Genomic DNA, 71766 nt, shown 5'->3' with positions numbered 1-71766 from the left:
GGGTCAGAGGCAGCTCAGAGCTGGAAGGAGTGTTAACTAGATCCACCACATGAAGTAATTGTTTTTAAGGGAGTGTATCCAAGCTGGAACACAGCGATGTAGAACATGCACAGTCAGACAGGTGTAATCCCAGGCACAGTGGGTGGTAAGCAAGGCTGAAAAATCACAATTAGGAAGCCAAGATGTGTTGCCTAATCCAGGCTTCCCCACCAAGATGAAGATAAACTTTTGAGGGCCAGATCCTGCATAATGCCCAGCTAGTCCTATAATGTGTTTGGAATCCTCAGATACTCCTGACATCTCTGGAAGCTGAAGGCTCAAAGCGTTTTGCAGAGGATGCTCAAACCTGCCCACAAACAGCCAGAAATGGGCAGACAACCAGGGCTGGAGGAGTTAAGCCAGGCAGAGAAAGTGCTACAGCTCAGGTTGACAGGCATATGGAGCTCAGAAACCAAACATCACAGTCCCACAGTCACACACGTCCATCTGTGGAGGAGAAAGGGAAAAGGCAGAAATTGTTTCTGCTCCTATGAAAGACAATTGGTGAAAACAAAAGCTTATCCTAACATTTTTCTGCAGAAATTCAGGGGTTTTCACGCAAGAAGCAAAAACTGGAAAATGTTTAGTTTCTGGCAATCAAAAACTGGAAACATTTTGGCCAGAAACCAAAACAATTTGGGATTTCTGGTTTTTGGTTTTCATTTGTTTTTTTGCCAAACTCCTTAGCTTACTTTTGCCAAAAAAACTGCACATTTTTCAAGCTTTTTCTTCCTCAATGAAAACCTTAAAATTGTTGTTGAAATTGGACATTTCCCACAGATTTTTGTTTTGATTTTTTTTTTAAAAAGGCATTTTCAGCAAAAAGAATGTTTTGAATGAACAATTTCACCCAAGAGCTCTGTAAGCAGATCCACTGGAGGGACTATCATACCCTCACTTTTATCTCCTCTCCCCTCCTCTCTTCTCTCACCCAGGGGACTCAGAGTGGTGATCCTGGTCTGGTTTTGACCACCACATGGCCAAGCTTTAGAGCTGCCTTGCAGGACAACTCTGAGCTGGGAATGGCTTGAGCTTTTTCTGTGAGATACCAACTCTCAGGAAATAAGAAATGTAGCTAAGGAAAATAAGTATCTGGAGCCTGGATTCAGCAATGTTTGTACTGGGAACATATTTGGGTGTGTGGCTCTGGGAGGAGAAGCTGCTGGTACGTGTCCGTGTCCTCCAAAGTGCCTAAATGTCAATTACCCACAGGTTTGTTAAAGCTGCTGGTCCTGGGTCTACCACAAAGAACTGGTACAATCTGTATTAATGTTCAAAGTTTGGCACAAAAAATGTGGATGCGAAAGATGGACAAGAAAATTAGATATTATGAACTCCTGGCATAAATACAGTGCTAGGGACTAAACAGAAAATGAAAAACACTAATATATGTCTGCTCTGAGCACTGAACTTGGAGGTGGGACTGAAGAGCAAACCCAGCTCAGAATGGAGAAGGTGTAGGCACCCCGTCTTCAGGGACAACTTTGATCTGACCCAACACTGAAACCAGAAACTGCACAGGAGGAAATCTGGACTGGAGTCTGAGTACCAGAGTTTAATAGTGCACCTTTACAAAGCAAACTACAATAAAAATTTGGACCGGGTTTTGAATTTCAGTCATGCAACCAAAGAGATCTTGGAGTCCTTGTAAGTAGAGCCATCTTATGGCTGCATTCCCCCATTAAGTACCCTATTTTTCTTGCTTTCAAGGCCTGTTTGGATCTTTTCTGTGGTTGTTATTCGGAGCCCGGCCAGAGCAGGCAGAGGAAGACCAAGTGAAGGAAGGCCAGCACAAGGAAGGCAGCCACACGTCAGTGGCGAGTGGAAGAGTGTGCCAGGGAGAGGAGAGGTGAAGAGTCTCAAATTTAGGCAAAAGTGGGATTGCCACACAGCAAAAATGCCAGTTTGGAGGACTTTGAGCAGGATGTTTGGAGAGATCAGCCAAGACAAGAACTGCTGACAGAAGGAGATGGATTTGGGGTGGGTTGGAGAAGGGAAGGAATAAAGAATATGAGAATAGGAGGAGGAGAGAGGTCATCAGGTGGTTATGAGGATGGATGTGTTGTCAGGATTTGGGGATAGGTCAGGGATAAGGAGGAGGGTCTGAGGGGCTGGCAAATTCTCATAGTCCAGGCAATAAAGGAGTAATGAGGGATTATGAGGGGACTGGGTGGTCAATGAGGAAGAGGAGCAGATGAGGGGTTTTCTTTTCTTTTTCCACGTTTGGATAATAATGGCCCTTTACACTCTTTCAACTCTGATTTTCAGCAAAGTTTATTTAAGCTTTGACACAGTGCAATGCTGTCAGCTGAGCTGTGGTTAACAATGCTGTCTCCTAAGCCCAAGGCAAGCAGGGCAAGGGGAATAAATTAGTTTAAACCTCTGCAAAGTTTTCCCAGTTGCAACAGGGTGAAAGCACAGGCAAAGTAAATTACTGCAATTCAGCGTCTGAATTCTCCAAACACAGAAGAGACACTCTGTCATTGATGCAAACCTAGAAACAAGCTAAAATAACAGCACAGGCTGGTTTCAGACACACTTACATGGAGCAGTTAGCTTGGGTGGTGAGCTGGAGCTGCTTGTGGTGAAAGCTTTACAAATGGAGAGGTGGATGAAATGCCAGACAGCCCTGGGACAGAAGGAAATGTTTGTATTTATTTATTCTGACATTTGAACTATTATGTCCTCGTAATAAACCACGCCCCAGGCGCGGGTGTTACTTGGATTGTCCTGACACGAGATAGCAAGAAAGCCAAGAAGGGGAAACTGAGGCAGGGCAAAGACCTGACACCTAGCTGCACAAGCTCCTTTTGTGGCCCTTTATCAGAGCTGTTTTCACCCACGGTGTACTCACACAGTCAAGAGGATCTAGGAAGCTGCGATTGCTTTGCTTTCCAAAGCCTTTACTCAGGAAAAGACTAATTAAGTGGCTGTGTTATTACAGCAGGTCCTGGAGTCTCCGAACACAACCAGCGGCGATTAGGCAGGCGTCAGCTACTGGGAGGGATTTCCCACTGCCCAGCTGTGTAATTATCGCCGCAGCTCGGCCAAAATCCTCCGACAAAGAAAACCAGCTGCAGGCTGCAGGGCTGGGAGATAGCACATGTCCAGTGGAGAGAGAAAGAATAACCTCTTCTCTGTATTTTTCCAAAAGAAAAGCCAGTGAAGACGAGTACACGCATTCCTGCGGAGGAGCAGATGGCAATATTGATTTTTGGGGAGCTCCTGGAATAAGAGTCAAGGGTGCAGCACAGCTTGCTGCACTTTTTTGGGGGGAACTGAATATTCACTGCCTTCTTCATTTAGGGGCATGGAGGTGGCAGATGAGAGCTGCTAGGGGGGAGGATCTGTTGCATTGCTTTGAAATGTGGGCCTCATGCTGCAGCATCATCCCTGCAGAGAGGGGCTGAGGGCTGTCTTTAATAACCCAAATAAAGCACTGAAAGCACGGCACATTGCCCAAAGTGCACTTTGAGCAATGGAGAAGCTTTGGGTTATTTCTAGAAAAGATTAGATTTCTATTGTCTGTGACCCTGACGAGCGTCCTGCCTCAGTGTCCCCATCTCTAAGGTGAAGGTGTCTGTGTTAGGTACGCCACGGGCTGTCAGAGCCACATCCCGTGATGCCTTCAAACAAACTGGGCAGAAACCAGACCACCACTCAGGAGCTTTGTTCTGTCTGCTGGTGCCACCAGATGCACCTTCAAGAGATGTCTTCCTTGCCTGTGGTCACAAGGCTTTGTCAAAAGCCAACGCACAAAAGCATTCATTTCCATTTATGTGTGGTAGCTCCCTTCCCAATTTCATATCGTCATTGAAAGCTTTCTTTTCACTCGCATCTGAATTTATTTGGAGCAATCCTCTCCCTTCCTACAAACAGCCTGACAGGAGCTCTTCAGCAGGTCCCTCACAAACACTGTTTGCTTGGTGGAGCCTGCAAGTAGGGACAGATCTCACCTGATCTGCTGCATGAAGAACCCATCTCATCATAAATGTCCCAGCCCCAGCCTCCCACTACATCCTCAGTGTCTGTGCAAATCTGCCAACCATTACCAAATCCCTTCTCAGAGGGCTCTTCAACCCACAAATCCATTTACACTGAAATTGCCTGACACAGGGCCTGGATGCGTAACGGAGAGTGTGACCTTCCAGCGATCAAGCATTGCTAATAGCTCAACTATTTCAAGTGTTTAATAACCAAATTTAATGCAGTGAGAACAATTTGATTGAATGCACAATATCTGTAGCAGCTAATTAACCACAGTAGCCCAGAGAGGTCTTGGACTTCATACAACCTTTCAATATAATTACAAATTTTTAACAGCAAAATGAATTTAAATCCAGTCTGACACAGCAATCCATCTTCATCTCCAGATAAAAGGTAGCACATGCGGTATTAACATTTAAACAAGAGCCATGGGCAGTGGAGAGAGACAAGGAGCATTAGCAGATGTGCTGAATTAATTACTAACAGCACCACAGGAGGGAGGGTTTTAGTACTTCTCATTTTGCAGGTCAGACTTACAACACAGCCACTCATTCTGCTGGCTTTGCCTGCAAAAATTAGACTTCATGTCAAATGAAAGGCCATTTAGGTCTACCTGTGTCTCCTCCACAGCTCCAGGTGTGTGATTCTTGACTCATCCTCCTCTTCCATGTGCTGCAGAGCTCACAGCAGCAAGCACAGATCATCACATTCCTGATTTTATTAGAGATGTTCCCCAGAAAAGTGGGTTTGAGCACAACCCCCATTCCTCTGTGCCTGGATAAGCAGAAAAAAAGTCCAAATTGTCTTCTTGCTCCTGTCTTGCAGGGGAACATTCAAAGGAACAATTTACTCTCCTGTGAGCCATGCCTGGAGCTTCTCCTGTAGATTTCCTCCTATCCCCTCTTCTTGGACATGTTCTATCATTTGTAAGGACATGAGGATTTGGGTACAGACCTTGCAGGGTCCAAGTTTGAATTTACTTCTTAAATTCATGATGGCAATTAAGCTGGATTTTAGGACAGTAGGTGGGATTTGTGATCCTCTAATGAAGCATGCCAGGTAGTCTGGGGGATTTGGGGTGTGTGTTCCTCTCCATTGGATGTAAAATATTTCAGATGTGATACAGGACGGGAGAGGGTTTGGTCCATTCCACAGGCAGAACACCTTGGAGACCAAAACTGTTGCTGGCATTATTGGTGCAACAGGCATGGGGTAACTTCCATGCAAAGCCCTGACATTCAGCAGTGTCTGACCTGAGAACTCCACAACCATGAGACACCTTCCCAGCCAGCCCTCAGGCAACAATAACAAGAGGGGAAGAATACAACATTTGCTGGTTTAGTTGGCTTTCTTGGTTTGAGACTTCTGCATTCAGAGAGCCTCTCCTAAAAGCCAGGAAGGCAGGAACCAGATTTTAAGTGAAAGGTGATATCTCTATTTCAACAAGCAACCACCTGCCCTCAGCTGCTTGGATGAGGCATTTTTAGCCTTTCTGGAGCCTGTACTACTGTAAAGCCAGCACAGTCAATTTTTGTGAAAGTGCTCCCAGTTTACACTGGTGTAAATAACATCAACATTAGACTCACAGTAAAGCAGTCAAAAAACCTGATGAGAAAAAAACACAGACATCCTACAATCAGGGTAGTGAGCAGCACTGGTGAATGTTAGTAGTTCTGAATAAATAGTAGGACGTGAAGTAACTATTTGTTCATACTGTTGGGAACCTTTTAGATTCCTACTTTGCTTGTATCTGTCAGAGACATTTTTCCCCCAAGAGCTTGTGAAGCATTACCATAAAATGTAGATTTTTAATTTATGAGTTCAAAACCAGGATGACTCTGCCAAATGTGATAGCATCAGCTGGTGGCATCATTTGTCATTGTTACAGGCAAATAAACCAGTGAGTTAATCAAAGGGGATGAAAAATGAAGTGGTTTCAATTTTTGGAGTCCTGAATCCAAGTCCTTCTCCTTTCTTCTCATCAGTCTAGACCAAAATGCCAACAACACCAGCTGCCCAATAGGCACTCATTCAAAAATCCAGTGTAGACAACACACAGGCACATTCTCAGTTGTTAAAATCAAGGACAAACAGAAGGAGATGTTACTAAGCAGGAGACAAAGAGGGGGGGAAAAGAGTGCTCTGGAGAGTGCAGCTGAAAGAGATGAGCAGAGAGGCAGCCACTCAGTCCAAGGCCCCTCAGTATCAAACTGACATCAGTATCAAAATGAGATCTCTCTGGAAGGACAGAGTGGTGGAACATGTTCATCCAAGGACCCCTTGGACTACTGCATCAAAATCTGAGTGTTTGTGAATCCTGCTTGTCAGCAGTATGTTGCCTCAATTCTGGGCTTTTGCTAATCCTATCAGGATCCCAACCATCAGGTGTTGTTCCACCCCACAATCACTGCCCTTTGCTTGCAGACAGGAAGATTTGATTTCAAATCTTTGCTCTTGGTATGCCACTGCTGATGTTCAGCAGAGCCAAAATACATGAGAAAATCCTGTATTTGGTCCAAAGGCGTCCTGCTTATCTCTCTTAGATCCCTTTGGTGGAAAAACAGAAGTTATTTCCCAGATGAAGACTAGCGTATTTCATGTGGTAGCTCAATCTGCTAGAACAGGCTCTCTAATGCACAAGGGATTCAGTCAGAGGGTCTCTGATCTTGTACAGACTCTGGCTTCTCTGAACCACTGTGAAGAAATGATGCAGCCAGCATGTCCAAGTCCATGGAGGTGTACAAGCACTCCCAAATGAATCTCTACAGTGATCACAGAATCATAGAATATCCTGAGCTTGAAGAAACCCGTAAGGACCGATGAAGTCCAGCTCCTGGCCCTGCACAGGACAGCCCCAAGAATCCCAGAAGGTGCCTGAGAGCATTGTCCAAACGCTCCTTGAGCCCTGTCAGGCTGGTGCTGTGACCACTGCCCTGGTGAGCCTGTTCAGTGCCCAGCCACCCTCTGGGAAGAACCTTTTCTTAAGCCTGTTACAACTGCAAAGCTAATGTATGAGCTGAAACCTTTGCATGGTGTCTTATGATTGACCTCAGAACAAACCCAAGGTCTTCCAAGCCCATGACCAACATCAGCAAAAGCATCTCTCCTCATTCTGAATATTTTGAAGGCATCTTGTCATAATTTTTTCCCCCGCTAAGTCCATCACCCAATACTTCTCCTAGCAAACTTCACTACAAATCCAGTCCCAATAGTCCTGAACTTACATGTATTTATAGGGAAGTGAAAGACTGAGAGTAAAACAGCATCTCCTGCACAGCTCTGTCCTTGTCCTGCACTCAGCTGCCCTTACTCCAGCCACAAAAGCCCAGAAATATTTAACAGTTCTTATTCCTCCCACATTTTTCCTTGTCTTAATTTTCCCCTTCTTTAACATAAAAAAAATCACACTTTCCTTTCACCGTCCCTTGACATGAAGTTTGTTTATGCAGGATCAGAACAGATAATGAGGGAGGACCAGCCAGCAGTGACTCCTTTAAATTCCATATTCCTAGTATTCAGGAATACATTCAGAGATGAACAAGTCTGGTCTAGGGGCTCAGATGGAGCCAGGTGAACTGCTCAACCTTGCACTTTTACATGCTGGAAGAAAAAAGCTGTTTTCTTCAATATATGTGGAATGTCTTCCTTAAAAGATGTGGAATAAATTGAGAGAACAGTGATATTCTCTTTGCTCAGAGCTTCCAGAGTTTTAGGACTTTAAAACTTTCTGCAGAAAAATAAGCGAAGACTTACCCCAGAACCCAATAACATCTGTGAAAAAAACACAAAATGGTAATTTAAACAAAAACAAAGTCATCTCTTCCAGGACTTGATCTTATGTTCTCTGAATCTGACCTCCTCTCCACTAATGTGTATGAAAATACTCTCGACAATGAAACATTTCTTCATAGGCAATTATCTTAATTTTTATTACACAGGAATTCCTTTTCCTGCCAGACGGGGTTTGGGTGAGCTGAGCACTGCACATGGCATCTCTAGTTCCTCCCAGCAGATATCACAGTGGATGATCTCACAGAATGTGCATTTCCTGTCTACTAAATTTCAAAATGGGACCACCTCCCTACAGATTTCCTATAGCCTAGAAGGAGGTTTCACCTGATTTGTCCCATAAGTCCATCTCAGTGAGAGCAGTGGCTGGACTTGCTGCAAGCTTTTAGGAAGCAATGGTTGAGCCAGGAGAGAGAAATGCTGTCGTTATAAACAAGTGGAAACCAAATACATGCTGGAAAGAAGAAATAAACTGCAAGAAAGAAGCAACATGAAGGAAATGTGGTATCATAATGGTAGAGCAGCAAGGTTTTGTAGTTAGTAGGTATAAGCAAGATATTTTCTCTTTGCCTAAAATGCAGCGACCAGCAGTGGCTTAGTGCATACAATAGCAATTGGCCTCAGAGATCAAATCATCCTACAGGGCTCAAGGTCACCTCCTCTACCACTGAATATCTTGAGCTGGTGTCTATTAAGGGCTGTCTTTGTATCCCCAGGTCTGGCATCACAGAGCACTGGTCATGGTCTCAGACCCCAAGTACCCTGTGCCAATGGCTCAGCACATGAATATGTTCCCCTTCTGAAAGCAGAAACCAAACCAAAACCATGTGTCATCTTGCCAAAACTCACAACTCCACCCTAAATCTCATGACCTTTGGAACCTCAGATCCTAGCAGCAAGTCTTTTACCTCTACCTGGAAGGAATTCCTCGGTGGAGAGCACCCTCTCCCATATGCCTATGCAAAAAGGGAAATAGGGCATGTTTTCATACCAATGAGCTCTCAGCCCCACTGAAGAGAGCCATTGTGGAGTGGCTGCATCATAAAAGTTGTTAAGACCTCTTCCAGACCATAAAATATGCAGCAAAACAGAGTGCCAAATACCAGTCCTCTCCATGGCCCAAGACAAAGAGCTGCCCTGCAAAGCATTAATCCCTGCAGCTGCCTTGAACTATTCATGTCTCTTGGCTTTACATAAGGAGCCATTCCATTCTAGCTACCAGTCTCTCCAAAACAGAGATTTGCAGAGCCTTTAACACAATTAAAGGTCATTCTGTCAACAGAAAACCCAAAGATTTGAATGGGAGGCTGTGACTTAGCAGAGAAGGCCAGATTATTTCTTTTCAGTGGGGAGTAAGTTTACCCAAAAATGCAGTTATGATTGTTTCTCCCTTACACACATCAACACCCCTTTCTTTCATCCAGCAGCTTCATGGGTAGTACATTCACTTGGGCTACGAGGGACCTTGCATCAATTTCCTCCTTTTCCTGGGGCCATCTGAAAATCTCCCATCTTCCTGCTTTAAACCATGAGACCACAGGACAGAGCTTCACAATTAAGCATTTCCAAAGCCCTATGGGTTGAATTATTGAGGTCAGCACTGCAGGGGCAGTGTGCTGTCCCCTGAACCAGGCACACACCACCTACTGCTGCTGGGGATGACAGGACCCAGCTTCAGCTGCCCCCAGGGGAAGGTGAGCTGTAGGAGGCACAAAAGCAGCTGCAGAAATGTGGGAAGCATCATGGTTTGCTGAGCTCTGTGCAAAATATACTCCCAGTCTAGATACAGGCTGCAATGTGCCATCTGAGTCACCCTGTAAAAGGCCTCTGGTGGGATTTTTCATTTTATCTTACTGACACTATTAAACCTTTCATACATCAACATGAATATGCCATGGACTGGGTGTCCCTTTCTGTGGCATCCTTGTTGGTGGCAGGGAAGCTGGAACTACATGATCTTTAAGGTTCCTTCCAACCCAAACCGTTCTTTGATTCTGTGAATATTGGGGAAGTTAATCTACAGGCTGCAGATAAAGCCATGGGCTCTCCTTCTGCAGCAGAAAAGATTTTTAGGGTTTCATCATACAAAGCTCTAAGACGTAGATTTGAAAAAACATCCTCTGCCTGAAGATAAAACATTTTTCTTTAAACCAAAGGAACATTTTGTCTTGACACAAGAATGTTGTTTTTTTTTTTTTTATTATTTCTTGGATTATTGAAAGAAAGCTACAAATTTAAGCTTGGCCAGAGGAAGACCTAAATTTTTTACAAATGTTGGGTTCTGTAGCTAAGGCACAAAAACAAACAAACAAACAAACAAATATCTGTTTCTCACAGCTCAGCTTCTCATCCCAATTATATATCTTTCTCCAAACAAGTAGTTTTTGGTGGGTATGAGATGCCCCTTTGGTATTTGCTTATTTGAAGGCCAGAGGACCTCTGCTTAAAAACAAGAAGAAATTTGCCCTAGCAACAAGAAGCCCGTGTTTCTCGCACAAAAAAGCAACAGGTGCATAATTGCACCTTCAGTTGGCAGCTTGTGACAAGATTTGTAATGGTGAAAGTCATTGCACCAGCATCCAGCCCTCATCTCACTTATTTTAAGTCAAAAGGAGGCAAAATGGGAGTCTGTGATGCTGTACTTCAGCTGGAGCAGGTTACATGAAAGGGCTTAATAGGCAAAAGATTCTCTGGAAGAGAAATCCTCAGCTTCCACCCAGCATGGTCCCTCTAATTTGCCCAAACCATTCCCCAGGATGCCCAGCTCACACCTTTGGATGAGCATTGAAGACTCCTAGGATGAAAAACAAAACAAAACAAAAACAAAAACAAAACAAAACAAAAATAAAAACAAACCAAAAAAAAGCCACTAAGGGCTGGCAAGATTTAGCTAATTTGTCCTTCCCTGTGAGTCATTGAAGTATTTTTAAATGAACTTTGAATAACAGAGCCCTCTTCTCTTGTTCTGCCCGTGTGGTAGATGAGAGCTTCTGGCCCCAGGCAATATCTTATGGGCATCATTCTGAACAGGAAGCAATAATAAAGTTGCTCCATTAGCAAAGGGACTTGTTCTCCCCATCACTCTGATCTGATCTGTCACAAAGCCCTTAATGGCTCTGGTGCCCTTGCTTGCAAATGTTCTGATGAAATACTACCAAATTCTGGCTCCCAAGCCCATCCCACACCAGTTTTATGTGGCAGCAAATCCTCTCTTTAGAGGCCCCCAGAAGTTTAATGTGCAGTGACTGAAATAACCTGTCTGTTTGGTGACCCAAAATGGCTCGGACAATTACACATCCGCTGGGATTCTCAGAGCTGTGGAGTGAATGGAAACCACTCTACATTGAGCCATCAGCTGTGAAAGCATTTTCACTCCTAAATATGTGAATGAACCAGGGGGGAAAAATGAGGTCAGTGTTTTTCCAATTATTATGGCATTTTCAATTCAGTTTTTAGGTATGTTACTGACAGCAGCTGGACACAACCCTAAAATTTCAGACATGTTAGTGCAGGCTCATTTTTCCTGTGTGCCAGCTCCAGTGAGGCTGGAGATGATGTCACTTCAAAGACCCCAAAACAGGGGTTACTCACTGGAAAATGCTTTATACTGTCATGTGTCAGCACACCCAAGTATAACAGTATATTATGTAAGCTGGTCTTAGAGAGGAACCACACCTGGGATTATACATCAGCAATTTGAGAAAAGCATCTTTTGGAGTCCTTCCCCAGCATGGCCAAAGGACTATTGGAAAGAGGATATAAAAAAGCAAAACAACCCCCCAGACAAATATATTTTAAAATGTACTGCAACAATGGATTTTGAAGTGCACAGAATTAAAAAAAAAAAAAAAATGAGTAGCAGGCCTAATGAAACCTATTTTCCTAATGAAACCTATTTTTCTGAAGACTTTTCCCCTATTTCCCAGGACAGGAAAGATGTGACCAGCAGTACACTTTGCACTGTCCAGCAGTGGAGGAGGCTGTGGCCTCATTCTGGGGGCCAAATCACTGCTCTCCCCACCAGCAGTTTGCACAAATCCATTAAAGACCCAAACTATTTATGAGGCCACCTTGCCTTTGCCAAATTTCGTTGACCAAGTGACTCAGGTGAAAGTAATGACTGGATGGCAGAGTGCTGAGGAAAGAGAAAGGACCAAAGGTGGAATGAAACATACCCCAAAATACTTGGAAAGACCCTTGGTCTTTGATCTGGCCGGCAGTGAAAAACCACAGGCGATGTGACTTGTGCAACAGGCTGCTTATTAGAGCAGACAGTACTGAAATCCATGGGCAGGGACACATTTCGGTAATGTTTCACTGATGTGCAACCCTCCAGCCTGTTCTATCCAAACTTACAGGGATGCAGGACTGAACTGCGCTCAGCTACAAGCCCAAACCCAAATTCTGTTAGCAAAGGCACTGCGAATCAGGACCAGATTTTGAAATTCTGGGTAGCATAGGCTTCAGTTAGGCTACTTCAAGTGGAGGTGCAAACCTCACGTGGTGGGTAGAGATGTTGCTCATCTGCTCCTATCTCCTGGCTAATTTTCTGATTACTCCAGAAATGCAATAGCCAAAGGCACTTTTTAAGCCTCTGTGGCAGAGTGTGAATCTCAACCCCCACAGCCCAGCTCCCCTGGGCTTTGGGTTTTTTGAGTTTTGGGGTTTGCCACTGAACACCTGTAAAATAAATCCCACTGTGCTACTGTGGGGAAAGCAGTACTTGAGCTACCCCTGGAAATACAAATGCTGATTCCTGGTGGAAGAGAGCAAGGATGTAATCCCCATGGATTTTCCACCTGATCCAACCAATTTCAAGGCAAAGTTCAACCACCAAATCTCAGAGCTGGAAACATTTCAGCCAATCAGATCTCTTGGGCTCAAGGTCTGTGTTTGCCTTTCCTTGGCTTTACCTCCTCACTGCCATCCTTGTTCTTGCTACCCCTCCTTGTGTTCCCCTTCGCCAGCCCAGTCTCTTTCCCAACTCACATGTTTGCATCAAAACAAGGACTGCATCCAAAGAAGTGTGACCGAGGGGATTCTGCCCCTCTGCTCTGCTTTTGTGACACCCCACTGGAGTGCTGTGTTCAGCTCTGGGATCCCCAACATAAGAAGGATGTGGACCTGTTGGAGCAAATCCAGAGGAAGTCACAGAGATGCCCAGAGGGTGGGAGCATCTACCCTATGGAGACAGGCTGAGACAGATGATCTTGTTCAGTCCGGAGAAGCCTCTGGGGAGACTTTCTAGAACCTGCCAGTACCTAAAGGGGCTACAGGAGAGCTGGAGAGGGACTTTTGATGAGGCCATGTAGTGACAGAACAAGGGAGAATGGCTTCAAACTGAAAGAAAGCAAGTTAAGATTAGATATTAGGAAAAAATTCTTTACCATGTGAGTGGTGAGATCCTGTCACAGATTGCCCAGAGAAATTGTGGATTCTCCATCCCTGGAAGTGTTCAAAGCCAGGTTGGATGGGGCTTGGAGCAACCTGGTCTAGTGGGTGGCATCCCTGCCCATGGCAGGGGCTTGGAACTACGTGATCTTTGAGGTCTCTTCCAACCCAAACTGTTTTATGATTCTGTAATGTTTTTATCGCTCAGCCAGGTCCTTTTCACAGCCTTTCTTGACCTAGAAGGGAAACTAAATCTTTTACATCCGGTCTCTGGGCTCATTCCTGCATGGGAGACAGCAGCAGTTCCCCCAAAATGGGCTGCTCTCCTCTCCAAAATCACAGCTCAGCCTCCTTTTCAGTAGAGGACAACACCCCTTCTCAGGGTGTTCAGCCCAGCCTCACGCTGTGGGGTTGATGTGAGCATCGCTGGCAAACTCCTGACCCAGTGTCACTCTCTTACTAAAACGTGCCTCAAGCTCAGCCAGCAAAGTCCTGGGTTGTTTTGGGTTCCACAGTCGTTGCTGCTGCTGCTGCTGCTGAGCATTTTGCAAATATCTGATGACACGGCCCGTCTGCTACAGGCACGACGATATAATTAGTCAAAAACGTGATGGAAGTAAAGATAAAGAGAAAACATGGGTAGATCTGGCACAGAGCCCACTGCTCTCTTCCTTTGTTTATAATATGTGCAAGGGAGAAAAAGCAGAGGAGAAGGAAGGATTTTGTGTATTTGTGGTGCACACAGGTCTTGCAGCATTATTAAAGGCCAATTTGATGATCTGTAGTTTTACATTCTGTTCTTCCCAAGATCTGTGAAAAAGTACAAGGGATAGGCAAAAAACGCAGTGCATGGGGACTCTAAATCTCTTTCCAAAGACAATTAACTGCTATGATCATTCAGTAATAATGAGTTCATGTTTGCAAACTAGCCTGACCGCAGAATGTGCTGAACACGTTATCATCAGCTCCGAGCTCCCTGAAACCTGATCGAGCTTCAAAACACGCCGGGTTCCTCGTTGGGAGGAGCGCCGCTTGCTTTTTTATCCTCTGCCTCCAAATTTTCAGTATTATTTTAAAACTATAATTGAATTTCAATCCTCTGTGTGTGTGTGTGTGAAGAAAGGAAACACTTCTCCCAAGACTTACTGCATGTCTGTTACTGTGTGGGCTGTTTTGACTCTGCAGCGTAGCACAGACCATGCAAACCGCGCACTATTGGAATCGGTTCAAACTTTTACAGTCCTTCAAATTGGGGCTGGAGCCGGAGAGGAAATACTAAAATCCTGTATATACAACTTCTGTCTGTGAGGGGGAGAGAAATTCCATGAAAATTAAGAACTCAATGATGTATAAATTTATATTCTGTTTAAAGGGTGGGTTGCGTTTTTTTCTTTTTTTTCTTTACTCTTTTGAGTCTTTCTCTTTTTTTTTTTTCTGTTGAAAAAACAATTGAACTCTTATATAAGGAAATCCAGGATTTTTAAATAACACTGGGTCCTGCAAGCTGGTGACAGAATAGGGGCTCAATCTTTTTAAGCCAAGCCATCTAATTAGCATGTGAGCCAAGTTTTATGAAGGTGAGTCAGTTCAGATGTGTTGCTCCTGAGAAAACCGAGCCAATTTCTCTTAATGGCATGTGCTGTGAGTAATTAAACCGGATTCTGCAATCAGCATATTGTCCTTCCTGGCTGCAAACAGCCGCAAGCAGGCTACAGTCAACAGGCCCATCCACAGCAGCTCCTGCCTGGCAGGGACTGGGACAGCCCATGGCCAGGATGGGAGGGGGAGAGAGTTCAGGATGCTTTTATCACCCTCTGATGGCCTTGCCCTACAGAGCATTTCAGTATAAAACCCAATTCAAATATAATAACCTCATCTTGGGCTTTCCTATCCCACCAGTGCAGTGCCCAGTGGCCAAATAGCTCCACTCCACCAGTACAGTCCTAGCACAGCGCTGATTTTGGAAACAAGGACACAGTGACCTGCCCTTGTTGGCTTTCCAAAGGGACCTCACAGCCTCCCCAGCTACTGCACGTGGCTCTCATCCACAAGGAAGCTGCTCTAACCGGGACTATTCCCATATTGTTTCCATTATCTTTTTATGACTGTCATGTGGACAGGGGAAAAGGGGAGGCGGGAGGAGACAAATAAGAGGGAAGGAGAAGCAGGATGTCAAATTCTGCCTTTGAGGAAGGAGCTGACAAAAATGCAACAGTCAACTCCCTCTAGCACATATTTGCAGACACTGAAAATCTGAGTGAGCACAGGCAGCCCCACTATGGGAAAGACCCAACGCTTCCCTCAAATGCCATTTCACAGCCTTCCCTTGCAAGCAGAAAGGTTGTAACCTCTGTCCCCCTTCATTTTTTTCACTTTTTTTCTTTTGTCCTGGGCAATTTGCTCTTGATCACACAGGTCAGGAGAAAGTAAGCACAACAGGTTGATAAATTGCTTTCTGCCTGCAAACACTGATGTGGCTGCAGCAGGATGTGGCGCTCAGCCCGCCCCAGCCGGTGCCACATCCTTCTGCCCCAGCAGTGACACACACGGCCCCGTGGGTCACAGCACCACAATGGGCACCTCACAGCAGTCCCTGGCACTGTGGGTGTTTGCAGCTCACACCCTCACACAAACCCCTGCATGTCCCCCCACCCCATGTCTCCTTGCATGGCCCCAGACCCTCACAGGCCAAACCATCTTGTTCCCCATCCCTGTAACAAACATCTGACCCTGCTGAGTGAGGTCCTTTCCTGTCTGGAAAATAGGATCGTTTTATTTCATTTTGAGTGGCTCCCACTGGTGCTAATGTGTTAAAGTGCTACAGCTTGTCCTCATGTTGATGCCACCAGACTGGAGAGCTCATCTGTCCTACCTCACATGGGTGTCCACACCACCAGGCTTTGGCTCTGCTGTGCTGATCTCCAGCAATCCCTGTTCTCCATCCACATGTTAAAATGTTTCTGAAGTTTACCCTTCTGCCAAAGGAGACTAAAATAAATGTCACAAAATTGGTCAGTGAACAAAAGCTTGCTAACTTGGTTAGGGCAAGAAAGGCTGAAGAACTGAAGAGTTCTGATCTGGTTGAGAATCATGTGGCAGTATCAGAATGGCTGTCAAAGGAAGATATGAGACACAGATGAAAAAGGGAAATCATCTTCTCCAAGTACTATTCCTAGCAAAAACTCTGCACTGGTGAAAGCTTTCTCTATAGCTGGTCTTTACTGTGATATTTCTTAGAGCTGTGTGTGAGAACCTCACCTGAACTCTCCAATATATCCTGAAATAAAACATGTAGAGTTACAGCCTTTGTATTAGGGCACAGACAAATCTCAAAGCAACACATCACATGCAAAGTGATTGCATCCAGTACTCCTACAACAAAGCAGCAAACATTGGATGCACATAACTAGGGTGGATTTTCTTGTCCATGTATGGTCACATTTCCATTGATGTTTTAACCTTCCCTCAAAATAAATAATTTTTATAATGGAAATTTTTTTGACCACAGGAAAACCATCAGACCTAAAATGCACATTGCAGTGCTTTATGGGAGCTTCAGTTTCCTCCTGGGGTTTCCATTTTCTGCAGGGGAAAGAGGTGTAGTCAGACTGCACTGGAAGAACAGTTTGAGACCAAAAAGGAGACAGCAGGATGGGTAATCAGGTGGCTGAAACAAGCTGGATCAGGAAAAGCAAATTACTTCTGTTACCCTCAGCTGCAGCAGATTCAGTTCCGTTTTAACAGACCCAAGTAGATTTTTGTTTTCATCAAAAGTGTCTGCAAAAGAAAAATCACTTTCAGGCAAGGACTCATTGTTTCCTTCCTTTCTGCTGAGTGGTGACAGATCTCACAGAAGCCCTAAGCATAGGTGAAGTAGGAGAACCACATAAATATGAGCTAAAATGCAGCAGCTCTACTTCCTTCCCGTGGAATACCATCAGCCCTTGTAAATTCTGCAATGAGAGCAGCTGGTTCAGAGGCAGAGGGGAACAATAAACAAGGCAGGAAGCGATTGCTGGCATTGCTGGAGAAGGTCATAGGAAGCCCAGAAGCAGAGTCCCTGTGGTGCTGTGGGCTGTATGCTGAGTGTATGCAGTCCCCAGGGGGGATACAGGCCAAAGGTGTGATGAGAAAGCAATGAGAGGTGCAATAACCGTCACAGGGTCACCTAATGCATCAGTGGCAAAGCCATGCTCTCCATCTCTTCACACCCTGTCTGGAGAACTGTGTGTAGACACCAGAATAAGTAAAAGATGGGCAGAAACCTCTTCTTCCCACAGTCTGTGCCTCTTTTGCCACCGACATGTCCGATCAAGACTGTAGAGAAGGGGACAGGCTTCGGTATATTCTTTTAAAAGCCATGTGGAGATAGAGAGTGCACCACCTCTCCAGCTGAGTGACATGGGAAGAAGAGGCATCTCTGAATAGAAATATCAGTTTAGTCTCATGCTTGCACCACTTCTTAAACTTCTTAGAGAGAAAGTATAACAGTCGGCTTTGGGGACTCTCACCAATGGGTCGTGCATGGTTCCTGAAGCACCAGCACAGCTCCTTCCTCAGTTGTTAGCAGCAACTTTTGGGCACAGCAGTGTGACTCCAGCACTGCTGCCTAGGATGTGCCAGCAGGGACATCAGCTGCTCAGGTTGCCCTGCGGCTCTTTGTTGGGTCTGATCCTGCCACACTCAGCTCATGCTGCCCTGACGCCCAGGGGCTGCCATGGGTGCCAGCCACTGTCAGGCCAGCTGAGATGTGTCTACACTTCTCTGCTCCTTAGGTAGCCATCTGTCAAAAAAGCTCATTTAGGCCACAGGACGAAAGCTGAGAGGAGACATGGCTGCTGTCTATAAATACATTGGGGCAAGCATCAGAGAGGCAGCTGAGCTATTGAAGCTAAAAGACAATGTTGGCACAGGAACAAATGGGTATGAAGAGGCCAGGAATAAATTAAGCAAAAAATTAGAGAGAGAAAACAACCCTCTGAGAAGCTCTTGCCTGGAACAGTTTCCAATAGGGACTACATGACAAAAAGTGATTTTCAGTCAGATGGGTCTGACTAAATTAATGAAGATGTGGGGTGGGCATGGGGGCTGAACATCACTGCTGTTTGAAACACCAAAGGTCACAGCATGCATCCAAGTGATCCTTTCTACTCCTACATCCCACATTCTTGTATGAATGCAGAGGTGTCAATATGCTGGACACACAGGCAAATACAGAGACATAGATATACATGTTAGATTTGACCTAAGATGTCCCAATGTCATCACAGAATGGTTTGGGTTGGAAGGAGATCTTGAAGATCATCTCATTCCAAACCCCCTGTCATGGGCAGGGACACAACACCTTCCACTAGACCAGGTTGCTCAGAGCCCCATCCAGCCTGGCCATGAACACTTCAGGGATGGGGTACACTGTTTCTGTGTCCCTGAGCAGCCTGTTCCAGTGTTTTCTGACCCTCACAGCAAAGAATTTCTTCCTAATACCTAATCTAAACCTGCTCTCTTTCAGCTTGAAGCCATTACCCCTTGTTCTATAACTATATGCCCTTGTCAAAAGTCTTATCCCGTTCTTCCCATAAGTTCCCCTCAGGTACTGAAGGGATTTAGGTCCTGAAGCTTTTCTTTTCCAGGCTGGACAATCCCAATTCTCTCAGCCTTTCCTCATTGGAGAGGTGCTCCATCCCTTTGATCACCTTGGTGCTTCCTCTGGATTCACTCCAGCAGCTCCAGGTCCTTCCTGTGCTGGGTCCCAGAGCTGGACACAGCTCTGCAGGTGGGGTCTCACCTGAGCAGGGCAGAGGGGCAGAATCCCCTCCCTCACCCTGCCCATGCTGCTTTGGATGCAGCCCAGGACTCGGGTGGTTTCTGGGCTGCCTGTGCACATGGTCAGCTCATGTCCAGTTTTCCATCCACCAGCACCCCCAAGGCCTCCTTGGCAAGACTGGTTTTGGTCTGTTCCTCCCCCAGCCTGGACTGATACCAGGAATTGCCCTGACTCAGGTGTAACACCAGCACTTGGCCTTGATAAACTGTATGAGATTCCCATGGGCTGTGTACTGAGTGTGTGCAGTTCCCAGGGCTTGGGGAGGTCCCTCTGGATGACATCCCATCTTTTAGATGTGTCAACAGCACCACGCTGAGGTCCCATCAGAGTGTCCATGTTTGGAAATGTAGATAAGGATAAAAAGCCCACTATAAATTTTCCCATGAGTTTGACCATTTTTGTAACCAGTTTTGTGCTCATGCCCGCCAAGACTCTGTTGCAAAGAGATTGCTTGTACATGATGCATAAACATATAAGAAATACAGGTTCCCTGATATCCCTGAGATACCTAAACCATACTCAGGTTAACTCAGGTGCTGTAATTCAAATTCATTCTGTAAACGCTTCTAGGCTACATTATCTTTCACAACTACTCCAGCTGTATTATCCCAGTCATCCTAAATGAGAGCAAATAAACCCTTCCACCACACCCCTATCATATTTTTCCGTACTTTTTCCCCAATCTTGGGGATGCTGTTACCAAGCATAGCACTCATTACATGTATTTTTTCAGTAAAAATCCATGGCTGTTCTCACAAGCACAGAATCATTTTACATAAAACCCCACCAGCTCTTTTTCCACTCCATGATCTACAAGTCTTGTTAGGATCCTTTTGACCATTGGAGACTGGAAATGTGAGGAGAGGGCCAATGTGGAACCATCAGAGAGAAACTGTTTTGTTTAATTCTCCTGATTCCAAAAGAGCCACAAAAAGCTCCACCACATCTACAAGTGCATCTATAGGAAAATAACTGAATTCTATTCACTTTGACAACATAGAGAAATGCATTCTTGCAGCTGTGCAATAATCCACCATGCAATAGCCCATGTCTGACTAGCTTAATATTTATTCCAAAAACACTTTCACCTCAGATGTATTTGGTTTGCAGACTTCAGGAACATGCTCTCACTCCTCTCAAGAAAGATGAAGGCATGGAATATTTGAAAGTCCTCTCCCTTCTGGGTTGCCCAAAGACATTCTCTTCCTCATCATGTGCCCTGGGGAAAACAATGTGTGAGGCCAGGAGCTAACCCCACACTTGTGAATTGAGACAATTTTCCCATTCCAGCACATGGCTCTTGCACATTTTGTTTCAAAATGAAATGGTGTTAAGGAGACCTTTGGGAAAGGAAATAAAAATGGCATTTTATTTCCTTTTTTGGTTTTCTTTTTTTTTTGTTTGTTTGGGTTTTTTTTGTGAGGTTTTTTGGTTTTTTGTTTATTTGTTTGTTTTTGTTTTCTTTTGTTTTGTTTTGTGGGGTTTTGTGGGGTTTTTGGGGGTTTTTGGGGTTTTTTTGGGGTTTTTTTGTTTTTGTTTTTGTTTTTTGCCCTATCCATCAATTCTTCTCAAGACCTTAAGTCCCAGGACATCCTGTCTGACACAATCCAGAGCTGGCTCCTTCAGGCTCTAAATAAAGTCACAGCTTTGGGGTTTCCAGGCAGAAAGGCCACTGGAAGGGCCATAGGAGGGGTTTTGTCCTTTCTAAGGAGGATGAGAAATAGCAAGAGAAACCTGGATGATGTTTACAAAGGTAGGAACTAAACTCTTTGAGAAGCAGGACAAACCCATTAACTCTTTTTTCTTCTTGTGTCCATGTTAATGGTGTTTTAACAAAGTATAATTTAATTCGAGAGTGTTCACAGCAGCTCACAATAGTGACAAGAATAAATGAGCCATGACATTTCATTCCAAGAACTGTGGATGGGGAATTCATAGATGGGATATCATGAAAATTATGAGTTCCCTACAGGTTCCTCCTCTCTCAGTACTCATCTGAAACACTCATTTTTCAGCTCCCTGTTCTAACACAGGAATTGCCTGCCCTGACTCACCAGGGAGCCACAAGAACATGAGATCCTCAAACATTCCTGCATGGGAACATCTCCTACACATCCAAAGGACATCCTTTTCTCCATACCCTCCCAGAGAGGATAACAAGCCCCAAATCTGCCTAAGGAACTGTCTCAAGAAGGAGGAAGGGAGGTGATCCCTCTATGCTTTTCATATTCCATAAGTAAAGGAGCATGGGAGAAGAGAGCACTGCAGCTAAATGTGCTTCTATTTCTGGAGATATTTCTCCACTTTATGATCATGTGTCACGTTGCTGTCACTGTGCAGGCACCTCAGTAGTTGGCACTGCCGTGCCTTCAAGCACAACTCTTTAAAGCCATATGATGACCCAGAAGTCCCTCAAATTCAAAGTCAATTTCTTTGTTCTGCTTGTCTTTCAGATGCAGTGAGAAAGAGGGGTCCACCTTGGGGCCAGTGACAGCAAATTGGCCTGTTTCATCCCCACTCGCAGCAGGCAGGAGCATGCAATCTGGAAATCATTGTCACCTTATAAAAGTGGCCACTTATTTTGAGGACCCAGTAAGTCAGAGCCTGCTTCATACGTGGAGCTTGGCACAGCTTCCCTCCCAACTTTCCTATATGAAATTTTAGGCTTAACACATTTTTTTCTACAAAATTTGCTTTTGAGTGTTGAACTATTTTCCTGCTAAAGTTTGCCTCATGCTGAGATCTAAAAAACAGAGCTTTTTGGCTAAAAATGAATCACTGAGGTCAGAAAGTTTCTATAGACCTCATAAACTCCATGGTCCTAAGTGATTTAAGGCTACAGCCCCGGGATTGCTTTTGGGACAGTCTTTGACTGAACCAGTAATTTGGCTGGCCGCTGGTCAGTTCCCTGTGGAGACTGCCACTTTAGGAGGTATTTTACAATTTGAGGTGTATTTCAAGATGGTGGCTCTGACAGAAGCATCTGCTGTGTTGTATGGACTTTAGAGACAAAGGAGACTGCAGCAGTGCAAGAAGGGAGGAAGGATTCCTTCCTGGGCCTCTCTCCTCCATCTCTGGCCCTCAGCATCCTAAGTTACTGACTTCCCAAGCCATGCTCATATTGCTCCTCGACAGAGTGCTGCAAGCTCATTTTTACAAATCTTCCACCATTTGCCTCTAAACCCCCCTCCCCTCCCAACTGGAAGGTGACTTCCTCACCTCCCACCTTAGGATGCACCCGCCCCAGCACAGACACCTGGGAGCCAGCAGCCTCTCAGGATGCCAGGGCTGTGGTTTCCAGCACAACAAAAATAACATCAGGGCTATCAACCTATTTCAGGACCCTTCCCTCATGCAGGGCTACCCAGCCAAACTATTCCAGGCTGCTACTGTACTGGCTGCTGGACGCTGCCTGCGTGTGCCCTGCATACTGTACATTCCCTTGTAAGGGCTTGCCCCATTCCCTGCTCTGCTCTGAGGTGTCATCTGGCCTTTTGCCCCACACCTGCTGGCAGGAAGGTCCCCACAACACCCACTCTTGAAATCCTGCTCCCAAGGCTTTCCTGGGAGCTCCCTAGCAAGATAGAATGGCTTTGAACAAAAGGTGCTCCCAGGGCAGGGCTGAGATGCCGGGTTGTGGTCCTGTGGTGCAGGGTGTGGTTCTCTGGGCATGCAGAAGCCATGCTTCTCTATAGGATACTGCTTTAAAATCCACTTTTCTTTACTAGGTCCTCTGCAGTGAGCCAAGGCCTGGAACTAGGGTGAGGGAGGAGGGAGGGTGACATGACAGCCATGTTCAGCACAGGTCCCCAGCTCAGCTATCCATCAGAGATCCTAGAGCTGGAGCTTCGCTCAGGGTTTATCATCATTGATGCCAGCAATCCATAACAGCAAACCCAAACCTTTACAAGATTCACAGGGGCACTTTGATCATTGCTGAGGAACGGGATGGCAACAAGGTGTGTTGGTGTAACACCTTGTGGGATGGGATTCTGGGCCTCACCAAGGCCTGCAGGGGTAAGCATTATCAATGATGTAGTCTTGAAAGATAAATGGGCAAAAATGATAAATAGTAGGCTTTACAAGTGTCAAGAGAGCTGAGGACTGGGGACTGGAGTCATCCTATCCCTCTGTATTTTTAGTAAGATTTCTCACTGCTCCGTGTTTTCTTTACAGCCTGTGGCAACAATTCAAGCCTTAGGTCTAGAGCAACTCATCTCTATTGACTTCAGAGGGAACTTAGATGCTGCTTCAAAGTTAAGGACCTGATTTAGTGGGTGAACCTAAGCTGAAACCTTCAGTTTAGCACCAAAGAGCTCCTATGTGAAGATCCCTGTAACATAAAGATCTCTGATAGTGCTGACTTGTGCAAAACACCTTGAGACCAGAGAGGAGCTGCAACCTCCACAGAGAGCCCTTTGCAGGTCATCTCTGTTGAATGGGGGGGTCATATCCAAAATTACTGCTGTGGTAGTATCATAGAATAAGCTGAATTGGAAGGAACCCATGAGGATCATTGGGTCCACTGCCTGGCCCTGCACAGGACACAAGAGTCACACTATGAGCTTGAGAGCACTGACCAAACACTTCTTGAACTCTGTCAGGCTGGTGCTGTGATCACTTCCCTGTTGAAACCTTTTCCAGTGCCCAGCCACCCTCTGGGTGAAGACCCTTTTTCTACTATCCAACCTAAACTTCTCCTGACACAACTTCAGACCATTCCCTCAGTCCTTTCTCTGTCACCACTGAGAAGAGATCAGAAGAAGAGTGTCTGTCCCTCCTCTTCCCCTCATGAGGAATTTGTAACTGCACTGAGGTCTCCCCTCTGTCTCCTCCAGGCTGAACAGACCAAGTGCCCTCAGCCTCCCCTCACACAGCTTCCCCTCAAGGCCCTTCACCATCTCTCCCAGCTGAGCTTTCCAAGGGAACATCTCCTCCCACAGTCTGCATCCACCAAAGATACTGAGCACCTGATAGACACACATCAGGGGCTTTTAGTGCTTAATTCAAAATTCACATCCCTCACATCTGCCCAGCTGCTGTTTACTCCTGGAAATACCTGAGATTTGGCTCCCACCAGCAAGGTGCCTTCCTGCCTGTTAGTGGGCAGTGTCTTTCTCTGTATCACTGGTTTTTTTTTACTTACCTTTTACTCCTGCTTTAATTGAATAAAATATTTAAATATCCAATCTAAAAATGAGCATGGTTCTCACCATGTGAAGCACACCAAGAGCAGCATAAGCAGAAAGAAAAGCACATTAGAAATGTCTCGTTTGCCTATTCACAGCCACAGTCCTCGCAAAAGGCTCAAGACACATTTTCACATTGTTCATTTTGGCATTGCTTATTTCTCACACTGCATTCAAAGAAAGTCATGGTGCTGGAAAGTGCTTGGATTTTGTTCTGAAAATGGATCCTTCATCCGTGGCACAGCAGCCATGACAATACTTGTCACAGGAGGTGTCACTAAACACCTGCCAAGAGCAACAGGAATAGATGGGGCAGTGTCCCTTGCAACAGGAGATGTTTCCTGATGCTCCAGCCAGCCACCTCAGTCAGCACTCATATCTGAGGAGCTGACTGTGTGACTAACCAACACTGCAGCATGAGATTTTGTATCTGAGGAGCACCATTTGCTGCAGAACCTCCTTCCCGTTTTCAAAGGAATCATAGATTGCCTTGAGTCAGAAGGGACCTTAAAGATCACCAGGTCCAACACCCCTGCCATGGACAGGGATGACACCCACCAGACCAGGTTGCTCCAAGCCCCATCCAGCCTGGCCTTGAACACTTCCAAGGATGGGGCATCCACAACTTCTTTGGACAACCAGTCCCAGTGCCTCACCAACCCCATCCATGGGGGCAAACCAATGAGGATAATTCAGCTTTCAAAACCAACAGAAGCTCTGCAGATTTTAAGCAGTAACATGAATCTGCTGTATCTGCAATGTTCCTTCCAGACAGGCACAACCTTCAGTGAAAAGCACTGCTCAACACTGGGCACCTTCAAAAGCTCACACAGCAATCCCAAGCCAACTCACTGCCCCACTGCCTCATACTGAGAGGAACCACTTCGCAAAATCTGGAAGCTGTTCCCTTGACCCATCAGATAAGGCTGCTGCAGGATCCAATTTCTCAGCAACACTCCTGTCCAGCAACTAAAGCAATTCCTGCAGTAGCCCTGCCTGATAAAACTGCTGCTAGATTCCTCCCTTTTTGGCTGAAGATTTAATTTGAGATCCAGTATCCCACTGTGCACTCCTCCAGACTTCCAAAATGTTCTTCTCTAAACAGCCTTCCCGTCTCGCACTGCCAGGCTTTGCACATCTGGACTCCAGACCTCATTGTCACTGACCCAGGACTCACCATAGTTCTCCTCCTCCAGCTCAAAATTAAACACATACAGTCACCCTGATCTGAGCACAGCCCTTCTGCCAGGTGGTGTCAGCATCCCACAGGGCCAGGTCCAAGAGCTCACGTTTGCTTTTAAAACAAAACAGCCCTGGCTGAAGGCGCCCACGCCGAATTCCTGGGAACCCCACAAAACATCAGCTGTGTCCTCAGTAATTCATACAGCCTCTCCACCCACATCAGTCTGAGGATGAAATCAGGGAAAATCTGTTATTTGGCTCCTTGTTTCTGCTGAAGATGGAAAACCCAGCAAATAGCCCATGGAAATTGTCTGAAACTGCACCCCCCCAGAAGCACCAGCAGTCACCAGGTAAGTCCCAACCAGTAGGAAGCCTCTGCAGGTGAACACACTGGTGAGTGTCATTTCTGTTCAATGCACCACTTTGGAGTACAGAGCGATTAGGATCAGGCCACAGGGGCCAGGCTGTGCCCAGCCCTGCAGGAAGCACCAGAATCACCCTCTCCTCCCCTCTGCTTTATGTATTTCAGAGAAAGGTACCCAGCTCCATAACTGCTGTGTGCAGGGTGTCTTCTGCCTGTGTGTCCCCCTGCCCAGAGCCATCACACTGCCATCTTGGAGCTGTAAGCCCTTAGGATGACACAGGACCACAGGAAGAAAAGAAAGATCCATGTCATACAGCTGCTTTGCTCTAAAATAATCACCTACCCTTGCTCCATACTGTTCCCTGCAACCAGTTTTGAATTTGTGTGAAGCGTCTGGTGACCCTCAGGGTGTCGCTGGAAAGATTCCATGCAATAAACTTCAGGCAATAGAACACTTTCTTTTGTCTCACCAAGATGAATCCCTTTGCTTATGGAGCTTGGCCCCTTCCAGACATCCAGCTCATTCCAGGTGCAGTTTGTCCTGCTCCTGTTTGAGGAGAACATCCTCATCTTCTCCATCTTCTGCTCTGAATTATCAGGTGTAAATCAGCAGTAATGATTCCCACCTGGGAAGAGTCTGGGGGAAACATAGACTGGACAGATGTTCTGCTTTCAGAAGACAGCGAGTGATGTATCTGTAAGAGCAGCAGGCACAGTGAGAGAAGTGAGGCTGCTAATAGCAACCCTTGGAGGGAAGGGTCAGGACCAGCTACTGTCAATTTGATGCTATCAAGCAACAGGGAGAAGTACAGGGACATCTGAACCCCTCCTTCAAAAGTTCCTTCCTCTGGTATCACCTAACCCGACCCTTGCTGTATTAAAAATGTGATTTTTGCTCAATTCTTGAATTCCAAGGTCCCATCCATCGCTGAACACTGTGATGGGTGCCAGGACCATGTCCTGCACATGTGTGTCTTCTCTTTAGCAAACACCCAGAGTATCTCAGTGCATCTGGTGTTGACAAGATGGGCTTTAACTTTGGAGAGCTCTTGGGTGCCAGAATGACAGCACTGAAGAATGAGATCTTCTGCTGCTGGAACAATGACTCAGGACAGGAAAATGCCACTTACTGAAACTCCAGTACTTGTTTCTCAACCAGCCAAAGCTCTTGGAGGTCTCCCATCTAAATGCTAACCAGGCCTGGAGCTGCATGTCTTTTGAGACCTCACAAGAGCAGCTGCAGTACAAGGAGGACACTGTGCTATTTGGGACAAACTGGGAGACAGTCAATTTGTAGAAAGACCCTCCTGGAATTTTTAATAGATTAATATTGAACATTTTATTTCAGCTCTCTTGCTTCAAATTTCACTGATCAGTGTGTTGCTGGGCAAAACACACAGGTTTTGTCAGTGCATATTGGTGCCTGAGTGCAATGCTTTGAGGCACAGAGTCTGTGACCAGGGAATCTAAAGAGAGGAGGAGGTGGCTAGTCAAAGAAAAAAAAATGCTTACATTTATTTATATGGTAAGGTGGCAGTTTTCTCCTGGCATCAACTTCCAAGGTCTCAATCTGCAATCTGCTCTCAGTGTACTTGTTCAGGAAAAAATCTATGGTCAGAATATGGGATTTTATCTGTGTTCTCCCCCAGCCCACACTGAAATACTGATTCAAAATAAATTATGCCAAAAAGAGAAATCCTTCCTAAGAATTGTGCAAGGAATAGCATCGTGCAGGGATCTCTTTAAACCCTTCCCCCCTCCCGACACCCCATCCTAGCAAAGACCCACACCAAGCTCAGGTTTTACGGGCTAGAGCCGGCGGCACTGCTGCCAGCTGGGGAAATGGGAGACAGAGCCTGGACCGCGCCAGCCCGGCCTCCTCCAGCCACGCACGGGGCTTGTGCTCCAGCTTAACTAAAGAGCCCTGGAGAAGAGCAGAACAGCGCTTGGCCATCCATCCATCCATTCATCATCCATCCATCCATCCATCCATCCATCCACTCATCCATCCATCCATCCATCCACTCTCCATCCATCCATCCATCCATCCATCCATCCATCCATCCATCCATCCATCCATCCATCCACTCATCCATCCATCATCCATCCATCCCATCCATCCATCCCATCCATCCATCCATCCGTCCGTCCGTCCGTCCGTCCGTCCGTCCTCCCAGCCATCGGTCCGTCCGTCCGTCCGTCTGTCTGGCACTGCCCTCTGCCGGGAGCGCCGCGGCCCCCGCGGGTCCGGCGTGGCCGCACAGACCCGAGACTGAGCGGCGTCAGTGTCGGGCTGCGGCGCTGGGGGTGCACAGGGGAGGATGCAAACCTGCTGCTGCTGCTCTCGGGCGGGCTTTGGCTGCCTTCCCGCAGCACGCAGAGCTGCTGAAACCCGACCCGGAGCAGAGAGCGATGCCGAGGCACCCACACACAAAAGCCTGCTCGGATGATGCAGATACCTATGGCACCCATAAATTATAAACACGCTGGGCAGTGTAAAACTAGTAATAACTTCTCTTGAACCACAATATAAGCTTAAACAGCACAGCAAGCAAGAGCATGTGGGTTCTTTCTAGCACGGATGACACAGGCAGACGTAATTTCAAATGTATCAGTGCTGTGATTACCAAAAAGGCAGACAGAGATGATGTAGGTGCACTTAGGAGGCACCCTAGTAACAAATGTTGCCAGAGGGAAGACAAGATAAACACAAGGAGCTGCAAAAAGGCAGAGCATCCCCTCAAAATACAAGGAAGATGGATGGTAAAACAATAAAAAATGGGTAAACGGTATTAGGAGCGGAGGAGCACACCCCCATGATCACCCTTCCCCTTTATGAGGACTGGGCGGTAGCAAATCACGCATAAATTGGAAAATTGAGGAAAAAAGAAAATGAGCATATTGGCTCTGACTTCCTCTCTCAAGCTGGCCACCTTGACCTGGGTGACTGGGAGCCACCAAGCCTGCAGCCACCAGCACTCACTGCACAGCACTCACCAGCTGTGAGTTTTCACTCTGATGTGTATGGGACTGCTGGAGACTGACCAATGGATGGATGGATGGATGGATGGATGGATGGATGGATGGACTGATTCATATGCAACACAAGGCTCTGCTGGGGAAAGACTACAACCTCTTGAACATGAGGGCTTCCTCCTAAAATCTAAGCACAAGAGAGCAGCTAAGGGCGGAAAGCACTGTTTAGGTCTGCTCCAAAACTTGTTAGCATGATCCCTTATGGGTCTGGACTAGTTGCGATCCATATAAATATCTGACCTCCCTTTGAATTTTGCTAAGTGCTTGGATTCAGCAATACTCCTTAGCAACACGTTCCAGAAAACGATTGCACTTTCCATGAAAAAACTGTGCAGATGCCCCTTGAACGAGGTGTGTGACATAAAAAAACCCCCAGTACAATCACATAAAACAGTGGGAGATCCTCACTTTGGAGAGCAGAGCAACAGCTCATCTCAGAAAGGAAATCCTTGATGCTGGGGCCAGGTCCTCAGCCTGGATTTTTCCTAAGCTCTGCACTTCTGTAACCACATGTCCTGGGAAGCACTGCAATTGATAAAAAAGTGAAACCCGCTGCTTTTTAGCTCCTCACCCCTCCTTTCATCTGGAAGGAGGCTATTTCAGAGCTGAGCTCCAGCATCTAGTGGCCACAAATTTGGGCAGCAATCAATAGAAAGTCTATCTGAGGGTGTGAAGGAAAAGAAATGCATTCACACAGGGAAATCTGGCATCAGTAGAAGCAGCAAATGAGACAGAGAAAAAGGTTTCCTCTCTCTTGGGAGAAAAAGAACCAGAGTTATCCCAACAACTTTTATGGACTATAGTCCTGCAGCCAAACCTGGAATCTCCTGGCTGCTGCAAAGGAATTTCTGATATTCCCCCAACAGCGAAGTAGCCTGTTTCACACACTCCACTTGTCCCTTTGATTTATGTCCACCAAGCTTTGTCTGTTGGAAGAAAAACAGAGCCAATGACAAGTGAGGTTCTCCAAGGAGAGTGCAACTGTCCACAGGATTTCCCTTCAGGAAGAGCTTTGGAGGAGAAGCAGCACAAACTGGATAACCACAGCAGTGAGAGCATTAGTGAGCATACACCCACTTCTGCTGATCCTTCCATTCCTTCCAGCTCAACCCAGAGATGAGGCTGGGCTGTGTTTCCTAACCCTAACATGATTCTTTGCTCATTGCTACCAAAGAAGCCATCAAATCCATCAGTTCTATCTGGTGAGGATGGAACCCTTGCCTGCAAAGAATCCCTGTTGAAATTTCAAGCATTCTCTTTTCTAGCAAATTGAAAAACCCCGTGGATCATGCTTCTGTAATCCTAAATTCACTCCTAAAACTGCAAAAGCCAAAGTTAGAAGGTCTGTGAGCAGCAGGATTAAGCAAGCCTGGATTCCCACCAGGTAGCACAGCTAGAGCTGGCTGGCTGAAACTGGGTGGGAAATTATTTACCTTTATTTCTTCCCTGCCCAGACAGAGATTTTTACATTGTTTATGAACTTGCAATACCTTTAACAACTCTCCCCATATGTAAAGTTTCTTTAAAAATGGCCATGGGCTAGTTGGGGGACCAGCAGGCAGAGGTCACAGTATATCATCTTTATTTCTTCGGTAAATCTAATGAAAAAAAAAAAAAGAAATAAATACTTGTCATTCAACTTACCAGTGACTTGTTCAAGGACAAAGTGAAAGCCAGGTGCAGACTACAAGCAAAGGCAATATGCTGAGTGGCAGACACATCCCCTCTGACCTGCCCTGCCTGCTGTGGGCATCCCTGCCTGCAGGCACATCAGCAAAAAGCAAACTGCTCTCATATTAGAATTGGAACCCAGCCCAAGAGTCCCAGCTCAACCTGAGTTCACAGATATCAAAAAACAAACAAACCAACAACAAATAACCCCAACAATTAAAAAAAAGAACCACCAAAACCAGAAACAAGCAAAATTTGACCTGCTAAAAGATCCATCAGTTTAAAACTTCCCCTCGTGTTCTTCAAAGGTTGGAGGTATTCCAACATGGTTCTCCAACAGGAATGCAGTGCTGGACCTGCAGGTCCTCCTGCAGCAATGTCTGTGCACATCAGCTGGATAAAGGGCCTCACCACTCAGTTGCCTCCTTGTTTCTGTATCAGAACACACTTTCGTGTCCTCCCTCTTTCAGGGAGCTGGGAACACAGGGAGTGACTGCAGGCTTGCAGTTTCACCTGCTGGGCTAACGTGCATTTACATGTCCCTGCGACGTTCCTATTCCTTTCTTCCACACTGCCCTTTTTTGAGATGATGAATTGACCACCATTCAGTTCTTGCCTAACAGCTAGTACAGATGGGGGAAAAAAAAGTCAGAACCAGAATCAAATCACTCCAGGTGCATTTGCTTCATTCCTGGATTTTGCAGCCATGTTCCTAGCACCACTGGTTGAGAAATGATATGTTTTTGGCTTACATTTTCATGGCAGCTTTACACTGGGAAATATCTCTGTCAAAGGACTGAAAGCTGCACAGGAATGTATTTCATTTGGAACTCTGCATGTTGATGGTTGCCAGTTGCTGGGCCAAACATCAGGATCTCTTCACACATACATCAGGAAGTTGTACTACCAGGTGTGATCATTATATGGCAACTCTGTCTTTTTTTGGACTGCAGAGGGAATTGACAGCAAAGCTCTGATCTGGAAACGCTGTTTGGACAGAGAGCAGTGGTGTTCTCACTGTCTGGCCCACATCTGCTTAGGGTTAAAAAGGATGAGACCTCCAAGCAATGTCAGCTGGAGTGGGGGCCCAAAAGATGTCATTGCACTGCCTTAACCTTGCAGCTGTCACCAGCAGCCAGTAAACCAGTCCAGAATGGGGGAGGAGACTTCACTGTCACATGGGCTGGATCAGGGACGGGCTACATCCCCTTGTAAGAGTCAGACAGGCTCACAAGACTAGCTGAGGGGCCAAGAACTAGTCACGCTCGCGAGTATATCCCAAAACAAGAGCAGGAGTGGTATGCATACAATCCCTTTAGAGTCAAGGACTGGGCTGAGGGTCAGAGATAAGCAGAGCTTGGGAAAAATGCTTGAGATTTCCAGGCCAGTGTCCTAATCAGTTGTGTTTTACTTCTCTTTCTCTCTTCACGGATACAGTGATCAGAAAACTTGGAGAGACAAAGCAGGGGCTCTTCAAACACAAGGAAGAGATTCCCCAGGGACATCAGACGTGGCAGAAGCAGCTGCAGTGGATATTGATGGGTGAGCTCACACCAGGCTGGGGCATCAATCAGTGCAGCTCCCAGCTGTGCGAGCTTGTGCCTGCAAAGAACCCACCCCTCCCCTCACTTGGGTGGCTTCATCAGGTGTCTGTTGTACACAGACTGAAACACAACTCCCCTGTGCCACCCCACCCCACCGTGCTGCGGGTTTCACTGGCAGCTCCTCCCACGGCCACCACTGCTGCAGGTGCAAGGAGCAGCTGAAGCCAAATGCCAGCTGAGAGTGCAATGAGCCACCGAGCAAATCCTCCCTGGACACGCTGCAGGCAGGATTTCACAGGGAAGTGTTTTACAGTGTCAGGGTCGATTACATCCTTTGGCTCCAGCTGGCTTCTCCAGATTTCACACATTATTTTCACAGGAGGAGAGAGAAATTCAATGGAAGTGCAGAGAACAGGTTTCCTGCAAATTTTGAACCTTCTCTCTATTTCTGCACAATGGGGAACCTCTTTTGTCCCCAGACCTCCTCTCCTAAGCTGACACTCCCAATCACCACTCAATAAGATAGGGAAGTTCTAGCACCAGTGCTCAAACATACCTGAAGACATATCCAACTAAATAACCACCTCTTCAAGCTGATATGGTGCTTTTTCCAAGATGGTACATTTTAAATCAGTCCAGGAGATGCTCTCATTTCAGCCATGGTGGGGTTCAGCTCACAGCTCTTTCTGAATCAAGGACTTGCATTCCCTCCCCTCTGCCCCACATCACCTTTAGCTACAGGGAAGAGTCTGTCCCCACTTCTTTGACTTTTTCATGGCATGTCCTATAAGGAGAGATCCAAAAATGCCTCAGGAGCAAGGGTGAGTAACCACTGCCCCAGTATCAGTGTCTAATATCATGCATTAAATCGAAAGGGCAAAAAGAGAGGCTGGAAAGAACACTCCCTTCCTCCTCCAGGGCAGCTAAATCCATCTCCTGCCCACAGTGGGATCAGCTGCAGCTGAAAAAGTCCTGGCTGGAGCTTATCCAGTACAGTCTTCAAACTTTCCAGTGCTGGAAGGCCTCCCAGCACAATTCACACTAATGCTTCTCTAATCTCATGTTAGAAAAACCTCCTTATTGAACTTAAACCTCCCAGGATGCTTTTTTTTTGTCTGTTACTTCTTGTCTTTTCCCCAGAATGATGCAGAGGGAAGAAGGTGATCACTGCTATTGACCCTTTGCATGGCCTTCTCTGGACTAGCTGGTCTCTGCTTGTCCAAAAGTCCTTGCCAGCCACGATTTCAGAGATCTCAGGGGTTTTGTTGCCCTCCAGATTTCTCCGGTGACATAGAGGATTGAGTCAGGCTGGACAGACCTCCGTGCATGAGCCAGCTGCCTGGGAGATGGACGCCCAAGAACCCGCGTAGCAATGCTCCCTCTAGGGCTGGAGACCGCTCCCTTCCACAGAGCCGCGCAGCCCACGGGATAGAAGCCCTTATCTTGAGCTCCACTTGTGTGTTAAGCGACTCATTCCCATCCCCTTCACTTCAGGCTGACATTCCAGCACCAGCCTCCGTGTGCTGCGTTTGTTCGCCGGGACTTTTCCCGTTTCGACGCCGGGGATCGGTGCGGCGGCAGCTGGGGAGGCGCGGGCAGAGCCGGCAGCGGCGCTAGGTGGGGCTGCGCGCCCGCTCCTCGCTGCCGGCCCCGCTGCGGACGGGAAACGCCTCCCGGAGCTCCAGCCGGGAGCAGAGCCCAGGCTGCGTTTGCTAACCAAGGGGAGCCCTCCTTGGCGCTACTTTCACGGGCATTTCACCTCATCTGCTTTTATACCACCGCGTAAAATTCAGCATCTCTTATCTGCGAGCCCCCAGGTCTGCTGTCAGGCAAGGGGCAGCTTTTTGGTACCCAATTTAAAATCATTGCGATTCCTGATGCAGCCTGAGCTGTTAGAAGAGCTGTTAGAAGCTGCAGAGATACAAACTCACATTCGGTTCCTTCCATTCGTGTAGGCATGAACATAGCAAAACCTGTACCTAATAATAGCCCTAAATTTCCCTTCTTCTGAGACAAAGTCTCCCTTGATGGTCTGAGAGATGGACCAAGGTATCTGAGAGCTGCTGAGGGACTCACTTGGGTGTCCAACTGCACCTGTGTCTCTTGCATAGCACAGATCACTCGATATCAGGTTTCCAAGAAGAGCTGAGAGCACAGGTTAGGTGCTAGATGGGTCACAGAGTAGGCTTAGGAACTAAGCCTGAATAACCAGGCAGCAGAAATGGTGACAGGGCTCAGACTCTCATGACCATGCAGAGGAAAACTCCTTGGGGTTTTGAGCTAAGTCATGATCTGACCCAATTATTTGCTTCTATAAATAGGAAAGGGCTTGCTTAAAAATAACCCCAGACCACTCTACCCAGCCCTAAAACTGAAAATGCTCATGGTAATCTTGTTACTCAATGATAGAACAAACCAGCCCTTCTTTCTTTGTGAAGATTTTGCATTAAAAAGGCACAATATGAACAACTGTGGTAATCTGTACACTTCCTTCTAGGGCAGAGCAGTACAGTGGGGTCAAAAAACTGTCCAGGACATAGATCCTTACCTTTCTCTACAGGCACAGTAACACCAAGCCCTGAAAAGCCACACCATGCTTCTTTATCTGCTCCTCCAGCTCCTCATCCTTAACTCAGCCTAAGGCAGTGGGAAAGTAATTTCAGCTTCTGTAAAATGAATTTGGTTGGGGTTTTATAAGCTCAGATCAAGTAGAAAAAGGCTAGGAAAAGGGGGAAATTTGCAAATAGCTGTGTTTTTGCTTCCCTCCAGACTGGCTTATATGCTGAAGGCCCGAGCTAGGTCTCAAGACCTCCTTGAGCTCCAGAATAATTATTTTAGCTACACAGCAGGAACACAAAGATTACTGGGAAGGAAGTGTCATGCTCAGCATTGCCACAACTGCTTGGATTACCAATTTTCCTTTTTCAGAGAGATGACTCCAGCTTGTGGAAAATGGGTTTTTCTGCAACTTACCCACCACATTCTATCTGAGCCTTGGCAGCCCCTTCCAAGGAGCAGCTCCAGTGCCTGACCACTGCCAAAGCCATCCCCTGCAACTGGAAATGCTTCCTTGCAAAGATCAGGGCTCCTCGCTGCCCATGAAGAGGGAGCTGGAATGGCTGCACTGAACAAGAAACCTTTGTTCTCCTCTATGGCATATGCAGGAACTTGGGAAGAAGTTGGTTTTGGCACGGGAGAGGGAGGCTGTGAAAACAAATGATCAGGCAGATGACCCCAAAGGGAGGTAAACTATGGATGTTCAGCCCTGCTCAACTCTCCAAGCATGAGCAGCTTTAATTCCAGTTCACAGAACAAAAAACACAAGTGTTGACAGGCATCAGAATTTCAGTCAAGATTCAGTCACAGGTGTGTTTGGGTTTTTTGTTAAACCACAAAGAGATGATGCACAAGTGCTTGGACAAGAAGAAAAGGGTAAATCTGCTGGAACAAGCACTCCCTCACTTGAAAACCAAGTGCTGGCAATTCCTGGCTTTTCACATCCACATAAACCACAGGAGCAGTCACTGCATAGTTGATTTAACTCCTGCCTCCTACCTTGACCATCAGAGCAGCCACTGATGCTGTCATGTCCTTGAGAAAGTCAATCACATGTGATAATTTAGACTGCAGCTTGTGAGGAACACATACTAGGCTTCCCCCAGGAAAGACCCCTTGTCATCCTTCAATGAAGGCATTTTATTGTAGTCTTTTAAATTAAGGATTTTGTTGCTTTGAGCACACAGGTGGAATAAGCTGTACAGAGAGGAGCAAGGAATACAGGTAAAGCTGGAGCAGAAGGATTTCCTCATGGCAACATACAGGTCCAACACCAGCACAGAGCTATGAGCCACTGCAATTCCTTCCCAGGGAATGGTGGGGAGGATTATACATCTATAGAATGTAGGAGGTTTTGCAGCATCCCCCCCCCCCCATTTTGGCTGGGGACATGCTGAAGTGCAACACTCTATACCCATTTGTAATTCACATCACCTGTGGGACATGGGTGGGTGCTTCAGTCCCTGCTCACAGGGTTGCTTTAGGAAAAATACAATGGTCACAGAGGCAGAGAAAGGAGGGGACTGTTTGTGACAAGAAAAGAGCCATTTGTGTAGCTCAAAAGGACAATTAGAGACAAGGGCATTAGGGGCATTAGGGGCATTAGCCCCTTAGGGACTCTAGGGGTGGGTTGTTTATCTTCCAGCACCTCAGGAGATGTGGGACAACGCTGATGCCAAATGGCTCAAGACTCTTTTGACCAGGAGGCACATACATTTCATAGTCACAGAACAAGCCGAGTTGGAAGGGACGCACAAGGATCATCCAGCCCAGCTCCTGGCCCAGCCCAGCACCATCCCCAAGAGTCACCCTGTGCCCGAGAGCATTGTCCAAACACTGCTTGAGCTCTGCCAGGCTGGTGCTGTGCCCACTGCCCTGGGGAGCCTGTTCAGTGCCCAGCCACCCCCTGGGGGAAGAACCTTTTCCTAAGCTGGTAAAATCAAGCATTTGTACAAAACCTTGCTGCTGGCAGGCTGGAGGAAGGAAGGCACAGCATCACATCTGAGCTGGTCTTAATAGAGGTGCTCTTCCTTCATCCTCCCTTGCACAGGCAAGAGGGTCCGACTCATGCTACACAGCTGTCTCCTCTGGTGCCCTCCCATTTCCTGCAGGAATTCCAACTGCAGCACAAGAGCTGGAGCTACCAACACACATCCATGCACTGGAGAGGCTGAAGTCTCTTCAGTTCTTTATCAGCATCTCAACAGTCCTCACGAGTTTAGTACCCAGTTTTGATGCCGAGCCATCACAGGCTGCAGTCACCCTTTTTGGCACTTCCCCACTGCACAGTCAGGCAGCTCTTCATGTATCCCTGTACAGGAACCATGAAAAAATTCAGCACCAGTCTAGATAAGGCATATCCCTGGCTGTGATAGCTCCTACGGAGAGAGTTACAAAGAGGAATTCAGTGCAGAGAACACAATGGCTTTATCACAGCTCCCAAACTCTTTGGTGATTTTTAACCAAACACTATTAAGGCCTATTTACAAAGGATGCAGATTCTTTGCAAAGCATAAATCTGTGAAACAGTAACAGAACACACAGAGCTTTGTTCTTATCTCACTTCCAGCAAGGATGAGGCACAGATCAGAAGCTGCAGTGTTTACACCATTGTAGGAAACACACCCCTGATTTTAAGGCCAATGCTATAGTCCAAAATATTCTCATCCACATTAACTTCAAAATCTTGAAAGCCCACAATTTGGTCAGTGTTGAGAGGGTTTCTCTCTTCCAAGCACCAGACAGATAATTCCGGTGACAGGCATTAAAAAGGCATAAACAAACAGAGAAAAAGTTACCAGCTACCATCTCCCCTGTTTTGGGGTATGTGGGATTGAATCAAGAATTTCAACTGGATCAGCAAGACTTGCAAAATCCTCAATTAAGGAGGGAGAACAAATGGCAAACTGACTGACAAATACATAAATAGAAAGTGGTTTCATCAGTTTATTGCTTTTTGCTGCCATTTCACGGAGTGTTGAGTCTGCACAGATTACCATGGAGAACAAGGTTTTATCACAAGCCATAAAACAGGTAGGAAATCTAATCCTATATCCACACAGTTTGCAAATTTGACAGTAAATACAGCATCTCCAAAAAGCTATTGGCATTTACATTAATCAACTGATTATTTTTAAGTTGCTGAACGAAATGAAGTGGTGAGGGACCACATGCTCAGAAATACAGACTTCTAGTGTATTCAACATCCTCCCAACACATACATTCTGAAATCTTCCAAAATGTCATAATACTAAATGAAATTAACGTATTCTGCTTCCAGTTTAAATACCAGGAGAAAATAGTTACCACATTTTAATATATTAACTAAAGGACTATTTGTATAAAACTCTTCACACATGAAATATTTTTAAAATAAATAATATAATATATTTACCAAAAAAAGACTAGAAATTTATTGCTAATATAAAAATTAATACTTTTCATGGAAGAGGAGGCTAGATTAATATTATTGCTATGAACACAGTGCCAGAAACAAGAATTCCCGATTTTCAAATGTGTTCAGCCCCCAGAATTGACTTTAAAGGACCTGTAGACATGTGGGACTTAGGAAAGATGAGGTTCACAACTTTCTTCAGTTATGCTTTATGATCTGATGTCCTTTTATTCCCTCTCAGTATAATAGTGAGCATCAGTCTGCTGCTTCTACATTCTAACATTATCATTCAGTAGATCATCTCTCCATGGAATAAAATCCCAAAACACAACCACACTAATCTTGCATTTCCACATGAATATTTTTAAAATTTGGAACTACAACTTCATTCATATCTTTGTCCATAACAAAGAAAAGTGGGAACATTCACCATGTGAAGAGTCCATGACCAAGAACAACATTTCTAGGCCAACCTTTGACTGATTTGCTGACAAGCTTCCACTGCCAAAGGAAGCTTTTGTCTCTTACTGTAGCTTGAGTAACACCACTCCTCAGTGCAAACAGTCATACCTGATACTCTACTAATAACAAGAATATAAACATAAAAACCTGCTTACAGATCTGCACAGCCCAGTGCCTTTGCAGTGCACTGATTTCCACTCCCATGAACATATACCTTTCCTTTCTCTTTCTGTTTTTAAAATTTGTTGTTTTCAGCAGTTATCTACCTTGTTACTAGATTACGCTACTTTTTCAAAGTGATTTTCTTCTTAACTTATACACTCACCCAATTACTGACTTGGGGAAAACCAACAACTCTACCTCTCCAATTAAATAGTCAATACTGGACTTCACAAGGGTTATCAGCATTGCAAACTATTAAGGTGACAGTATCTATCATTAATTACTTAAGGATCATAAAATTAACCAGTGGAAATTGTAACCTAGCCACAGATTTTAGAATTGCTAAACGATCGATACAAACTAGTGTTTTATAAAACCAGCAATTCCCAAGTCACTCAAAAATAAATTTTAAAAAAGGGCCAGATTTTGTATTAATGCCACTTCTTTAATTGGGGTAGCTGAACTCTGCTGCAAATCATCTAGTTAGAAATATTTAGGCAGGTCTTCAGGAATGAAAATGACAAAAGACCTGGTTTGGGTTAAAACCTCCTCCTGGCTAAATCCTCTTCTAGAGTGCCCTGGGCCCAAATGTGCTTCACAAAGCAGGATTCTAACCCAAAACATTAATACTTCAATGGTTTTAATATCAATCATGAACATCAAAGTACTTACTACTCAGTTGTTGCCACAGCAATGTGCTTCACAAAGCAGGATTCTAACCCAAAACATTAATACTTCAATGGTTTTAATATCAATCATGAACATCAAAGTACTTACTACTCAGTTGTTGCCACAGCAATTCCTTTTCCTTCAACTTCACTCCTACATTTGTCCTTCACCCCCCAAAAAATGTATCAGTAAAAGATTATAAATATTTGAGGAGTAAATGCAATGCTCAAGTTCAAGACATGCAAGACTTGAGAAGCATATGCCTTTCTTTTTCATGGCATGCATGAAAAGGAGTCAAGATACCAAGAACTGGATTAACAAAGACAGCAGATCAGGGAAAAATAACTCTTGCACACTCTGCTACACAATTCAGGCCAGCCACGTGTGTTCCATATACATTTGAAAACAAAAAACCCGATTTTATTCAGACAACTTAAAATATTAAATACTTTAAATGGATGTCTTCCAACACCAAGATGAATTTATGAGATATTTACATAGCTATTCACAGAAATGTGCAAAGTAAAGTCTCACAGGAAAATTAATTTTAAAGTCCAACAACTTGAACGCGAAATTAAAAAAGGCAGCAGGTATTCCATGTCCATTTCGTGTACACTTTAAAGAGTTAAAGACAGGGAAAGGGTTGATCCAGCTGAACCTCTGCAAAAGTAACAATTCCTATCCATGCTGCAAGTCGGTCACTAGCTGTCTTTGCTGCAGAATTCACAGTGTATCCCTCCAGTGAGGTCTTTGACAATTTTTTCTTTGATCAGTTTTTGCAGGAATTTTGTTTCACTTGTCACATTGTGCATAGTTTGTTCTTTCATGGCAGCCATGCAGAGGTTGTTGTAATAGTGCAAAGGTGTGCTGGGCTGATCCAGGTCATATCCAAATCCTGCTAAGCTCACTTCATCACATAAATGTGTGGCCAGAACAACTGCTGTGACCCCAATTGTAGGTACATTCTTAAAAGGGAGAAAAGTGAAATTTGCTCAGTTCAAACATATTGTCCTTTACTAGGTTGATAAACACTACACACAATTTAATAACTTTTTTTATTCCCTCTCCTCATTTAAAACTGAAATCAATTAAAACTACAACTAAAAATCAATTCAATGATCAATTAAAGCTAAAAACTCCAGGGCATACAATTTAAGTATTTGGCTTTTGGCTGTCAACACTAATTTTTTTTTCCTGTGAAGGCAAGATGCCCTATCACTGTGTAGTTAAACTGCAAGTGAACCTTCACTTCAAACAGTAAAACAACCCCTGACAGAGAGCTAAACTTGACATTTCTTGATGTACACTTATTTAAGTCTTGAGCAACAACAGGCTCTCAACAGTATTCTTCACAATATGATTTTCACTGAACAACCTGTGAAAGAGGCAAATATACTACAGTAACATTAAGACAGTCAGCTTGGTGCATTATGTTATTTTAATAAATAAATGTGAGAAGATGCTTCAAATATTTATGCAATAATCTTAAGTGCTTTTACATTTTGGTAAAAAGATGGTGGTTAGTCAGTGTTTTCTGTAGTTCAAGAGAACCAGTGATATCCAATTTCTCAAACACGCAATTAAAGTAACAAAAATGCAGTGTATAATTAAACCAGGCAATTCATCACTCTGTACCATTGCTAGAGCAAAGGACATGGAAGGAGGAAATGCCCATCAGCTGCTACTGAGCATTCTCTGGCATACACAGCAATTCCAGCAGCTGGAAGGCTGCTTTACACTGGCCTGGTTTCCAGGCTCTCTCTGTTTTCCCTGCAGCTGGAGACATCTGGCTACAGCTGATGGCTGGTTTAGCTTAACAGGGCTGTTTTTAACAGGCTTAACATACATCAAATGCATGTTTTTAAACACTGGAATGAGTTTATGTCTCACTGCATCTGAATGCCATTTCATGTCAGCATACCCAGGCAAAATACCTCATTTAAAAAGGTGAGCTGAAATCTTTGATTTTGCACAAGAAAATACAAGAGTCTTTTGAAAGCACATTAATTTCCCTATTACCTGAGACCAGCTCTGAAACTGCATAGAGAAAGTAAAAAGCCCAAAACTTTTTTCAGTTTCTTATTTTATTTACCTTGTATTTTACTATCTCCTTTTGGTGAAAGGAAACTTCTTACCTTATCCCAACCCCAGAATTTTGATCGAGGCTCAGGGAACTGTAAAATGTCCAAAGCTGTCTCTTTGACAATGACTGGATTCAGAATCCGAAACTGCTTTGGTGTGAAAGGAATTTTCTCAGCAACCTGCTTCCAAAAGAAGAGTCGCACCCACAGATGCTAAGAGAAATAAAAAATCTAGTTCAGAGGGAAACTCTGAGACAAACATAGCATACAAGTTACAGAATTCACCAGTGACCCTGAAAAATTTAGCAAATGGTTTGTAACTAAGGTGGTTTGGAAATACCAGTGTAGAGATCAAATGACTGACCCAAAAGAGAAAAAACCTTCAAAGTATCTGGAATTGCAGAGAGAACAGCAGAGGGAATAGCTGTTTATTCTGAATATTTGACTGCACTTTGTGTTTATCAGTCAACATATTCATCAGCACCCACGGGTTCTTCATGCTACCCCAGCACAGCTGAGCAGGCAACAGTATTTAAAGAAATGGGAAGGGAAGCACAGCTTCCCACAAACATTAACCAGGCATTCTGAAGCAAGCATCAGATTTAAAACAATTGTGCTCAAGCTCTGAAGTGAAGAGCTGTTGTTTGACAGCATGCACCTAGTGAGAAATGCAACCCTTCAGAAGAGGATTTACACAGGACTCAAGCCACTGCAGTCAGTCAGATGCCTGCTAATGGAAGAAGAAATACTACATCACACTGATTCTACAAGTTCTTCCATGAAATGGGCAACATTAAGCAATTGATAAAACTGATACAGCTCCAACATAAACCTGTATTTTTTAAAATAGGCTTTAAGGAACAACAGCTTGAACTGATCAAATACAGGTTGCAGTGATCCCATTTTCCCAATCATGCTTTGGATCAGTTTACTTCAGTACCAGTGCCTGAACAGAGAGCTGAGCCAACTGACAGCTGAGTATTTGAAAGAAGTAGGGTTGCAGTTCACAGAATCACAGAGCCACTGAAGTTAGACTGAGCCTCTGGAGATCACAAGGTCCAACTCCCCTGGCTCAAGCAGACACCTCAAGCCAGATGCTCAGGACCATGTCTAGATGATTTTAAGAAAGATGTTCATGGACATTCAACTTGACAAGTTCGCTCTTGTCCTATCACTGGGCACCACCAAAAAGAGCCTGGCTCCATCCTCTTTGCACCCTCCCCACAAATATTCATGTATATTAATAAGATCCCCCCAAGCCTTTTCTTCTCCAGGCTAAACACTCCCAGCTCTATCAGTCTTTCTTGATGGTAGAGATGCTCCAGTCCCTTAAGCATCTTCCTGACTCTTCAGTGTAGTAGTAGTAGACAGTCATGGTCAAGATTAAATAGACCTTCTCGTATTGTAAAATTCACAGAATTAAGAAAGGAATTTGGAGTACCTAAACTAGCAGAGATCAAACTGTTAAAAGACTTGACAGGCTGCCTTCTAAATCTCCCTCAGTAATTTTTACTTGCTGAAATTATCTCCCTGAATATTCAAAGATGTGGAAGCTACCAACTCACATTAATTTGGAAACATCAAACCCTTAGGAATCGCAGCACTAAGGAATCTCACTTCCTCAGGAATGTCTGCACTTCTGTAAATGTTTAGTGAAGAATAAGCAACCTCATAATTTAGGAACCTCAGACAAATGTTCAATTACACAGTAATTCCATGTATGCCCATTGTAGCAGTACAGACTTTAGCTGCCAGAAAAATGGACTAGCATTCAGAAACCTCATTTCTATTTTGGGCTCTGCAGATTTTTTCAAGTCACTTAAACCAAATGTGAAATGAATTCCACTTCAGCAAACACTCAGTATGTCACGTAGCCTGGTGCAAACCACCAATATCTCCACTAAGAATGAAGTGTTACTGTCAGCATGGGGCTTCAGCACAAATGCTGGTCCAACTGTAACTAGAAGACAGAGCTAAACAAAGCCCACAAGGTTATATAAAAGATCTTCAGCATGATAAGCCAGGAAGTAACAGATCAATCAGCGTCTTTAAGCATTAGAAAACAAAACAAACAAAAATACAGGTACGTGAGACTCACATTACATACCAAGGTTTCATTTTTTACCATGGCTTGAAGCCAGTTGAAATCAACTCCTTTAAACAGAACAGCCACAAACAAGCTTGCAGGAGGATATTCGTGTTCAGAAAGGGGGGCTCCTTCAGGGTAAGTCATCCGTATTGTTGTTTTGTTACCAACATGATCTGTGTAGCCTTGAACCGGTGCATCATTTAACCTAGGGGGAAAAGAAACCCACAATGGAGAGGTATTAAATAAACAGACTTAAATCTCATGAAAATATCAGACACTAAGCAAAAGCTTGTTATTTGGCCCAGAGGGTTTGAACAGAACAGACTATGGTGTTTTCTCACAACCCCCATGTTCTTGACTCATGCACTCTTCCAGCCCTTTTATCTTTGGGAGGAAGCCAATTCTATTTCTAGATTAAATGGCACAAGTGCAGAACTTGGGAAAGAAAAGCTTGAAGAGTAAAGTGACTTAAGACAACATTGCAGAACATCATATCTCTTGCTTTGTGTCAACTCCAAGAGGCTTAAATGTGGAAGAGGAAGAAAACACACAGAAAGTTGCCTGTGTTACCCTTTTCATACATATATATTTATATACACACACACTCGCGAGTATTCCACACAAAAAATCACTCAAATTATCCCTCCAATGCAATGTAATGCATCCTGTGGGTTTATATCATTTCCAGCTCACGAAAAACTTCAGATGCTGGCATACAGCTGGCAAGCATGGCATCAAATCCCTTCATGAGTTCTGCAGAATAGCTCAAGTCACGCAAACTTTTCTACATCAACAGAAAAATCACCTTCATCCTGCCAGCCCTAATTTCAGAGGACAGCTAATGCAAGTTCTCTGCCCCTCCACATGCTAACAAGGTTTGTTTACCTTTGAATAAGGGGTATTGATTCAAATAAATATTCCCTTAAGATGAGCAAGCCTCAGTTTACAAAGCAAGTTGGGAAAACGCTGGTATTAATTTTATTTATGACTGTACATGATTCAAAACAAGGTTGTTCAAACTGTTAATGTTCAGAAGGCACAAATACAGAGCATGTAATTCAGATGTCAGAGATCATGGCAATCACAGAAAACAGTCAATGACCTCATAAAGATAAGGGAAGATAAGTGTGCTATAAAGCGTGTAAGCAAACTGTGTACTGAAACACCAATTAATTTTTATTGTGTTTGACATAGCTGTCATAAAAAAAATCTTTCAAATAAGCATCCAAACTGGCCATGGGGAAAAAAGCAGAGGCGAGTCCTTAAGTCCTGAAGTTTAAGATTTGAAAACTTTAAAATGTGAAGGGATAAACCCAGTACTGTCTACTAGTCTAAGATGTCACTAGTTTCTATCTAGTTTCTGCCCATGTGATTTTTGTACCTGAAGTCCACAAATGATTACACTGAATTCCTTTCCTGTAAACATGACAGTTTATTTTGCCCCTAAGACTTCAAATTCCACCAAGTTCCAAGCAAATTTATCAAAATCACTTTCAGAAACAGTCTTATAAGTTGCATGAATGTTGGAGATATTTTCCCCTTAAAAACAATGCTGGCTCATAAAGTAATGATGAAGTAGTTGGACTCCTTAAATGGAAAGGACATACCTTATAACAATATCAAACTGATTCAATAAGTGACCCAGCTCTGATCCATGAAGAATTCCACCACTGCCAACAACAACACAGCGCTTACAGTGCTTTGACTTCAAATCTTCTGGTAAATCGTGCTCAGGTAAGAGTTCAAGAAGATCTTTAACTTTATCAGAGAACTTGTGAAATCCAAATGGAGGTTCATACTTAAATAAAGCTTCATCTTTGTTCATATTTTTCCTTACAAAGGGAGATATGTCCATGCTGTATTTCTCTGCAAACAGCTTCCTCATCTCTTTCTTTGCATAAGAAGGTCGGCACTGCTCCTGCAGTGCGGCGCTGGTGAATTGCTGTGCCCTCTGAAACGAAACACACAGGATTCAGCCAGGAAAGCCAGCTGCACAAAGTCCTCAAAATGTGGGCCACCAGCTGACCACCAACAGTTCAGCAAACACAGGGGTTATAAAGAAAGCTTCAGTGTGGAAGTACAACAATTTTAGAGCATTTATTCAGATGTAGATATGAGCCAGTGCACGGTGAAAACCTGCAGAGGAATTCCTCTTCACTCAGTCACTTAAATCTAGACATGAGGTTTTCTAAAGAATATATTAGACTAGTAGAAGTGCTAAGTGAAAATGAGCCATTTGTACCACCATTTGCAACGCCAAAATAAAAAAAACTTCACATATTTCTACCTGTCTAATTTAGCAGCAAGTGGAATTCCACTCTGCTCAACTGCATGACCTGGGTTCTGCTCTGAGATTCCACCAGAGATACATTCACTGGGTAGAAGTTCTGTGCAACAACAGCTGGACTCACTTATTCATCAGAATGAAGCAACACTTCTTCCATAAATATTGCTAAAGTGCTAATGACTAAAATGATTTCAAAAGGAATGCCAGGTGGGGATGTTTTGGGCCTTCTCTCAAAGACTAGTCACCAAAATAAGAGACTGTAGTTCCATATTGCATAAAAATATTAAAGTGACAGACAAAACTACACATTGATCCATCTCAAAATAAAAACAAAATACTATTAGTGTACATTTTTAGAAATCTGTAGTGGCAAGCTCATATCTGATGTAAAAAGACAAACAGCAAAGGCTCCTCCACTGTAATTAAAAAAAAACAAACATGTGCAAACACAGGGGTCAGAGGCACAAGATTCAAATCTACTGTTTAGTTCTCCTCTACTGTTAAGGAACAATAGTGTGTATCTGAAGGAGCAGGGAGGGAAGTTCTGCTGCTGGTTTTTTTACCAAGATTAACCTACAGAACTCCCTCTTCCATCATTATGAAGGTTTCTGCATCAACACCACACTAGGCAAAGCATGACTGAGAAACTTCACAATGTACTTTGAGACAGCAATAAACACAGTCCATGAAGCCTTCAGGTTTGCTTGGTTTAATGTGTTTGTTCTTCAGAATCAGGAATGTTACTGAAAAAATAAATAAGTCAAATGAGAAAAAAGGGGAGGCAAAGAGGCTCAGAAGGGGCAATGATGGCAAGTGGGGGAGGATGCATGTGCAGTAATGCTAAGATTAGACTGTCTTAAGGCAGGGTTTCTGCTGGAAGTTGCCTTTTAGCATTGAGACATTCAAAGACAGAGATGTAACAGCCCTAAGCCAGGTAAGTTCTGTTATAAAGTGCAAATGGAATAAGTAGCAAAGGCTTTAATGGTGTCTGTTACACCTTTTAAAAAGCTGCATGCAAAACTGTAGCTAAAGTAAGTAGCTGCTACTTTGAATGAATAAATGAAATAATATCAGTAACCTCTTGGACATTTGCCTTGTGATTCCAAAAACACCTGAGCAACTACAAGGCAAAGCAGATGGGGAAATTGGCATAGGTGAAAAGAAAACAAAAAAAAAAGCCCTTTTGTTTAATATGTTACTTTTGGGTGTTTTTAATATGTTCTTTTTCATCTGCATCAATTTTCTGATCACCAGTGTCAACTGCACTGACAAAATGGGATGATGACATGTCCATTTCATATTTTAAAGCCACAGTTATCTAATTTTACCCCTAAAACCTCAGTTTCTCTATGTCCTTCTGCTGTCATTTTACAAGAACAAAAACCAGAATGTCTATGGCATGAAATGAGGCAAAATATACTTCTGCTCAATAGATCATTTCAGCATTTTAGTTCTTTGTTGTAGAGCCCTCTAGGTCTTGTATTGTCAATTAATAACTTATTTTTAAGCCAAGGGAAAAAAGCCAGAAAATACCAACCCTTACACGATCGAGGTCCACATATGGCATTTTTGTTCTGTCACATTCCTCAGGGTCAAGATGTAATTTGAGGATATAAAGGAAGCACCCTCCAACCACAAACAGTGCAAGAACTCTAAAAACCAACAGGACAGTGAGGGGTAGGAGAGAAAAACAAAAAAAAAATTCTGATGTTCAATCAACTATTACAGCAATATTTTAAAGCAAATTTAAGACAGTTGAACTTTATGTGAATACTTGCATTTGAATCAAACAAAATAAAAACCCCTTTTGCTTTGTTCACTTCAAGTCTTGTATAACTCTTCAAAGTTATCTGCACAAAAGTATGAACACATATAGATGCCTAGATAAGGAAAATGCCTGCCTAATAGACTTTAAATGCATATCTGATGAGTCTAACAGTGCTCCTCAATAATGAAACCAAGAGTGACTTTTTTCTTCTTTAAAGGTCATATCTTAGAAAACATATTTCCATGCAAGCGGAAAAAAAGGCTGGAACTTCAAACTGCATAATTTTGGGCCAATGGCCACCACTGAAGCAAAACTTTCATCACACTGGCAGGCCAGAATGCAGAACTCAGATGCTCAGGCTGAAAAGCCTTAGTTACTTACACCCCCAAAACACGCAGCAGAAAAAGTCCAGCCAACTTTAAGGTTGAAGAACATAGACTATTCATATTTTTGATCTACTAATTTCTCATTCCTAAAGAATATCACTGTTGATATCCAAAAAGTCACTTAGCTCATTTCATGTTATATCCATCTGTAGAATATTTACATCATTATTTGGTTAAAGTTGTGGTTGTTGCTCAAGTATGTAGTTTGAGCTCTCTTAGTGATTTTCATTTCCTGTTGCTTCCTAAGGATTGGACATTTGTTTAAATGTCTTTTAAAATGTACAAGTTATTAAGTGCCCAATGCTTCTTGGAACTCTTTCAGATAAAGTTGATACAAATTTCCAATATTTTTTTTTTAAAAAGCTTGTACTATATGAACTCATAGATGCAATCCCAGCACTCAGTGTGTAGTACAGGCTGCAAACAAGATGACCACTGGAAAAGCAGTACTGTTCTCACATCTCACTTAACTAAATTACATTTTCCACTGATAGGTGATCTAAGAGCTTCATTAGCATGTTAGGCAGGAACCCCTGGAGATCAGCCAACGGGCAGAAAGCAGGAGATTCCCAGCTGACAAACGAGCCTGGTTTTCCTCCAGGAGTTTATCAAGTATCCCCAGATTCAGCTGGGGTTGCACCACTCAGGTTATATCCACCTGTGTACGTAACAGTTTGTCTTTGGGTTTTTTTTAGCTTTAAGACCTAAAAATTCGTGTGGCATCACAGTAGTGACTGTTTTAGGTATAAAATATGGTCCTGGATCTATGTGTGCACACACTCTTTAATTCCAATTTGATGTCAAGCTATAAACAATGGAGTAAGATTTTTGATGTAGCATTCCAGAAGTCTTCATAACAAAATAACTATATGAAAATACCTCCCCAGGATACCCACTCAACATCCACTGGCCTTCTATTCCCTCAGTTATCAGAGTGTATGGAAGTCTCAGCTTTGTTATTTATCTGCATGCAAAAAAGATTGGAAATACTTGTGAGTGAAGTACTAGGATCTCACTTTGGCTTGGGAAGACAGGTACTACAAGTTATCCTGGGCTCCACAAAGTGTTCTCAGTGTCCCATGGAAAGCTGTGTGCTTAACCCTCCTTTCACAGCCTGTGGTAATCCCATGCCTTGATTTCTGCATCCATTTTGCAATTGCCCAGGCTGGGGGTAGAACAACTGTCCTCTGTGTAGCTGTGACAATGACACTTACTTGCGAGTACCTTTTAAAAACCAGCTTGGCCTTCTCATCTTCATGTGCAGCCACCTTACACCATTGCACAGGAGGTGAATGATCGTTTTTCAGCTTCACAGAGTTATTGTCACTCAGTATTGCTGTAAAAAAGAAAGAAAAAGTGATCCTAACTTTTGCTGAATTGAAGAAAAGTTCACAGGACACCCATGGAGTGACAACTTTGTTTCCCAGAGAAGAATTTGATTCTTAGTTATGGTGCCAGGAATACTGAATTGCTCCTGAGCTCCTTGTAATCGAGAACTCACTCATTTCAGCTGCATCACCAAAATATGATTCTAAAAATGTTGCCAGGTTTTTGCATTCTTCATAAGCCTGAAGTCTAACAATTGCTGATTACGGCATTTACTGTCAAGCAATTTTGTTTGATCTGATCAAACCATCTAAACAATATGCTCAGGGTATGCAGGATCCCTGACTCAAAATCAAATCCCTGTGCTATGCCCCTCCTTAGGCTTCAAGGATGCTCTCAGCATACAAAACCCATACAAACCATCCTCAAAACAGGAGCTCATCTTTCAAATCATCTCCCCGATTTCCCCAAGGTCAAGCAAACGTATCTCATCATCACTGCTCTGAATCCACCACTGACCTCTTCAGCAGCCCCAACAACATGGGCAGCAACTTCAACAGCAGGCACCAGAGAGGGTGTGGAGGGAATTTCTTCCTGGCTCACTGCAGGACCAGGAGGCTGCCAGCACCAGGGAAACACAGCACAGCTCCCTACACAGAACATTGGAGAACCCGGCAGGACAGCAGAGTGCTCTCTCACAGATGGGCAGGGCACTGATCCTTAGCTGACAAGAAGCAATCTTGCTGCTCCCAAAGTTTTTGTCAGCATGCTCCAATCTTCATTTTGGGAAGAAAAACGCAGGCTGGCACATCATCTCCAACCAGGCTGCTGCCAGTAACCAAAGATGTGTGAATGGAATCCCCATGAAGAGCCCACCTGTATGAGCCTGCTGGTTTTCCCAGGAAGAAGGAACACAGGCAAGGGTTTTTCCGGTCCTCCTCACCCAATGCAGCACTCCCTTTGATCAGCCAACCATGGAAAGGTACAGCCTGTGGAGGATTTCAGCCCTGCTCCTTCCTTTGATCTCAGTGCTTGACCCTCTCTGCTCTCCACTGCAAAGGTGTCCACCTCTTTGGTTCTCCTGCCAAGAGTTCTGTCACAAGAACTTCTAAAAAAGAGCAAGACTGAGGGAAGGCTTTTCTCTAGGGATGATCTTCCTTATTCTCTTTTCCACCTCTTTTTATTCTTATGGTGATATGACCCATTTGAACCAGGCTGTACAGCCACTTGAAAACACTGCTTGATTGGACAAACAACTGATGTTCTTAAACACCAGGATGAAGGGAGACCATACGGAAGCCCCAGGACTGCTCCACATAGAACAGACAGGACATTCCATCAGATCACCTCAGAGGAGACTGCCTCACACCAGCAAAAACAAGAGACACTTAGCACTGTTTGGGAAAGGAATGGGATCACTCACCAACACCAATGGCTCACAGCAGGGACATGACCACTGAAAGCTGCTACAGCACAAAACAAGGCAGCAATTACATCTGTCAGCCCCACAGATCTCCACAAACACAGCTGGGGAGAAGCATAAAATGGGACCTTTTTAAAAATGAAAAAGCAGGAAACAAGCTTCACCTATTAACTAGAGAACAATACAGGTATTAATTCTTTCTCAGGTAAACATAAAGAGGTAACTTGATCACAGTCCACAGGAACCTAGGTCAGAATGGATTCTGCACAACAGAATCAGTCAAACTTGGTACCAGCCTGCAAGAGATCTGAAAGATAAGGAACTGAAGAGGTGGAGGGTGCTGAACACAGAAGGGAATCAAACAGAAATGCAAGACTGCAATAAGCTAGTGCTATCGGAAAATGATCCTTGCCTCTGAGCAAAATAAATTCCAGTTGTTCCCTGCTTCAGTCATCCTGGATGCGCAAAAAGAAACAATTAAACAGAGAATTTAATTAATCACTTCAACACACCCTTTCCAAGTCCAACTCTTAGTATGCACAATGATTTATTTTTTTGTTATATAAACAAGTGACATGCCAATGTTCACTTCCTTTAAAACAGTTTACTTCAGTTTGACTTTTGTCAATTATGATCATTACAGATTATTCCTTTCTCAAACAAGTCAATATATACAGACCAACACAGAAGTCAAAATGCATCTGTCCAGCACAGCATTTTTTTAAATTATTCAGGGTTGGATTCTGCACTCTTATTCAAGAGAATGAGCCCTTTCACTGGTGCAAGAGTGCTCAAAAGAGCAAGGTGGCAGTAACAAGCACCTTAGAGTGCACCTTTCCCACAGTCCTCCTGAATTAAAATCTCTGAGTTTACAGAGAGAACCAGACCAGTCAAGATCCCATGCGGACCAAAGAGATGTTGCATACAAAGACCATTGCATTCTTCAGGAAGGGGCCCTGCTACAGTTGTTTTGAGAGCCATAAATGCAAATGTCTCAATTTGTGTACAAAACACAGTTAAGTAGTGTTGTGGTATTACGACCACATTTTGCATTGACATTTCTATAGTTACTCATTGTGGTGTAATTAGTGAGGACACAAGGGATTTAAATTTGTTTCATCTACTGAACTTAAGTGATCTGTGCAAAGCTGCTACTAAGGCTAAATTGTCCATTAATACAATCTACTCCAAAGCTTTTTGTGGTGTTACTCTTTTCACCATGATTTACTTTTGTCCCATTGTTATTCTTATGTAGACAAGATTTCCACACTTGGAGTATTTCAGAAGCAACTCATTTAAGCCTTCAGGAAGTCTTTTCATGTGGGAATGCTAAAAACTAAAAAGCAGCATGTATCTAGTAGTATGTAACCACTGCCACACCCTGGAAATTGCATTTTAGCACCTGCATTAACCCCAAGACAAAGCCAAGGTCTCTCAGCAGGCACATGAGTGCAGGATGATGCACACACCTGCATCCTCACCACGCTCCCATCAAGCCCGCAAAACCACAACCACACATGGGTGATGCCTCCAGTTAAACTTTTCCCCTCTCACAGTACCACCAGAAGCAGTGGGAACACCCAGCTTTACAAGGCAGTCAATAGCAAGGTCTTGCTGCACAAAGCAGCCTTTGAAGTTCCTGCAACAAGATGAAGAAGCTTGCAGGGGAAAGCCCCCAGGAAATGAAACCCAAAAGTCACACTTATGTAAAGGAATTACAAATTATGAATGGTGGGGCTCCTGCAGGCATTGAAACAGAAGCTAAAATTAGTGCAAAAATACTCAAAAGCCACGTGCTCACTTCATGCCTCTTCCCCTAAATCAGAGACACATAAATTACTTCAAAATATTTCCAAAATCAGTAAAGGATAAGAGAAAGCTACTTGGTTTTGAGCAATACTTGTTTCAAAAGAGAAACACAAAGTTGAACAGCAGAGAAGGTGTTTTTACTCAAAAAACTTGAGCAATGCACTTTTTATTGAGGTGTGGTTATAATTCAGTAACAAATTTTGTATGAATTTCCTGTTGAAAATATGAAATAGGAAAACCTTATAAATATGATTGCCTGGCAAAAGATTTGGAAAATACAGACATTGAGATGAGAACTAGATTTGAAATAGCAAACCTTGACTACTGAATAACTAGAAAACAATAGTATAGCCAGGTTGAAAGCAATCCCCCTTTCTGATTAAACAATACCCTTTACCTGCAGATAGGTCCAAGGGTCAAATGGAATGCTCTGTCTCACCCCCAATGTATGGTTCATCCCACACCTGTGACCCTCCCCTGAAGTATCAGGTATCTGTGACCCCATTGGCCCAAGTCCTGTTCCAGCCCACCTTGAAGCCCCCTGATAAGGTGCGCCCGAGGGACCGGATGCTCTCTTGGACCTTCCCCTGGGACCCTCACCTGGAACCCCCACTCCCTCTCTCTCCCTCTTCCCCTCTCCCTGGGCCTGCCACGAGTTGTGCCTGGCAACTCCAAGCAGGGCCTTTCACCCCTTTTAATAAACCACATCTTCGAAGATCTGACTTCAGAGATCTCTCATCCATCCAAACCGTCCTGGAGACCCGCGCTCTCTACACGTATTATCTTATGACAGGAAGAATTTGTTATTGAAATAGAGATTTTTAGAGTTCACTTGAATTAACAAAATAAATTAATTTTAACCTTTTACTTGAGAAACCTCTGCCATGGTACAAAGGGCATAGGAAAATGCAAATCTCTGAAGCTTCTTGCATAAAGGACAATGCCAGAGAAGACCAGGAGATGCAAAGAACCCAGATAAAGGGGCTCCTCTGTCTCCAAACTTATCAAGACCCACAGACGCACTGAGATAGGCACCAAAGGACCAAAAACGCATGCGCAGAGGAGAAAAGTTCAAAAGTTCAATCCTGAGGAAGACCACAATCTTCAGCCTCAGGAGACCACCAGAGACCACCGCGCGACCACCACAGCAAACCACGCATGCCCAGAAGGGCGGGGACCTATTTAGCATGAGAGGCGAGGACAGGCGGGGCCAGGGGTTGAATATACAAGGCAAAGTTGTGTAATGTATTGCATATGGAACACCTTTGGGAATAAAGGTGTGGGTCAGACTGAGGCTCGGGGCACAAGTTTTTGGAGAACTATCTCGCTTGTGCCGGGCGCTGACATACGTACCCACTTCATAACTATATCGAGTTGTGGAGTCTATTTATTCTGCATATCGCTTCATTATTACAAAACAACCCATCTGGAAAATAAAAGAACATCCTCTAGCAAGAGGCACTCCAGAAACTGCAGTGTAGTAAAGGACTGCCTGGCTTTCATGGAATCACAGGATCATCCAGTTCCAACCCCCTGCCATGGGTAGGGACACCTCCCACTATCCCAGGTTGCTCCAAGCCCCTTCCAAGCTGGCCTTGGACACTTCCAGGGATGGGGCAGCCACAGTTTCTCTGGGCAACCTGTGCCCGAGCCTCACCACCCTCACAGTGTTAATACTTCTTCCTAATATCCAGTCTAAGCCTGCCCTCTGGCAGTTTAAAGTCATTCCCACTTGCCCTGTCACTCTGTGCCCTTGTCAAAAGACCAGGTCATGTCCAGCCTCTCATCCACCAGCACCCCCAGGTCCTTCTCCTCAAGGCTAATCTCAAGCCATTCTCTGCTCCACCTGGATTTGTACTTGGGATTGCCCTGGCACAGGTGCAGGACCTCAATGGACTTCATGAGGTTAACTTTCCAATGATTTCTGCAGAAATGAACCCAAATTTTTCAGCTGAATTTTAAACACAGGTTTAACAGACCGGGAAAGCTAATCACCCGCCCACATGTTGAAATTTGATTTAAAATCTATACAAAGAAAGTAAAAAGCCTTTCATCTGGATGGCCTCATTTGTCCATAGTGACAAAATACTCAGGAAAAGTGGGGAAAGAAGAACAACAGACAAGTTATCCCAAAGGAATTGTGTCTGACTGGAAAATCTCCTTCTGTGACATAATGAACGCTGAAATACCTTCTTAAAGGATTTTTTGTTCAATAGTGCATGACAAAAATCCTTTAAAACCACAAGTGTGAGGAAAAATTCCAGTGATATTAATGATCCAAGGGAGACTTACTAGGAACATGCTAAAGCATGAGAGACTTTTGTGCTATGATTTGTAGCAATATATTCACTCTTAGATGTTTATCTTCAAATAATTTCCTGATCACCATCCTACCACTTCCTATCACAAGACATAATGAGGCAGTATCCAGGGAGCTGTAGCAGATTAGGGACTGACATCTTCTCACCACAGGAAATACGTGAAGCTAAATTTAAAAATTAGAGACTAACTGCCAATTATTTCTTCATCTACCGCTATATAAATCCCACAGCAAAGCTCACACTTTAACATATTTAGACACTTGAGAAACTTTCCTTGAATATTATCAGCTTAGTGCCTACTACTATTGAATGAAAAATCATTTGACATCTGTTTTAATGAACAGAGTCAGTTGTTTTGGTTAATTGAAGAACACATCTGTGACAGCAGAGAAAAGTTTAGCCCATAATATAGTTGGAAGCACCTCCAACATGCATCTTACAAAATGAGCTTTGGCCAGAAAGGCCTTTTTATCAGACAATAAAAATTTAAAACAATGCTGTCTGTATGATCTGTGGTTCATCTGGTCAAGATCTGTCTCCTCAGAAATTGAGAACTTATTACTGAAACCTATTTGTGTGGATACAATTGGTAAAAAATGAAACAGGGAGCAAATGAGAATTTCAGAGCAGTTGACAGAAACTCTCAAAGGCACCAACAGGATGACAGGTGAAAATCAGTTTTCCTGGAGCCAGGAACACCACAAATCAACATTAGTGTCCTAGAGGCATGATGATTTTTCTGTCCTTGCCTAGTGACACTCTACTTGTGTTTTCCTCTAATTGTTTAATGGGTCACTCCTACATCCTCTTTGCAACATCATCCAGCAACTCAAAGTCATTAACAACCTTACATAATTGCTTGAGCACTCTTTTCCTTTAGGAAGGATACACATCCTTAGGCTACAATTTGCTGTTAACATCGGGTCATCCAGATAGAACATCAAAAGAAATGGTTTCAGCTCAAATACAGTCCAATTATCAGTTTAACTAGACATATTCAGAGTGTAACACCATCACTTCCTCTCAGCATCATTCACAGGAAGCTTTCTGGACATTAGCAGTCCAAAATAATCAAAACAGTCAAGCTAAAATAATATTATAGAGAAAGAACTCTTACTGAGGTTCTAAATGACAGTTCTATGTTCAAAACAGGGATATTCTCTTAATTTCACATCTGTCTTAGCACCCTCTTTCTCTAGTCAAACTTTGCAGACTTTTCTGTGAAACCTCTTTCAGGTGCTCTCAAGTGAGTAACAGCAAAAAAACCCATAAAACACAAGCACAAGAAACATCAACAAGATGTGCTTCAACACTTAAGTGGGCTGCTGATGCTTTGTGACAGACAAAAGCACCATCTGAATACTGAATTTTTCTGATTCACAATGAACCACAAAAAGTCAGTGTCCCAGCCAAGCAGGAAGAAACAGGTAACCTAAAGTATTGCTGTTGTGAATAGTGTACTATTAAAAAGTTACATTTATTTCTTACAAGGGAACCTTTTAGACCCTCTTTCCCTTTTCTTTTTGGAGCAAATCCCAGTTTTCCCTTCCACGCTACTGGTGTAAGAAACAGTGGCTGCCTGCTCTGGATGTTCAGAGCCTGATGTCAGCCACTCCTCAGCATCTGCTGAAGCCCACAGACATGCACAGTGAATGAGCTGCAGCCTAACAGCAGGCAGCTGCTACCCAAAACCCCCCCTCTGCACATCTCCCCTTTCTCATCCTCCTCCCCAGGCCCACAGATGCACACTTGAGGAAGCACTGCATCACTCCAGCACACAGAGGAAGAGCCACACCAGCCAGGAAGGGAGGAAGAAAGCACAGTGCACCAGGACATCACCTGGTGTGAGCTCATCTTGCACAAGTGGAAGAGATTTCTGAGCCTCTGCAAGGATACCAAAACAAATTAGGTGTTTCCCCTTACATGGGAAGTTTGAGGGGAAAAAAATCTTTCCTAAAAGAAATGGTCTGAAAAGGCAGGGCATAGCATTAATCTTTACTGGGCTAAGGAAACAGCAGACTTATACAGATGTTTCTGTGTAAGAATGTTTCATATGACATCTGAATTATGCAGCAGAATAGCACCAAACAACTGATGATTATGGAACAATGTCAATAATACAGCAGCATTTTTACCACACTATCATCTAACATTCCAAGACATGATGGTAAAATCACACTTGAGCCTACAGAAGCTAGAGAGGAGATGCCATAAGCCTCCCATAAAGAAAAGGCAAAAATTAAAATTACAATATAGCAAAAAACATTGTTGTAAACAATTTTAATGCTTAAGTTCTGAACCTAAGGCTTCAGGACCTAACAGGCTGCAGAGCGCTGATGGGATGGGTAAAGGAAGAGCCTCTCCCAAGGAGAACAGAGAGCTTGGCTTGTCCAGCTTTGCAAAACAAGAATTGAGAGTTTGTCCTTAGATACACCAAACATGTAAACACCAAAGCCAAAACCAAACCTTTCAAACAAAAGCATAATGTAAGCACACAGGAAAAAGTGGACATAAGCAAAGAGGGACTACCGGTAAAAGATTCCTGAACAGCAAAGGAATAGCCTTGCCATAGGAGTAATGGAAAATAACAGACTACACAAGTTTTAAGGAAGTCTTTAACAATTTATGAATTACATTATCAGTGAGAGCTGCTTGTGACAGGGAAGAGTTCTCCATGATCCTGAAGTCCTCTGTCCAGTTGGTTTTGAAGCACCGGCTGTGCCTGCTGGGGATGCTTTAACCTGTTCTGTTAGAGCAAGTTCCATTCAGACTCACACGGAATTTGAAAATTACAACATGACAAGTTTGAATCATTGTCTGAGTCTTTTTCAGTTATTTAGCCTTTACTACAACTTAGGAACTACTAAAGTCTTCCAGGGTCTCTTAATCTAAACAAACAACCTGCCCACCAATGCAGCAGTCTTGGCATGTTTCACATCTGATGTACGCAAAGGAAACGAAATTGAACATTTTTAGCCCATTCTCCTGAGTAAAAGGAAGCTTCTGCTACCACACTTTGTCTTCCAACATCCTGCTCCTAACTGCCTTTCAATCATTTGGCCAATCTGCTGGAACTCTACGGAAGGAAGGATGCTAAACCTCAAAAAGTTGCAGGAAACCAGAGGAGGGATGAGCTCATTTCTCATCGACCCCACAGAAGCAGACAATGCAACAAAATGCTTTCGTGCCCTAACTCTCCAGCTGCATTTTGACCTCTTAAAAGAAATTCCCTGAATTCGGCTAGCAGAGTGCCTGGGAGATAGCTCAAGGTTTCCTGCTGCATGATCCAAAAGGGAGACAGTAACCTCACTGCAGCAGGACAGATAGAATAACACAGTCTGCACGGAAAACACCCCCTCTAAACTGAATCTGCATAGTCCCATTGTAAACTGCAGTTTAAAAAGACGTATCTACTCCAGAAGCATAAAAGAGCATTTATCTCAATGAGTTTTCTTTACAGAAATAATGAATATACATCTTTATCTGCCCTTTGCCCCAGAAGGAGACAAAGCCAGTCATTTTCCACCGCACAGCTGTTTATACCCAGTAATTTAAAGAACATTTCCTAATTATTTGCCTAACTATAGAGAGCTGCAAAATAAACACCCCTCTTCTAGCAGCCTGATGGTTTGATCTGACCTACTGAAATAGAAAAACAGATACAAAACAAATCTCAGCGCAAAGCGGGGAAAAAAGGAAACTCTTTTTAGTGAGTAGCGCTGAAGCAAATCGAAAGGTTTTGGCACTAACAGCAGAAGCCGTATCTGTTTCGCATTCACATCACTCCAAGCATAAAAAGACAGAATCCCTTACAAAACGCCTACCGGAACCCGCAGAGAAGCAGAAGCCTATAGATTTTATTCCAGAGGAACAAATCGAGACAGCCGCAGCTAAGACATCCTCTCCCTCCAGCCCAAGGCAAACACCACTTCCACCGCCCATCTCCTCCAGAACTCGCAGCCCCCACCTCCCCATCCCCGCCTGGAAGGGAGGGAGGGAGAGACCTGGAAGCTCCGGCGCTGGCGGTGGGGCACATCCTGCCGACTGCTCCAGCCCAAGCCCGCAGGCCCCGCGCCTCCGCATCGGCCTCGACCGGTGCGGCGCGGCCGGTGCGGTGCGGTCGGTGCGGTGCGGCCGGCGCGGCGCGGTCCGGCCGGTGAGGTGCGGTCGGTGCGGTGCGGTCCGGCGCGGTGCGGTCCGGCGCGGCGCGGTGCGGGCCGGCGCGGCGCGGTCCGGCGCGGTCCGGCGCGGTGCGGTCCGGCGCGGTGCGGTCCGGCGCGGCACGGGCCGGCGCGGCACGGGCCGGCGCGGCGCGGGCCGGCGCGGTGCGGTGCGGTCCGGCGCGGTGCGGCGCGGTGCGGCGCGGTGCGGTCCGGTGCGGGCCGGCGCGGCGCGGCGCGGGCCGGCGCGGCGCGGCGCGGTCCGGCGCGGTGCGGCGCGGTGCGGCGCGGTGCGGCGCTCGGCGGCCCCGGCGCTCTGAGGCGCGGGCACGGCGGCCCCGCCGCAGGTAGCGGAGCCGGGCGCGCGGCGGGGGCGGCACGTGGCGGCGCGCAGCCAATGGGGGCCGAGCGCGGCGCCGCGCGGGGGCGCCGCCCGCGCTGAGGGGATGCGGGAGGGCCGCGGCCCCCGCCCCGCCCCGCCCCGCCCCGCGGCTTCTGTGCGGTGGCGGTGTTTGAAATAAGCGATTTCTTCGCCTTTCCCCCCCCCCCTCCGCAATAAGTCGTGGGTTTGGGGATTTTCCTACACGCACGCACTGCGCCTAGCCAAGAGACCCGCGCTCGCCGCCCCCTCCTCATGTCCGTCGCCTCGTCTGGCTGCCGGTGCCTTCACTCGCCCTCTGTGGAAAAACGAGTCGATCCCCTCGAGTTACAGCGTTTGAGCTGTTTTTATTGTGCCCTTTACTCCCAGCAACTTTGGTTCGTTTGGGCTTTCCGGCCTCTCCGCAGCTGCTTTAGGGAATCATCACTTTTGTGACCCGACGCGCCATAGAATGTGTAAAAAAACCCAAAAAGTCTGATTTAGTTGTAGACTGGCTGCTTGACTTGCAAGGGAGGGGGAACGACCTTGCGAACCCATCTGACCATGGCCTTAGAAGTCACAAGTTGCACCACCAAATAAAGAGCCGGAAAAGCACTGGAGCGAGGAAGCTTTGGGCACCGGATGAGGGAAAGCTGATGAAGCAATAAAACGGATTAAGTCATTACAGTCTGTCTGATGCTAGGAATTTTTTTTTTTTTTAATATCTGACTTATTGCTATGGTATCTACAAATGGGTCCCTAACCTAGATGATTGATGCAAAACAATCAGCGGTTCCAGGCACAGCAGCTGCTAATTGTTAGTGCTGGTAGTACAGTGCATAACACACTGCAGAGGCCATGTCAGGAGAGACAGGGGAAAAGCTTGCCCTTAAGGAAGGTGGGATAAAACTGGCTCTGAGATGCCATTCTCAATTAAAAAGGACTGATACGCTTCAGTGAGAAGAACTGCTGCACAAGGAGACCTGAAAACAACTACCATTTTCTGGTGTATGAATATTCCCTCACTGTAAGGGATAGATGAGCGCGCGCCCTGAAGCAGGATAGTTGAGATGTTTTCAAATTTTATACAAGATAAACACAGATATATTTTCTATCCGTGTAATGGTCATTTCTTCACGGTTCCTTTAAACTACACCTCTTGTTTTCTGCAGTGGATGAAATATTGCTTCTCTGTTCTGTCGGCTTTTTGATGGTTTGAGTTGTAGTCAGGGCAGATCCTTGATCACTTTCGGTATGATTCAAGAGAAAACATATACAAGTCAGAAACAAAATATTCCCGGCTCTGTTATTTCAGCTGTTGGCACAATTGAGCGTTAGCTCTTATCTTTAGTCCTCCTCCATATCTGCAAGCAATTGCTCATTAGTTTGGACTCTCAGATGAAGCCAGATGTAAATAAAGACCCTGACTGGACAGCCAGGCATGAACAAGGGTGTCACAGGGCCTGTCGCATCCAGCTTTGCCCAGTAGACAATCAGGCTTTGCAACAGTTGCAGCAAAGATGCATCAAAGATACGCCCTATGTTCATATTTTGAAATCTGATAGGAAAAGTGAGCAATCAGTTTTGATGCGTGTCGTATTTTTGAGGCAAGACAAAGCTTGACAGTGGTTGAGTGATGCTATATTTTAAGAAAGCTTAGGGGATTCTCCAGTTAGCAGTTAATTCTGTCAATAAATAAGGTCTCAGTGGATTGAAGTCATAGAAATAAATAGCAAAAATGCAGTACCAGGAGTGCATCACCAGTCCAGCTAACAAGGCAGGGAGATCAGAGCCTGAGAGGCAGAAAACACAATCATAAGTGACTTCAATAACTCAAATTAAGTTGGATAAATGTTACAGGGGGGAGAAAGGCTGGAGCTAACATTTCAGGAAGTATCTGTGACTGCTTATTGGGAAGCCAGAAGAGGAAAAGCAATCCCCAGTCCTAAAGAGTGTCATATTATTGACAAAGACCCATGTTGTAGCAGGAACTATAGCATCCTTGGTTTCAACACCCTTGAAGCACCATGACAAAGAAAATCAGCAGTGTTCTGCTTTCTTTTCAAAAACAGAGGAGCAATATAAAACAAGACACACATTTCATTAAAAAGGTGTAAAAGAAAGGACTTGTAACCTCTGATGGGTTAAGTAGAAAATTATGAGAAGGATACAGAAGGAAGTTTCAGGGTCAGCTTGCAAAAGTTATAAGAAATAATAACAAGTCTTTCTAGAACAAATCAGGGAGCCTGCTGGAGTTTGACAGCTCTGTAAGGCAAATAGATTGTTCCATACACAGAAGAAACATCTGGAGAAGATACAGCCAGGAAAAAAAGGCAGAATTTATTTTTGCATTTGTGAATGGGATAGATGAACATGGGTAAACTCCAATAATGGGAAGCTTCTTTAAGGGGAATAATTAGGAAAACATGTCTCGGATTACAGTGCAAGTATAAAAGATGAAAGAACACATTAACAAGTGAGCAACAGCCAACTGCTGAGACCAGATGGTGTTCAACCACGAGCTGTCAAGCAGAGACAAAGTGGTTCAGGTACTAACTGCTGTTTCTGACTTCTAGGCATCAGAGGGGTCTGGAGAGCTGCACATGTGAGACCAGATTTTTTAAGGATTTTGGAGAAGATTGTGGAAGCTGTAGACCTGGAAGCCAAATCTCCTTGATAGACAAAAAAGTAGAAATTATGCTGAAGAATAGAAAAAGCTTAGTGGCCACATAGGAAAGATGACACATTAGGGAAAGCCATTATGGCTTTTTTAGAGCAAAGTAGTATCTCAGGAAAGCTTTCTTTGAAGAAGTCAAGAAGCTCACGGACCATAAAGATTCAATTAACTATGATGGTTTCCAAAAGCAATCAGCAAGATTCCTCCCCAAGGGAAGTAAAAAGCAAGGCTTCTAATGGGTATGAATCTTGGACAAATAACTGATAGAAATGGAGGCCAGTAGTGATTTACAAAATATGTTGCTGATTATGAGCTATTCAGGGTAGGGCTAACTGAGAAAAACTGAATTACTTTATGCTACTAACAGAGTCGGTGGCAGATGAAATTAAATCTGATAAATATGAAAGGCTGACATATGAGGAAAAAAACCCAATCCTGAATTTCACATATATACTGAGGAACTTTGAGTTGATTTTTACCAGTGAGGAAAAAGGCCTTGAGGTTGTGAAAGCTGGTTCTGTGAGAACATCAACTCAGGGCTCAGCAGTGATCAAAATGGAAATTGAGAACTCTTAAGATTATTGTTAAAATTTATTAACACAGAAATAGAGATAAAAGGTGCCATTGTATCAATCCCTGTTTGCACCTGCATCTTTAATTGCTTGTGCAGTTCTAGTTCAAAAATAGTGTGGTAGAACTGGAATAGATTAAATAAAAATCAGTACAATTATTAGAAATAGTAGGAGGGCTTTGAAAGGGATCATGGTTGACTCAGCTGGGTTTCTTCAGTCTCCAGGGAAGGGGAGATAATATCAAAGTCTATGTAAAACCTTCAGAGAGCCAAATAAGAACCAGGAATCCAGACTGTTCACTGACTTACCAGACATGAGAACTGAGCTACAGCAAATGAAATGAGAACTTGGAAAATTCAAAACAACCAAGGAGAGATAGTGCTTCATTCAGTCTATAGTTAAGCCAGAAGTCTTTGCTTCAGGATATAGTGGGTACCAAAACTTTGCATGAGCTTAAAAAGCAACTGGAAAATCATCAAAGACTCTTGATCTAACTCAGCAAGTTCTTGACTTGTAAGTTGCTGGAGCTGGAAATACATTTTGGGGAAGTACAGAACATGTTTTCCCAGTTCTTTCTATCTTCCTGCTCACATCTGTCTGAAACTGCTGGGCTGGGTGGAGCTTTCAGCCAACCCAATATCAGTTTTTATAGATTTAGGATTATTATTACCTCCCAACCCCAGATCATCCAACTGTCATAATCTCCCCAAACTATTTCTGGTCGTTGAGTAATTGCATAGGGTTTTTGCACTGCATTTTTGTTTTGCCTTTCACTGTATTCACTGCTTTTAGTACTATATTTAAGCCCACATGGATTTTTGGCACTGCCTACTATTTTGAGGGAAAAAAATCTCATTAAAATCTTTAATGTGTTCTTCCCAGAAGCATTAAAAAAAATTTATCCCTTGTAGGTGTAGTGCCTTCCTCATTTCTGGGAGAATGCAAGTTGTCAGCTCAATCCTAAATACAACCTACATGGGAGGAACGATGTTATAGGTAGTGTGCTGCTCTGGAGAAAAACAATACATTGTATGGTGGAGAAGTCAGTGGTCTAAAGGGGTGAATGCAAAGCAGGTTGTTATTCTTCAACCATTTAATTTGGCTTTGTGAATTAATGTGTAATAGAATAGAAATATTTATACTTTCCATTTCAACTGGTGCAGACAGTGGCTTATGACGGTTGGAGTGTACAAGTATCAATATAAATATTTAATTTATAATGATGGTAGACCAGGTATGATTTGTGTCCTTTTGAGTTTCTTTTTCCTAGCAGAAAATATTTTCATGCAGTTCAGTGTTTTAAGTCTATTCATAATTGTATACAAAGCCTTAACAGCAGAGATTGTAATGTTTATATTAATAATGCATTTGCAGAGAAAAATATATTAATGCTTTTCTAAATGCTCAATTAAGCAATTACCTAATGCCACAAAGCATTAGTAACAGAGAGCAAGTATAATCTTAAACTGTTTTATGATACTGTAGATGTCTAAGAGTTTTTCTATGAAATCTAAGAGAGGAGCACATGGAGTGAAGCAGGCTTTGAGGAGAGAAGCATCCAGCCCACTGTGACAAACAGCTTTGGGAGGTTGTCACAGCTCCTGCTCTGTGGCTTAGCTGGCCAGGGAGTGAACCATGGCCACAAGACTGTCTGTGGTATGCCACTTCCAGAAATATTAAATATGATCATAGCCAAAAGACTTTTCTAGTTTCTTTCTTCTCCTTCTTTCTCCCTTGCCCCAGCCCTTCCTGGAAATGTCCACATTAAAGCAGAAAACTGAATCAATCTAAAACATCAAGTAAAAAGAACTGTAGATTTGTTCAGCAAGTTTTCTTTTGTATTTAAAATAATTTTAGCTTTCTTGTTCTTGAATGTTACTACTTCCTGTGCAGTTTCTGCAGCAGTTATCTTTAAAATGCAATAAAAATCACTGATACAGTTTGTCAGTTTTTTTCTGAATTTGGTTTAGGCAAATCAGTAGATTTCTTCAGAGTGAGGTGTAAGCACTTATCACCTGCTGGTTTAAATTTCAACATTGTGATTTTGATCATCCTGGTTGCTGAGTACATCCTCTATATATGGTATATATGAAGCAGGGACCTAAAAAAAGAATTGTTGAATAGAAAGTATGTACACACCACAGACCACACTCTGGTTTGTGCCATTATTTATCAGTTAAACAAAATTTCAAGGCATGTTGTTTACCATTTTGTAGATAAGCTACTCTGCAGAGAAATGAGGCACAGTAGAAACATTTGGTAATTTGGGTTAGAATGGATTTCAGGAGGTCTCTTCTCCAATCTCCTTAAAGCAGGGTTGGCTCTGAGGTCAGACAAAGTTACTCAAGATCTTATCCAGCTGGGACTTGAAAATATCCAAAGATGGAGTTTGCACAACCTTCCTGGGCAACTGCCCCACTGCTTGACTGTTGTAACACTAAAAAAGCTTTTCCTTGTATCTGGTCAGAATCTGTTATGTTTCAACTGATGCCCATTATTTCTTCATCCTCCCACCATGGACCCCAAGAACAGCCTCCTTCTTTTCAATTACCTCCTCACAGGAGGGCTGCAATCAGATCTCTCAAGCAATCCCTTTACTTTGATCCTCATCCTTTCCTTTCCTGTGTATATTTAAATGTCACAGGTTAGTATCTTGCAGCTAAGTCGTGGCAAGCCTGTGTTTATCCATGCCCATGCTCAGACACACAAAACACAGCCAATCTGGGGTACCAACTTCACAAGGCAGAACCAGTGTCTTGACTGATTCAGCCTCCTGTGAACAGCTGAAAAGCACTGGTGTGAAAACCATCACTCTAATCTTCACAGCAGCTTTGCTTGAGGTAAACCAGATCTGCATTGATTGGAACAGTGAAGAGCCTAACGAGGCTGCGATTGAAGGAAACCTCCTGTCCCTTCCTCTTGGCAGCCTCCAAGAGCACTGCTGCTGCCTGAGCTGTGTTCCAGATGAGCCAGAGGCAAAAGATATTTGCTTAGTGTGAGGAGCAGAATGGCAACTTGCTTTGAGTACGGCTGAGCTGCCACAGACAATGAATGAATAAAACAGAGAACTGCACTGAGGCTACAGCTGCCCCGCCCAAACACCGACACACTGATGTGGACATAAAGCTGTTGTAGAAGAGGAAAGTGCTTTATTAGCTCTGCTTCAGGGCTGGAAATGCTTCTTTTCAGGCAGTGGTAAGATCTGGAAAACTGAGCAGTTGTGCAAGCTGTTGATTGCATTAGTGCATGCTCTCTCAAAAGTGTTTTTACCTAATAGAAAGTCTAAGTTAACTCTGTCTGGGCATAACATATGCATAACTGAGCAGCAATGTTACAGCTGCATAACTGCAGGTACATCTGCAGGGCAGGTCCCAGGAGATGTCCTGAGATCAAAGTCTGTGTCTTTGCTTTGGGAAGAAGGGGATTTTTGGTTATGAGAGGCACTGAAGGGTGACCATTGACCTCCAACCAACCAAACACACCCAAGCATGTCTGTTTTTGTTGACATGTGTTGCATTTTCTCTGCTTTCTGTAAGCCCAAAGGAGTAATGAGGAGGAGGAGGAAAGAGCTGATTTAGCATTGCCTGACAGATGCAAGAGCAATTTCCAGAACTCATCAAGGCTTTTCTCAGCTGCAGAAAGCATGAAGAGCGTATTTTGACAATGTACCACCACAGGCAGACAGGGTCCTGCTTTGTGTTATGTTGTGAATAAATAGTGCCTGGCCGTGTCAAGAGTTTACGTAGGGTTTTCAGGATCTGCTGAGGATCTGTTATTGAAGAGTTTCTTTTACTTCTCTGAACTGCATAACAAATTAAATATAGCATGCTCTGCACAGCACACAATTTTACTGTGCCATAATAGGAATCAGAGCAGGACAAAACAATTAAAAAGCTTGAAAAAGAACAGGAAAAATGGAGACAGTCTGAAAAACAAATCAGAGCAAATACTGTGGAGATGTGAGACTGTTCCCTGGTGTCCAGAGAGGAAGGACACAAGCTCTGAGAGTGTGGGGTTATTGGTGAAGCACTGGGCACTTCTCATATACCAGCCATAGAAATCCCGTAAGTGATCCCTCTTCTCCAGAAACAAGGCTATTTTCTCAAAGTCTTGCCCCAGCAAAAGTCTCCATTCTACCACCTGTGCCAAGCCCAGCAAGAGCAGCGTGGTCTGGGACCTACCTGTCTGCCATAATATGGTCAGATGTGTAGCTCATGCATGATGAGATCATCTTCTGCTCAGGTCCAAACCATCTTCTTTGTTATTTCTTTCTTTTCCCCATTCTCAGGCTCAGGTTTGCTTTTAAGCAGTACTTATCAAGACAGGCCACTCCAAGTCATTGTTAAATCAGATAATTTTGGTTCAACAGCTCTGGGGAAAATAATGTCCATCCACTTCTTCTCTGTAAATCTGGGGAGATGTTACAGCAAAGACCAGTGGGTGCCCATGTCTTGCCCTAAAAATGCAGAGGTAGGAGGAAAGGTGTGCATATAGAGTTGGGGGCTCACCTGTGCTTCTAGGATCCCCCTTCAGAGGGTGGACCACCATCCTCTCCACTGCAGTAAGACAGCCAACACTTCCTGTGTGTGGAAGGTATCTTATCCCGAGAGCAGAAATGAAACTGCTCTTCTTAGAAATGGACAAATGTTAAATCATGCTCACTCAGTAAAAGCACTGAAGTTGTGCCAGAGTTGTGCTTGCGCCAGGATAAATCAGCACTGAAAGATGAGAGGAGCGTTGTTTGCCAACTGGGCTGGTGAGCCAGTTCAAAACCAAGTGCCTTGAGCCAACACATGCCAGTTTTACCCTTCCCACTGCTGCCAAATGACTTGCTTAAGATGTGGCATTTCAGATGGAGAAGCAGACTTACGTGGTTTTGAAGCTGTAATAGATTCATGAAGAATTCTTCCTGCAAAAGCATGTAACTTGAAAACCCAATTGGAGGATTGCTTGGAGGCATCTTTGGACCTTCTCCTTGCTTTGGATTTCCATCTGTTTGTTTTTACTTTGACTTAAATTTGCATTGTCTATTCTTTCTATTTTTGCTTCCCTTTTGTTTTTATTTATGTTTTAAAACCAAAAAGCATCTTTGGAATGTGTGTTGTTTTTGAACACTCTCTGCTGCAAGGTTTGTTGCTGAGAGTTTGTGGTTAAAGACTGTGAGGTCCTGGGTGCTTAGATGCTGCCTCAATGAAGCAGTAATGCAAACACAGCTCTGTGGCCAGACCAAGAGAAAATACTGCAGGTTTAGTCTTTGCTTTCAAGGGTGGGCTGAGCGAGAAACCATCAAAATAATTTGTGGGAAGCATGCTGTGTTTTAAAACACAAGCAAAAACGCATGCTGTTGTTTTTGCATTGTTTTTTATCAGAAAAAAGCTGCCATTCATGTCTCCTGAATATTAGTTTTAGGCCTTGCATAGTAGCACGTGATCTCCATGAGCAGACGGCTACAGGACACCAGTTCTACAGGAACACGGGGAACACTTAGGATAGACTGACGTACTCTGGAGCAGGTGAATGTGGCAGCCGTTCACGATACCTTCCTTTGCTGAGAGCTCTCTGCCTTGCAGATACAGAGGAATGTCACAGGCTCTTTTGTAATGTATCCCAAGGGCTGCCCATCCCTGCCCTGCATTGCAGCACCAAGTGTGACAGAAGGACCAGAGCTTTTCCTGGCTTTTCCTTTCCCCCAGCAGTGCTGCACTATCGTCCCCTCCACCAGTATTGCTGTTTCCCTGTTATATTCCCTTTCTGCCCATTACCCCTTCTATCCAAACAGCAATTACCATCTCTCCAACAGTGCCTGCAGCGCTTCCTTCCGTGGCACTCTGAGCTGAGCCAAGAAATTTCCTTCTCTGGGATGCAACCCGAGGTCAACCCAAGCCCTTTTTATTTTGAGCTGAGACTTTAACTGGCCAGGAATCTGTTTGCTGAGAATGGTAGCAGAAAGAGAAGTCTTTCCAAAATGTGTGGGAGATATTAATGCAGAAGAGATACTGGTTGCTAAAATGCCCTTTTACAGACTTTTTTCATTCCTCTGATTAGAGACCAGTGAGCCCTTTCTTAGCCCTAAAGTTAGTTTTTATAAAGAATTCCTTTTGTAGGCCTAGGGTGGTGTTTAACACTTCAAGCAGAGCAGAGCTAAACCATGGCAGCATTGCTGTGGCGGTGCCGGTACCGCAGCACAACAGGCGCCGGAGCAGCTGAACGACACTGCGGTTGTGCCTCTGAAAGAGCTTCCAGTTCACTTGTCAGGAGGTTTTCTGGCACAGCTGAAAGCAAGGCAACTGCTTTATCAGTAGGACTTTAGGGATGGCAGGCTGGCCTTTGGTGTTATAATCCCTTGCAAAGATTATTACTGCTTTAATTAGGGGTATGAACTTTTCTGTTTGCATGAGGTTTTCTTTCGCAGAGGCATCCTACCAGGGAAGCCACAAATATTTTAGTATAAACATCCTGACATCATTATAGTTTATTTCCAAATGGAAGTGCACTTATGTCACTATTAAAACGTACTGTTCTGAAGTTTACTAGTTTAAAAGCATTAGAGAGAAAGCACATTAACAAGCACAAGGGTGAAGTGGCTTCAGGGGAAATCCAGAATTGCTTGAACAGCAAGCACTAAAGACATTCACCACCACTGTAGCCATAGAGGCCAGGTTCAGTCTTTAAATGAAAATATGTTTTCTGTGAATTACTTTGAGTGAAATATTGGTGGGACACACTCCCAGAGCATTTGCTGTCCCTTAACAGACTGCACTCACTGTGGTTATGTTGACAAACACGTCTACCGTAGCCAGTGATTGAAAGACATTATAAAATTCATTGCTAATGTCCCCCTTGATTTTAGGAGATGTTTGATGCAACACATATGATCCTAATAATAGTGTGGGGTCTTATCACCCTGCTGCAGACCTTGCTACATGAAGGAGAGTCAATCCCACCTTAAAAATGCCTATTTCTCTTGGCTGCTGCCAAAGGAAACCCAGAACACTTGGCTTAAATATCCACATCGCTGTGAGTGGCCCGGACAGTGGGTCAGATAAACCTCAAGAGAAACCAGCATCAAATTTCAGATAAACAAGGTCAGGCAAGCAGATACACAGACCTTGTCTTAAGCCTTGAGAGAGCCCGAACAGTATTAAAAGACTAGAATGGAAAACTGGAAAAAAAAAGCTCATTTAACTAGTCATTACAGGAAAAGGGATCAGCAGAACTGGAGATGAAAAATGTGATGTTTCAGATGGCTCATGCATGAGTTGGCAGTGAGTCACCTCATCAGAGCTTTTCTTCAGCAGCAAGCAGAGATGTAAAAATTAATCTGAGTTCATAGGGAGTCACCAGTTTGCAAACCACACAGAAGAGCCATAGAATATGGCTATTTAAGTCAGATTAGATTTATAAAGGTCACTGATAAAGTCATTGTATTCTCTAGTAATTATATTATCTATATACTGCTGATGACTTACTCTGTGTTGGGGAAGGTGTTCCTTGCTTCTGGTGAAAGATAGGGAGAGTAAGGTGGATAACTCTCTTGGAAAATGTGGTATTTGGCTTTCTTTCAATCAATATTGCTACTATTTAATTAGTGGTAAGAAGACAGAGCTCAGTTTACTTACCAGCCACCTTTACTTACCCCTACTAAAAAAACCTAGAGTTTTAATACAGCAGCAACTCGCATAAAATAGCTGGTGAAGACATCATCTAATTCAGTGTAAGCACCCTTGGTGCTTCCTGACTTTGCAAATAACTCGGTTTGGTATTGCTTGTGTCATCCCATTCTTCACTGGGGACAAAAAAGGACTTCCTTTCTTATTCTTTTCAAAAAAAGAAAAAGCTGGGACAAAAGAGAACTTCCATTAAAGTCCCAGAAGTCTCAAACCATGAAAACTTCTCAGCAGCAGCTTCATAACCCCCCAGAAGGGCTGGGTAAAGACCATGGCTGTTGGTATAGGTCTTGTTTGAGCACCTGAGAGCAGCAACTCCATTTTCTTTTTAACTTCTAATGACTAAAATTTGTTTTGCAGTAAATCTGCGCTGGTTTTCATTAAACAGAGGTCATCTAAGAAAAGAAATAAAGCTTAAAAATTTTATGACCCCTTATCATTAGTAACACATTAAAAATGGTATTGCACATGTCCCTTTAAGTGACATTTCTCCAGACATCCTGTAGCAAATTGAGACAAAGCAGTGCCTTGCTCCTCTGGCTATCTGCTTAAAATGACATCGCCAAAAATATCTGCAACAACAAGACTTAGCTGGGAGACCGGTTTGTTATTTAATACAACAATCATGTCATTGTTTTACACTTGCTTTTACCTGATGCTCTGCATACAGGTGGCCGGAGCCTTCTCTGTTCCCCATTTTGAGGGCAAGTTGTGGCATCCCTAGGTATCAGTGGTGGTCCTTGTGAAATACAGTTGTTCCCCAAAGGTTATTGTGGTTTCTATGGTAATAAAAATAATTCAGAAATAAGCCTTTAAGGATAGAGTTCACGTTGTTCAGACCCATCAGGCAGGGCATGTGCCATTCTCTGACGTTCAATTTTGACTCCTCTACAGCTACTTTTTGTCTCTGCAGGCACTGGAAGAACGTATGAGGAGATTTCAGTGTACAACTGGAACAAAAAGTCTCACCTCCCTGACATGATTTGCTTTCTCCTCACAGCTTGGCAGCATCCCTCTGGTTTGTCTGCTATGTGACTGTCCCCTACATTAATCATGCTGCTTCCCAGCCTGCAGGGTGCACCCAGCTCTGCTGTGCTCAGACCACTGTGCACACCTGGCCCCACTTCCGGCAGCTTTCTGGTTGTGCCTTCTGTTGGCCTTCAGCCTGCTTGGCGTGTCACACTGTACAATGGATGCAGCACGCAGGTGAAGCGGAAAGTGTTTACGTTCTCCTTCCACACTTTGGCTGCCAGCCAGGTGTATTGAGCGGACATGCAGCAAACACCTTGTTCCTTAAATCCTCCTTTCCCAAGCACCATTTCTAGGACTATCACAGCAGCAACTCACTGCCACCTTCTTGTCCCGCAGTTTTCTTTGTTCATGAACAAAAAATCTTCACCAGAACCTGTTTTCTCAGTAGCAGGACCTTGTTCAGCTGACTGCACAGTGACCTGGCACTGCTTCTGATAACAGCACAAACAGACACATAACCTCATCTCCCTAACAGTGCTGGGTCTGAAAAAGGCTCTGCTGCCTCTTATCCTTCCTTAATGGTATCTCCCAGGTGACCTTTTCCCACGTGG

The 71766-nt window shown here is 44.2% G+C and overlaps 1 protein-coding gene and 1 long non-coding RNA gene across 6 annotated transcripts; both read right to left on the bottom strand.

The window, feature by feature from the left end:
- Positions 1 to 2285: 2285 nt before the first annotated feature.
- LOC137472902 (uncharacterized) lies at positions 2286 to 3190 on the bottom strand. Its single transcript, XR_010998474.1, has 2 exons — positions 2894 to 3190; positions 2286 to 2668 (listed from the first exon to the last, which is right to left on the bottom strand). It is a non-coding gene; the product is annotated as an uncharacterized lncRNA (long non-coding RNA).
- A 34304-nt stretch (positions 3191 to 37494) lies between these two features.
- On the bottom strand, positions 37495 to 58848 carry ST3GAL5 (ST3 beta-galactoside alpha-2,3-sialyltransferase 5). Of its 5 annotated transcripts, XR_010998473.1 has the most exons (8): positions 58754 to 58842; positions 49095 to 49206; positions 47254 to 47368; positions 45037 to 45380; positions 43448 to 43634; positions 41395 to 41553; positions 39326 to 40224; positions 37495 to 39219 (listed from the first exon to the last, which is right to left on the bottom strand). XR_010998473.1 is itself a non-coding variant. In XM_068188427.1 (7 exons), exons 2-7 carry the CDS (start codon positions 49126 to 49128, stop codon positions 39961 to 39963), a joined length of 1113 nt encoding a protein of 370 aa, XP_068044528.1. In that variant the 5' UTR covers positions 49129 to 49206; positions 58754 to 58848; the 3' UTR covers positions 37495 to 39960. The 5 variants fall into 5 exon arrangements, 4 of the variants coding, with proteins under 4 accessions (XP_068044528.1, XP_068044529.1, XP_068044526.1 ...); XM_068188427.1 differs by having other exon boundaries at positions 37495 to 40224; positions 49085 to 49206; positions 58754 to 58848; XM_068188428.1 differs by having other exon boundaries at positions 37495 to 40224; positions 47260 to 47368; positions 49085 to 49206; positions 58754 to 58848.
- Positions 58849 to 71766: the final 12918 nt, after the last annotated feature.

Source organism: Anomalospiza imberbis, chromosome 4 (genome assembly GCF_031753505.1).
Source record: "Anomalospiza imberbis isolate Cuckoo-Finch-1a 21T00152 chromosome 4, ASM3175350v1, whole genome shotgun sequence".
In the NCBI taxonomy this organism is placed as follows: Eukaryota; Metazoa; Chordata; class Aves; order Passeriformes; family Viduidae; genus Anomalospiza; species Anomalospiza imberbis.
The sequence above is the reverse complement of the archived record's forward strand: the minus strand, read 5'-3'. Positions and strand labels throughout refer to the sequence as shown.

Coding starts and splice junctions, on each gene's coding strand:
- ST3GAL5 (XM_068188425.1), bottom strand. CDS start 58,832: ATGCGGAGGCGCGGGGCCTGCGGGCTTGGGCTGGAGCAGTCGGCAGGA. Junction 49,207..58,753: donor GCCAGCGCCGGAGCTTCCAG/GTCTCTCCCTCC, acceptor TCTTTTTTACAG/CAATACTGAGTGACAATAAC. Junction 45,381..47,253: donor TGGACCTCGATCGTGTAAGG/GTTGGTATTTTC, acceptor GTTTCGTTTCAG/AGGGCACAGCAATTCACCAG.